We start from the raw sequence: 70,709 nt of genomic DNA, 5'->3' as shown, positions 1-70,709 counted from the left end.
TTTAGTTTTTTTTGACATTTAATGGAGCAAAACCACGCAGATGAGGGCTAGGAGATAGCCAAGATGGGATTGAGATTTTGTAGGAAGGTTTTCCACAACATTGAATGGCCTTCCTCGTGATCTTCACCCCCAACTCCAAGCTCCAACAGCCACCACCACCGAGCTAGAAGGCAGCCAAATGGATTTTGAGGAAGCAACAAATTACTCTTAGTTTGGTCAGCCAAACCCCACTAATTTAGGAGGCCAGCTTGGCCCTCATAATGTATAAATGATGAGGCTGTAGCCTTCGAGGGGGACTTTTGAAACCTTGTTGCATATTCTGAACTACGAGCTGATAGCTCTGTTTTGCTCTTTTGTAAGCCATTTATGGCATGTTATTTGACTTATGACTATTATCTTTTAATGAAAAGCAGGAAGATTTGAGTTCAGTTCTGAGTTCTTAAAGGAGCCATAGCTCTCGAGGTTGGGCCCAATCTGAGAGCCTAAGGCTTCCTTCCTTTGTATTGTTACCTTCCTTTCAGCATTGTATTTCTTTTCCTTTACATGCATTTGGAAACACAGTTTGCTGAGTTGAATTTCTTGGTGTGGTTAAGTAGGTTAGTTTTATGAACAGAGTTGCTTCAGTAGTTAGATTAGAGTAAGGAGATTGGATTTAATCAGAGTTCCAAAAAGGGTTGATTGCACACTCACTTTCACCTTTGTTTAGGGACTGGAATTGCAGACCGTGCCACCCACCAAAAACACAGTTTTACATGTTCATACAAGCTTTGATGCAATGTTCTCATTTGTAGCAGTGTCCATGCGTTCAAATCTTGTGGAATGATTCTTTGCTTCAGTACCATGCATGATTTTCCTTAAAAATCACGTTGTTGTTCTTTGGTTTTATAAACACAGTTAGAATAGGTTGATGAAATTTCGGTTATGTGTAGGACATGGATGATTTGTTTCATTTACACTGTGCAGTACTACTCCCTCACTCCCTTATCCTTCTCAGCCATGCCTAGGCCATCTACTCATCTCCCAGTTAGATCACTTGCCTCCTAACTCTTCTATCACCCACGTGATTCTACCTTTTCGGCCTTCCATTCCCTCTACCCTCCTCTAGACCAACCAGCTTTGCACACCCCCTCTTCATCTCATCTCTCTGACCATAGGCCATCACAAGCTCCCCTCCTACCTCCCTATCCATCAATACAGCCTCTTCCACTCATCCATCACCCAAAAATCCGATTGCAGAACATCCTGTAGGAATTACTAAACTTCCTGTAGGAATTACTGAACTTCCTGTAGAAATCCTGAACATCCTGTAGAACCCCTGCAGACTTCCTGTAGAAGCTCATAAACACGGTTGCTTGGCATCCAGACTTGGTGAAATTCTCTGAAAGGATGTTAGGGATTCCTTAGACCCTCTCTGAGCCTTCCTGACCTTTTCCAAGCATTTCCCTCCTTGATCTATCCCTGCACAGTCAAGACCCAGTTAGAAGCACACACATAATAATTCCAACAACTTGAACAAAAATACAAAAATATGTTTTCTTTAGATCAAAGTAGTCTAGACACATGCATCTCACCTTCCTAGAAGTAATGGCATCTCTTTCAGTAGTTTGCATTCCCACCTTTTGCATCAGTAGGACTAGCTGGTAGAATTAGGGTTTGCTAGGGTTTGTGATTCTTGTTGGCTTTCAGTTCCTTCCTACAGTAGGTTAATTTCCTTTGAGATAGCTTTCGTTCATCGGTTAAAAAGCTTCTTCTGAGAACTCATAGAAGTTGGCTTGAGCCCTAGCGGACTTGTGCCAGCTGACCAAGTGACAGCTGCGACAAGAGCTAGTACTTGTGCATACAGCACCGTCGCTTCCAAGTTTGTTACGAACTACCAGGTTGATAAAATTAGAGAAGGAAGCTCCAAGAGTTGTAGCATTATTGCTACAATACTGGAGCCCACCAGCGAGACTGGTCTACGACCAGTGAGAGTTGTACATACTATGACGCTAACTTCGGGTCGGTTGAGACTGGTCTAGGACCAGTAGTACACTCTCTGAGCCTGCGATACTGGTCTAGGACCAGTGGTAGGAGTTGTACATACTATGATGCTGACTTCAGGTCCACTGAGACTGGTCTGGGACCAGTGGTACATACTCTGAGACTGACTTTGTGTCAGTGCAGTACTGGTCTAGGACCAGTGAGAGTGGTACATTCTATGACGCTGACTTCAGGTCCACTGAGAGTGGTCTGGGACTAGTGGTACACTCTCTGAGACTATGATAGTGGTCTGGGACCAGTAGTAGGAGTGGTACCTACTATGACGCTGACTTTGGGTCGATTGAGACTGGTCTGGGACCAGTGGTACGCACTCTGAGGCTGACTTCGGGTCAGTGGAGAATGGTATGAGACATTCTCGATCAATTTTTCTTCTTCATAGTTCAGATAGTTCAGCAGAGCAGAGCCAGCAGAGCGAGCAGTGCTGAGCAGAGTAGAGCTAGCAGAGCCAGTAGACCAGAGATAGCAGAGCCAACAGCACTGAGCAGAGCTAAGCAGAGCAGAGCTAGTAGAGCTGAGTAGAGCCAACAGAGCCAGCAACGCTAAGCAGAGCAGAGCTAGGAGAGCCAGTAGATAAGAGCTAGCAGATCCAGCAGAGCTGAGTAGAGTAGAGCAGAGCCGAGCATAGCAGAGCAAAGCCAGCAGAGCTGAGCACAGTAGAGTAGAGCCAACAAAGCTGAGCAGATTTGGGCAGAACAGTGCAGGGCACTGATGGCAGAGATAGTACAGTCAGACTTATGGATCAATGGATGGAGTTCTCCCTAGTTGAGAGGGAGTGTTAAATTGGCAACTAGGGCCAAACTCCATGTGGGTCGGCTTATTTATGGCATCTGATATTTTTATTGGATCCATCTCATCGAGAGGTATAGGATTGATCCAAAGATCATCCGATTCTGATACCTATTTATGGAGATATGAATTTATTTTGTTTATGTAATTATTATCAAGCCAACCAGCTCTTATGTAGGCTCTAGAAGCCCAACCGACGTGTCTATTCATCATCCTCGTTGTGGTATAAATAGATGAGGATTTGATATCATTTACACACTCACTCTCTCGTGATCTCTCTTCATCCTGTTTTGGGTTTGATGGAGAAGAGATCTAAAAGGAGTGCCCTAATATCTATGCTGCTCTAATGAAGATGAAATGCTGGACATCTAGACGTAGGCCCTATAGATGCAGTCATAGAGGATCCTTATACGCTGAATAAAGATGATCGTAATAAGCTCTAACCGTAGTGATAAAAGGAGGCACAACCTCAGTTGAAATGGAGCCATCCTAACATAGTGCTATTCTCTGAACATGGATTACACGCATAACACGATGCCCTAACCTCAGCTGCAGTCAAAGGTGGAAGATGAGCCCCAGTAAGTTGCAACAATACGCAGTCATGGGAAAATGCTCTACACGCAGTTCAATGATGATACGCTGGTCATGGGAAAATACATTAGACGCTGTTCATAAAAGACTATATGTTGATACACTGGAAACCCTCTACACTTCATGCAGTTCATAAAAGATCCTACGCAGCTATCAAGAGCCAAAGTCATATATGGAACGCAGTCTATACACGCACAGCTGGAGCACTCAGCCGCTGTCCACATGGTAGCCGCATTGATATATTGACACGTTGTAACCGCAGTCATATATGGAACGCAATACACACACAACTGAATCAAGAGCCACAATCAAAAGCTATAGCCAGATATAAACACAGTTCATGTCATGTCTTGACACGCTGTTCAGAAGCTACAGTGAGATATGAGGGTATCCGGAATGAAGTATTAGGTGCAGTCACACTCGGATAACTGAAGTGTATAGGTAATCTCAGCATTCCAGTATTGGGTAAATCTCGCATGAATAAGAGCAGTCTTTCAGATGGAGATAGAACAGTGAGACAGTCATGCCACAAAATTGATCTCAGTATTACAACAAAGAATATTCGGACCTGTTGCTTAATAGTCTTGCGTCTCGATGCTATACACTCAATGGAAGAATAGATATGGTCCTAATCTCATGTTAGATAATCTCATCATAATAAGACTACATGCTAATAGATAAGACAGCATGAGGATGCATCAGAGCAGCATTATAGTCATTGAGGTGCAAATCCATGATGATTGATAATAGCTCAATAATTTCTGGAAGCAGCACTACATAATGAATAGGTAGCATGATAGAATCATGCAACAACACAACACATGGGCTGCATGATGTATGAGTTCATGGACAATATGATGTGTGGACAGCATAGTGATCATGAGCAGCATGATGGTGCTACATGGTCAAGTGCAACAAATGGACCAGATGCAGCACGATGATTGGTGAAGGACTCACCTTGGAGAATCAGTTGAAGCAAAATGTCTTCAACTGATCTCATTGTTATAGAAGATGATCTATGCTTAGATCTAGACAAGTCAAAGTGTTGACTTCTGTTGTAATTGTGCTCTCTCTCTCTCTCTCTCTCTCTCTCTTTCTCTGCTGAACTTTGAAGATAAAAGAAGATTTGATCAAAGGGTTTCCCCACACATTGTGGGGTTTTGCCCTGGCTCACGTCACATCTTGTGTCCTCTTGTCTTGGCTTGTATTCTGCGATTTATATTTATGTTCTATCTGAAGTTTAATTTTTGTTGATGTGGTTGCTAATATGGAAAAGAAATTAAATAAATTGCTCTAGCATAGAACATACTAATCTTAATAATTTCCCTTTTGAAGTTTTTTCCACATTGGATTTTGAGCCAAACAAGAGAATATTTCATGCAAAGTCTTATTCAACAAAACAAAAGGAATATACATGACAAAAAAACAAATAAAAACCAAAGAATAGAGAAAATGGAGGCAGGCATATGGTAACATGTAGAATATATAATAAGAAAACAAAAAAATGTAAAGACTCAATGGAGGGTAGAGTCGAGGGTGGATGTAATGCAAGGGAAACTAAATGTAACTAAGCCTACTCATAACCTAACAAGCTATATGGTCAGAGCTATGTGTAATTATTTTTCCAATGAAGCCACCACTATTGTTCCCGACCTACAAACATCGAGATAAGAGAAATTAAAACCAATATATAACAGTGTCCAATGAAAAAATGATAACTGTAATATCTTGCGTAAAAAATAGAGAGTCTTTCTCAAAGGAAGAAATATTTGTCATACCACCTGACTTTACCGAACCTACCACGTTACCCTTTTGATAAGAATAATTGTCGGCAGGAAAAGGTTCCCTAAGGTAAGGGTTGACAACCTCAACAGATTGAAGGCATACTATCAACAAGAAGCATACATTGAAGCAAGAAAACTATATAAACTACCAAAGTTGGGTTATCCTAGGGTCCAAACCCTCTGATTACTGCAAAGTGATCATACCTACAACATAGTTCAGAGAAGAATATATAAAGAAAGTAGTTCTAATTGCATGCATAATAAACATGTTAGATCAAGAAGCATAAACATATAAACCATGATATATTACACATGAATCATAAAAAAATGAGATCATAGCATATCAAGAACAAGACAAAGTTTCTTTGTTGATATCAACAAATATCAGTGGATAAATACAACCTGATCCAACCACATTACCAATGAAACCTCCTTTAGATCTGTACAGCCCAAGCCTGAAAGATCACCTCAAAAGCATGTGAAAAGGGATTCCATAATGTGAGCATCTCTACAAGGAAACAAGGGTTTCATATGATAGGGAGTGCAAGAGGCATAGGGAAAATCAAACTTGATCTAGGGACAAAAAGGACTATAATGTCGATATCCTATGTCCTTCTTTCCTTAGGCCTTCCCATGAGGTGTATAAATGCCACTAGAAATCAGTTGATTGAGTTAGTCCACGGGCTCTTTTGGTGAAACCCGCAAACCCCACCCAAAAAATAGGATATATATATATATAGATATAGATATATATATATATATATATATATATATAGATATATATAGATATATATATCATATTTTGAATCATGTACATGGGTTATGTATTATGGTACCCATATGTGTATGCGCTTTTTAAAGGGAAGAGTCGCATATGGAATTGAAAATATTGTTTTTTAATAAATGATAAAGTCTGAATGGGGAAAGGGCTTCCCAAGGCCACATCATATCATTAGAACTACAAAAGTGTTGAATTATTCTATAACGAATGCCCCCTAATATATGAGGTTAGAAGGGGTACATGATGGCAAAAAATTATTAATTACAAAGAGAGATCATTTTGGACCTGAGAGGAGATCACCAGATTCCAGCTCACTGAATACCTGTAGAAGGAATTAGAAAGAAGACTCATGTTTGACACAAGAATACCCATGCTTAGACATAGTAAAGCATCCCCATTGATCAATTATAAAGAATATCCACCATGTATACATAATTTTACAAAGAAGACTGAAGAATACATAGTGGATCATCTAATCATAGTCACAAAGAAAAACAATGGATGATCACTGATGCTCTATAACTGATCATCTTAATAGTACCATGTCATATAGGTGGAATAATGGTACTGCATAAAATTGGTTGTCAACATATAGGATGTTGTTGAGATGAACTACAACATATATGGGTGGTTGGTAACACTGGCAGAAAACTGAAAGATCTAAGAAGTGAACCAAGATGCTGACCAAACCCGAGGTCTTCACCGACCGTAGATGGTACATTTCTACACTATGGGAATAAATGAGCGGAAGTCGACCATGTGAGAAATCGTTTGACTATTGGTCATTCACGTATACCATTAACAAACATAAGACAAGTCACTGATAATGATGATGAGATTCAAGGTACCCCAGTAGAATCTAACAAGTGTTAATAAATGTGTTGAAGTTGAACACTTGAGAGAATCTATCAATAAGGAGAAATTTATGTATTTTCACTCTCAATAGTGAAGGAGTCTACCACTAATGAGTGCATACCCTAAGGTACTAAAAACAACACTATAGACCTTATTCCCAGAGAAATGAGTTGTATTTGATAGGAAAATATCTGCTAGAAGGAAGGCATTAAGGCATCCCACATTAACCAGCGTGAGTGTAACCCAAAGGCCAATAATTTGGAAGAACTCAAATGAAAAGAGATGAAGTAACCATTCTGAGGTAAATTTTTTATGTACACAATATGTGGCTAGCACATAGAAAAAACCCTTTGAACCAACCAATAATGAGAGCTGCATAGATGCGAGGAATCAACCAATAGGTTCAAATGGCAACTAAGGTACTGCACAAATCCCAATGTGTGATAATGTAAGCTGACGTCAAACAAAATGGAAACCACTGAGTCAAATACCCATGATACTGATTGATGTTGAGCACAAGGTCACCTACCAATGATGTAAATAGGGCTAGAGTGTGGCTCTGGGCCTACTCTCAGAGCAATTTGTCGGAGTTGATAAGAGTAGACCCACTAGCAAGAAGTCAGTGGATACCTTCTTAACTAGCAAGAGCGAAGGACCAAATAACTGATGTGATAGTGAAGATAATTTGAAAGATCAGGTATGGCTTACTGAAAAAATGAGTCAAGAGACATTGCAAAATGAGCAACCTAGGTTAAATTCCCTTTAAGAACATCACGACTCTAATGTGACTCTATTGGAGCATAAAATAACTTTGTATAAGTTTGCAATGTAGGAGGCATTACAAACTCTCCATATGATTGGAAGAGATAACTAATTGGAGGAGTACGAACTCAAGAACAAGGTTATGACTTACCTAAGGTTAAAATAAGTCCCATCCCAAAGGAGGAAAGACTTATTTTGAGTTCTTTGCTCAAGGGCGACACAACTAACTCTTTCTTCCATCAAATATGGAAGTAAATGTCTCATTCCCACTCTTTTTTGTAATTATTTTTGTCTTTTTCATATTTAAATCTGGAAAATAATAAATGAATGCCTATAGTACAATGGAAATAAAGAGTGTTGAAGGTAGATGCATTAGTTATTGGGATTGGAACATTCCTATGCTCAATGCAAGGTCGCAAAAACTAGTCGTCAACACTCAAAGGAATTTTCTTTCCATGGATAAAAAGTGTCAAGCCACAGAGGCTAATGAATGCATGGTTTGAACTTATAGGAAGGTTATGGTAAAAAAGTGGCTTATATATGAGTCCAAGTCAAGTCAACTGAAGGCCAAAAGGGTACAAGTAGTCAATATGCAATGCAATAGTACAACATAACATATGTCTACCTTTAGGGTATAAATCCACAATGATAGCAAATAAGAAGAGGAATGAGGCCTCATCGCAAAGCCATGGCGAGAATAAAAAGGACTCCTGAGCCTAAGAAATTAGTGCATCATGGGAAACATATGCTATCGAGGATCTAACTAGGAAGCCCATGTAAGGAATGGCTCTACCACTATGTCATGATTTTATAAGACGATGAGTGGAGGTGGTTTGAAAACCGCAACATAATGGGTTTGACCCTATGGTAAAATATCACAATATGAGGTTAAGATGCATAATGCGATAGAAAAAATTATATGTCCTAACCTATATGCAAGTGAATAAAATGATACCTACCATGATAGGTCTACGATCATGGAGTCGAAGTGTTGAAAAAATGTGACAAAGTCTTCATTTACCCTGGAAAAAAACCTCTGCCAAAACTTCAAGACAAAAGTTAAAAATTTCATGAATTAATAAGTTAAAAATTATGAACTTTATAAAAGTGGGTTTTAAATTTTTTATATAAAAAGACTACAAACTCACCAAAATTCATTTTAACTTGCAAGTGTTGAGAGCTTGAGAAATTGGGAGAAAACTCGGGCAACTCCATTTCACAATTTCCTCAACTAATTCGTCAACCAAAGGATTCCATGTAATTCTAAATCCATAATTTCTTCCATTTAGTTTTATTTTCAATGAATTAAATCAAGTTTTACCTTGGGGATGTTTTTTTGAAATTTTCCTATGCATGTACGTGGGGCGGCTCTTTGGAAACCACACATAGAAATCCCTACATGTGGGTTTCTAGAAGAAAATATGCATGTACATGTGACTCTCATTTAATAAAGTCGCGTACGCAAAGATAAGTTTGAAATTTTCTATTTCTAATGGATGAATTCTCTTTAATTTGAGGGATGTCAATTGTTTGGAAAGAGAGGAAGCATGGTGATGTTGACAATGAGATTCTAAGCAATCCAATGGCATTGGACCCACTCAAAGGATGCATATTTCTCAAGTTTTTGATGATGTCAAATATGAAAACGCAATCTTGATTGTTGGACTTGCTTGTTCATTACCAGGATCCAAAGCAAGAGGTTTTTATGATTGATTAAATTCCCTTATAAATTTATGTGGAAGATATTTACTTCATCAAAAGACTTTCCCAAAGAGGGGACATAGTCGATCTAAAAGAGAGGGCCCAAGGAGGAATAAAAATCTTAGATTACATAGATATCTACTGCAAAATAGGTTCAGACAAGGTCGGATCACATATTACAATAAAAAATGTGAGCCTGCCAATTAATATTATTCTCTTTACCATTTTCAAGGTATAAAGATTGACAACTCTACATTAGGCCTCTTGACCTGCCATGATTTTGGCAGTAGAGTGCCTTCATCTGAAAGTCTTTGATTGGTGCACATGGCTCTTGGCCTGCATTAAGAAGAAATTGTCTTTAGTGAGAAGAGGAAAAAAAATCATTTTGGCTATGTGAGCATACTTTGTTCCTTTTTCTTTTAGAGAGTACTGGCACTCTGCTCCGGAGTGCCTACAACCATTATTAGTACCAGAGATTCGAGGATGGCTAGATGGGAATACCTGATAAAGCAACTTGGCGAAGGCGAAGTCACTTGAGAAACTTTTGATGATGAGTTCTTCCCTTGGTGGGAGGAACAATTCATAGTTATAGATGACTACCACTATGCAGGCATAGATTATCGAGAGGACCCCAATCTGGCACTTCCCGAGGGCGTTGCATGGGGTGACATGGGTAAAAAGATTTAAATTTTTTTATGTTATTTTATCTTTTGGATTTTAAATTTGATCTTAAGAAGTTAAAATTTATTTTTTCCATGAAACAAAAATCTTAAAAGATTATTTGATCATGATGTAGATGTTGGACCAGTGAGACTTGAGGGTCTACTTAGGCATTGTTTTGCGGCAGAGAGGTGGAGCGAGTAGAAATGGAGACTGAGGGATTCCTTCATATATTTCAAAGGAACTTGGAGAGTTTGACTCACTAGATTCCCATGGTATCCATAGAGGATCTCGCTTAGGCCATTTGGAGATGAGTGGTAGGAGTACCATGAGAGTGGGTCCCACTTTTCTGACGAGTGGAAAATGCAAACATCTTCTTCCATGATGCTCATCCAGGGTAGGGCCCACAGACTTAGATTCGATGACTGATCTTTTTATGGACATGATCGGGCTTAAGTCCTAATTTTGTAGGACATTTGTCCACATTTTGTAATATTTTGGACATATTATTCCTATCTATATAGAAATATTTTTACGATGATTTGATGACATATACAGTTGGTTTTATGATATTTTTTATTTTAATGTGATGAATCATTAATGTATCAATCTATTGATTGATTAGCTATAGAATCAAAAATGAATTTTTTGATCGTGGAGTATCAATAAAAGTAATAAAATTAAACGATGTTTGTAATAATATCACTCTCATAAATTGGCGATGTAATAAAGGATCTCTCACATGATATATGTTATTTAATTGAGACACCATCATCAATGAATCCAACTAAACTACTAACGATTCAATACCAAAAGATATTGCTTCAAATAGTAAATTAATGACAACATTTTATTCACCCATATTACTAGATTCATGACCGATACATATCCCTTTTGAGACTAAAAACTGACCATATGGATAATATATCACCCAAGTGGCAAAAGCTAAGTTCTGAGTATGTCTACTACCACCATTGGTGAAACATAAATACACCAGATCACCCATCGAAACCCACCAAAGAAGATCAAAATTACCAACATCATCACGAGACCTATAGATAGAAACAAATAGCTATGTACAATATTTACAAAACAAAGCAAATTCTAGGCAACAACCTAGGCATACTACCTCTTCAGGTAGAGCCCATTTTTGGGCTCTGACAACACGTTTTTGTCAAAGTCAACCAATTCATATGCACCTTTCTTCAAGACCTTTTTGATGATGAAAGGATCATACCACATGGGTTTGAACTTGCTTGCCCCCAAGGTTTCCATATCTTGGTCATAGACTAGGACAAGGTCACCTTCAAAGAAAACCATAGGACACATAGTCTTGTCATATTGGGCCTTTATCCTCTCTTTATGAGATCTATTCATTATGGTTGCATCCTTACACTGCTCATTGATATGTTCCAAATGAATAAGGCGTTCTTCAAGACTAAATGTGTCTGGAAGAAGTTCAACTACTAATTTAAGAGATGGGATCTCATGTTCCACATGGAAGATTGATTCCAAACCATAAAATAGTTTAAAAGGAGTAAAACCCATGGTGTTCTTGACAGTCATCATGTATGCCCAAAGCACAAGATATAGCATGATGTGACAGTTATATTTATCTTTATTGGTTTTCTTTTGCAGGATAATTTTGAGGGATTTTTTATTTTTTCATGGCTTCAACCTGACCATTAGCTTGAGGATAGTATATGGATGAATGCTCCTGCTAAAATCCAAATTTTAAATCCAACTCAGACATCATCTTATTCTGGAAATAACTATCATGATCTATGACAATATCCCTTGTAATACTGAAACGTGAAATGATTTGGGTGAACAGGAAAATAGTTTTTTTCTCACCATCGCTATTGAAAGTAGGCATAGATTCGACCCACTTTGTAAAGTAGTGTACTGCTATGATAATGTTTCTTGTAACCCTTAGTTGAACCTTAGTTACAAGTCATAAAATCAATAGCCCACTTTGTCAAAGGATCAACACTGATGACGAGGAAAAGCGAAGTTGGTCGAGCATGCATTTTCCAAGTATATACCTAACAAGGATGGCACTTCTTTACCACTTCCATGCAATCTCTAAAAATCGAGGGCCAAAGATAGCTTGCACACAATATTTTTTGTGTTGTAGCAAGCCCTGATAGATGACCTCCAAAAGGTCCATTGTGGTAGTCATTGAGAATGGACTCATCTTCCTTTAAGGCTAAACAAGGCCTAACAATTGAGTCAATCCTGCCACGATGCAAAGTGTCACTAATAATAATACAATTTTTAGCTAAGTGACACAATTTTCTATGTTCACCCTTCGAAAAAGTCTGAGAGAACTTAGAAGCCTTGATATATACTATGATGTATCCAGACGAAGTATCCTGGGAAGATATTAGGAAGAGATGTTCGTCAAGAGATGACTCTTCATAAACAACATCCTCTTCACAAGGAAACTCTAAAATCAAGTGCATAAATAATGAATATTTTTAAGACTTGGCTGACATAAATTCGAGATCAAATTCCTATAAGATGAAAATCCATTTATTATACTTACCCTGAACCACTTGACTACTAAGGAAAAATTGGAATGGGTTGACATCAGCCAACTTTTTTTTTCTAAGCATAATATAATGACTGAGCTGCTAGAAAACGTGGATTTCTGCCAAAGACAATTGCCCTATATGAGAATACATAAGTTTAGGACCGAATAAGCCTCATATTAGATAATAAATCATAATCTCTCTAAGAGCATTGTCTTCCTGAACTAGGACCATACCAATGGTTTATTCTGTCACAATGAGATACAAGAGGAAATCCTTGCTATAATCTGGTGGAGTCAAAAGAGGATCAAAGGCCAACACATTTTTCAAAGCATCGAAGGAGCACTGAGTGCAATTGTCCCCAACAAATGGAACTCCGTTCTTCAATAATCACATAAATCCTTTCGTAATGTTCAACGTAATTTATGATAAATCTCCTTAAGAAATTGGCTTTTCCTTGGAGACTTTGAAGTTGATGTACCATCGATGGGGGAGGCAACAAAAGTATTAGCTCAGCCTTGAAGGGATCAACACAAATAACTTCATTCGACACAATGAATCCCAATAACTGACAATATGTGACAGTAAAAATGCATTTATTAGGGTTCAACCAGATCTTGTAGTGACGACATGTTTCAAAAACCAAATTAAGGTGTTTTGGATGATCAATTTTCTTTTGAGAATGAGCAACTAGGTCATCCAAATACACCTCTATTATGTGCTTGAAGTCATGGAAAACATAAGGCATGGCCCGCTGACAAGTAGCTCTAGAATTTTTTAGGCCAAAAGGCATATTTATGTACACAAACGTACCCTAGGTGAAAAGAAATGTTGTCTTGTGTTGATCTTCAGGACATATAGTTATTTGATTATATCCCAAAAAACCATCCATGAAAGAAAACACCTCAATTATAGTAGACTCATCAGTTATCTTATCAATAAATGGAGTGGGGAAATTATCTTTATGAAAAGGCTTATTCAAATCCCTAACTTCGATGCATACACATATCGTTCCTTTCTTTTTATCAACAAGGACTAGATTCGAGACCCATTCAATTAAAGGAGCAAGGTATATGAAACATGTCATAAGCATATTTTCAACCTTAGCTTTAATATTTTTTATTTCCTAGGATTTACCAGTCGAATCTTTTGTCGTACAGGCTTAGAATTTTCATGTCTTGTTCTCATGCTGAACTATTTATGGATCAACTCTAGGAATTTCTTCATAAGACCAAGAAAACACACCTAGAAATTCCTTAAAGAGGTTAGTGTAAATCTTGATTTCTTCAGGAGAACATGTAGCTTTGATGAAGATATTCTCGATGATATTGCGATTCCTGGAAATGCTCACTAGAATGGCTCCCAAAATATTACACATATTACCTTCAGCAAAAATTTGTGATGGGGCCAAAGGATTTAGAATTTTATGAACACTTCTAGTTGATGAAGGACCAGACATATTGGATTCAACTTCATGAAAATTAGGGAAAAAATATGACTGATGATGCAAATCATTCCATGGTCTTTTTGCACCAATAATTGCTTCCAAGATTGCCTTCTCATATGGTGAGACAATGTCTATGAAATCCATAGTCAAAGTAGAGTCAACAGTCAAGACCAAAGCCACATCACCATACAAATCCTCTGATGGGGTAGGAATGGGGTCCAAATCTATAGAATTCACAATAGATTGGTACCTGATTTCTAATGCGGATATAGGATATTCCATTCCACCTACTTGCCCCTCTTTTAGTGTGGCAGTAGAGGTGGGTAAGGTCCAAAGAACCCAAAATAATTATTTCTAAACGAACCTTTTCGGGGAGTGATCCAGGAGGATGTAATTGCCTTAATATTAGTCAAAGGAGAAGGAAGATCAAAATTACCCGTCAACGATGAAACAATAGCATCCATTGCATAAACCAATTTTTCACCCAATAAAATATTATAATCATGTTTGGCATCAAGTATATCTGCCTCAACATTGATGACCTTGCCCCAAACACAGATGGGAAACGTTGGAAGAATTCCATGAGGACTATGAGAATAACCATCTAATGTGGTAAGGATATTAGGGGAAGGAATGACTTCTGAAGACCCGATAGCTTCCCAACATGGCATCAACATGACGCACGTGGAAGCCCCTTCATCAACTACAGTTTGAAAGATATTCATTTTCTGATATGTAGATTTAATCTTGAAAGACATGTGATGAGGGAGTCTCTTCTTAACACTTGGAATATCAAATGTAATAACAATATAGTTCTTCGGATCTACTGGTCTGAACGCAGTGATAAATTCACTCCTTTATGCAGTACATGATTGGAGTACCTCTAATGTTGACATCGCACAGGGGCTCTGAGCCATATATTTGATAATAGAATAGTTCTGAGCACCCTTAGTGTTGGGAATGATAGTCAAAAATTTTGTAGAGTCTTCTGGGATCTGAGGTATAGGCTCAAATATGAGCCTCTCGATATGGAGCAGCTTTGGGATATTGGAAGCAACCTTAGCCTTAGAAGGTTTTGGCTCACCATAATCATGTGATATTGTAGCAACATCAACATGAGAGCTCACCATATATACATTTGATGTGGATTCCCCATCCTAGTTTCCCCCTGTGGTGATTCCAGTACCAACACTAGTGCCATCAAGCATTTGTTGTCCTTAGGGAAAAGGGTTAATCAACACAGCCTGGGATGTTGAAGAGCCCTGCTGAGCTAACAAGCACTGAGGATCCTTAATATTAGGACAAAGATGGGTAAGATGATCCCAATTGCATAATTTTCATGGGAGTTTTACTTTCCTTTTCGAATCCTTCTTTCCTTCTCCAATATCATTACTGGGCTTGTTCGCATTGTCTTCCTTGCCTTATATTTCTTCTTACCACATCACTTCTTTTTCCCATTGGATTATTTCTCTCCTTTGGGATTCCCATATTGGAAAAAATTAACTGCTAAAGGTTAGGAAGGCATAGAAACTGATGGCATAGCCTATGTCAGAGAAGTAGATTGTAAATACAACTGTTACAATTGATTCAATAGGTTAGTCGTACTACTATTGACTGAACCTACAATTTTGTCAGCATGGGGTCTCAGCTTAGGTTTGGATGGATTGATATTTGATCAAGGAGCATCGGGGAAAATCTTGTAAAGGACTCCAGACTAAGAATATATGATTTCTAACTACTGGGCCCTAAAGGTGGTCTGTTCTTTAGTGAACACTCTAGAGAGTGACACATCCTTAGAAATCTCTAGCTTCACTGCACATATTTCAAAAACCATTCAGGAAGGAACTCATTAGGAATATATTCCTTGATGAGCCTCTTCCTTCTGTCTCATTCTTGGATGTGGTGAGAAATATGAGTTTTTTTGTCTTGTTCAAAAATAGCAAGAAGATCAGTTCTAGCATCATATTAGACAGGAAACTAAAAATGATTTAGAAACACAGTAGCCACTTCGCCAAACGTAGTTATTGGGTGATTTAATCATGAGTTAAGTCCATGTCATTTAATTTGTCAACTCGAGGTCTCATAAACTAATGTGGTATACCTATACTATATGTACTAGGTGGTTATCTTTCAGATTAGATTAATCTAATGCAATTGAAACTAAAATAATAAATAAATCTAAACCCAAACCAATGAAATTGAAATCACATTTGCATAAGGGAAATCGCACCATTCTTTCATAATTGAAAATCACACTTGCATAAAGAAAATCACACCACACTTGTAGAATTGAAAATTACACCACACTCGCATAATTGAAATCACACTTGCAGAAAGGAAATCATACTCACACTTGCATAATTGAAAGCAAACTTGCTAAAAGGAAATCACACTCACACTTGTATAATTGAAAGCACAATTGCTGAAAGAAAATGAAACGACAAAACTATACTATGCTACCAATATATACAAATATATGCAAATTGTGGATGATGGGGGCCCCCCATGTCTTAGTATGTACACCGAACAACTATCACATCTTGGGGATTAAAACAACAACTTATATTTCATAAATATGGAGAAAAGATCTAGAAAGATTACAAGATGGATGAATACATAGATAGGATATATATTAGATACATGGGCTCCTTTGGAGGATGAACCCCTATTTATACAAATATTAGGAATAACTGATCACTAAATACATATCCCTCAAATCTCTCCTAAATCCACATTTGTCTCAACAAATCTCCTAAAAATACAAGATACAAATCCTCCCCAAATTCTGTCATAGTTTTGATAAGGACACATATCAAAACCTCAATGATTCTTCTCCTTTGAATGTGCCTAGCTTAATGATCCATATCTTCCTCAAATATTCTACAAATCCTCATGACTTGGTATTTGAAATGCGAATTTTTAGTTAGGAGGATAAGTAAGACCCTTCTAGAATCTTCAAGTAGGCTTACCATATCATAAAACTCATAGCACTTTACACACACACACACACACACATATGAAAATATGTTAATTTTCTAAATAATTAATCACAAATTCACTTAAAATACTTAAAATTAATGACTTTGTAAAATAATAATAATAAATCCATATGGTCATGAAAATGGTTACTAATGTAGGGTTTATAGAGTTACGGGGTTATGGAATGAGGGTAAAATAATGGAAAGAAAGGTGAAAGTAGATGACATTTTGGAGACCCAGAAGTAGCAATGGTGCCCCCTCTAAGCTTAATATATCATTTTGTAGTATTTCCAGTTAGGGAGCATAGGAATAATCTCAACCTGATCAAATCATCAATCAAGGAGTTAGATGAGCACCACAAATGGAACGTGGTTATATGATCAGTCAGATCCTCCCCAAACTTCCCTTCAAATATTGGAATATCAGATGGAATTTATTAGGGACTAGAGGCTGATCCAGATTATATTAGATCAGGTCATTTGTTAATTTTGAAATATCTGGCAAGTTTAATGTTTCTAGGAATGGTAAGCGTGGAGGAGAAGGAGAAATCCACCCACCAAGATCAGAATTTCCAACACTAGGAAAAGAATATCCTAGATTTGGAGAGGCACCATGTTTCCATGGGTTACTCGTAGAAGGAACCAAAACACAAGGAAATCTTTATGGCCCAGAAGTATTTAAACGGTATCCAACCCTTGTCGTAGGGTAACTATGCATAAGATAATTTCTTCCTAGTGAAACATTGAAAGAAGGGGAAATCCCCTTATGAGGATTCCATGCACTAGCTAGCAGAGGAAATACATGTGAGGTCCCAACATAATGGAAGGGAATACTCCCCTCTTGACAAAATAGATGGGACAAGTTCCCAACCCTTAAACCACTAATTGAAGGATTTCACATCCTTCACCTCCTTGGAAATGATTAACATTCTGAGCCTGTCCTCAGTTCAAAGATGGATTGGAAGGAGGAATATGACCACTTCCAAAAGGAAAACCCTAAAAAGATGTTGAACTGCTTGGCATAGAAGTCATAGATGTGGAAACAACACATGGGAAGGTTGAAGGAACAAAAGGAATCCCACTGGATGGAATCTCAAAAGGATAGGCACCAGTGAAAGGGGTGGAAGGTTGGTTTCCCCCACTCAGAATGGGAATAGAGGTAGAGCCAATAGCTACTGTACTAGTTGTAGCATTAGAGATAGCAATAGTACCCCCTATTGCAACTGAAGTAGGGGTCTGCACACTTGAATTATTAGTAGCCATACTTATGCCACTAACATTGGCCATCGAAAAATAAATAAGGAGAGTGAACAGGGCATCAGATTGTGAGTCGGGGTACCCACGTCTGATACAACATAAGGAATATGGGAAGTTAAAGATATTTAAGGATTCATGGGGGACTCATGGAAATCCTCAATATCAACCTCATCTTTTGATTGGTAGAGCACCCTAGCAAGGACCATAGTGTTTATGTCCAAATTATGAACTGAACTAAGTTCACCCTTTGAAATGAGAGCCCCTAAAGGAGGATTAATCTTCGATGCGTTAGCTACTACCGATTGAAAATCACTGGCATAACTACTCCTACGCCTTCTAGATGAAGGCTCAACACTCACAGGTGAAAGCCCAAAAGCCTCCTATTCTAATGAACTTGTTGATTAGCCACTTTTAAATATTAAGATAACTTTTAAAGACTCAAAATATAAAAGCTTATGCCAATATAGGAGAAAAGAAAACTCAATAAAAATTCCATAAAGATACAACCAAAAAAGTAGCTTCTATGGATTTCCACTCCGGGTGATTAGGACTGTCACCAAAAGACAAGAAAGTGAAGATAAGTACCTTATGAAGATAGTTTCGGATACTTATGTCCCAAGCCTACTAGTGAAGGTATCAGAAATAGTTATGCTGACCTCCAGATAATAGCCTTTGTCAGTGCAAGTATCAGAGCTTCTCAAGGGCACCCTCTAGAAGTACTATGAAACTAATACAATGTTTGTCTCAGGTACCACGAGCATTCCCCCTCGTAGTCACCTACGTGATCCCTATGATAGGAAACTAAGGCCACAAGTTCGTGATCAGAAGCCAGGAAGAACAGTCGCGAGAACAAGATATAACAACTAGGAGAGGGGGTGTCTCTCTTTATTTTTCTTCACTCATCCTCATGCTTAACTCATGTGTTAGAAGAGCTTTCCTGGACAACTTAATGAGACTAGATTTTCACTCTTTAATCAACTTCTATGTTTCAGTTTAGAGTGGCCTTGGAGAGTTTACTCTCCAAACTCCTATTCCAAGGCCCTAAATTCCCTATACTAATTGATGTATCTATGAAAAAAATAAATTCTAATTCCTTTTAGATCAAGTCCTCAATTTTATTGGTTTTTATTTAGATCACGAGTAGAAAAAGTGAAACTTATGATGTTTTGATGCAAAAATAAACCAATAGAAAACTAGGCTACATGCAAATGAAACTTCTTGTTCTTCAATGAAAAGTGATCTCTACAAGTTTCTGAGAGGAATCTATGAGAGAAAAACTATTTTCTTTTTCTTTTAAACACACACACACATTCAACATCTACCAAAAGAGACTACAATGCCTAGAATGCAAACTACCTTAATGCATACTAGAAATTCTTAAATGCAAGATTCTATGGAATTACCTAAAAAACAAATGTGTTATTTCAAAGACCTAAAGCCAAAATTTGACCAAATAAGGAGAAAAAAATATTTAAGAAAATATCTCCCAAGCGAAGAAAATTTCAACCTCAAACAAAGATTCGCACACTTGTTGGAAAGCTAAAAATATTAAAACCCAAAAACTAAAGAAAGCAAAGGCAATTTTTTTTTTTTTTTAAGGAATTAAAACAAAAGTTTGAAGAGGGCAAAGAAATCAATCACCTCAAGATGAAAATCAAGTGAAAAGACTCCAAACTTCACAATCCATAAAAAATCACATGATGATAAGAGTAAGGTTACTAAGAGACCAAAACACTTGAACATCTTGACTAGAAGGATATATAAAAGGTTCAAAAAAATGTAAAGATTTTAGAGAACCAAAATCCTTCATTGAACAAAAATTCCAAAGACTTTTCTCAAATAACCAAAAGAAACCAAATGAGCCAACTTCAAGAATATAAAGAGAAGTATTAAAACATTGTATTATAGGCAAGTTGAGAACCAAATCAATGTTCTGGAAGCATAGAATAGTTAGACACTTCACAAAGAAGGTCTGAAACCCAAACTTAAAATACAAAAACTTAAAAAATTGCAAACCCTAGGTCGACAAAATATTTTTGCAAAAAGAGACAAAATAATTGGCATTAGTAGGAAACAAGACTGTTCCTGACTACAAATGACCTTAAGGAAGCAGAGAAACCAAGCCACACCCCTGACCGAAGGAAAATTTTGAATTTTTTTTTCCAAATATAAGTGATTGTGTAATAACAGGTATGCGTGTACATGCAACTGTTTCCAAAGAAACTAGCGTATATGCAGGTTTCTTTAGAAGATACCGTGTGTATGCTTCTATATATAAGAAAAAATGCATATATGCAGAAAAATAGGGAAAAGTAAAAAATAGAAACATGATCCAGAATATCAGACTAATTGCCTAGATTGCAAACAAATCAACAATATTGGAAAAATAAAGAAATAAGAAAGAAAAACCTAGATCAAGGAAAAACAACCCTTCTAGGAAATGCATGACTATAGTCCCTAGAATGGTCACCAGTTCTGTTGGTGGTAAAAATTCCCTAAGGTAAGGGTATACAACCTCAACAAATCGAAGGAATGCTATCAACAAGAATCATACTTCCAAGCAATCAAACTATATGAACTACCAAAGTTGGATTTGAGAGGAGTACCTGTAGGTCCTATGTTTGATGTTGATCTTGTAGGGTCAAAACCCTATGCTTGCTCCAAAGTGATCATACATGTAACACAATTCAGAGAAGCATATATATAACAATTTATTCCATTTGCATGAATAATAAACATGTTAGGTCATCAAGCATAAATGTATAAACCATGGTATGTTACACATGAATCACAAAAAACAAGAAATCATAACATATTAGGAACAAGACAAAGCTTATTTATTGGTATCAGCAAACAGAAGTGGATAGATACAACCTAATCCAACCATGACACCAATGAAAGATTCCTCTAGATCTGTCCATCCCAAGCCTGAAAGATCACCTCTCAAGAATGTGTAAAAGGATGCCATATAATGGAATATGAGAATCTTTGTAAGGAAAAATGGGTTTCCTATGACTTGAAGTGCAGGAGGTACACGGAAGATCAGACTTACTCTTGGGACAAAAAGGACTGTAATGTCCTTCTATCCTTAAGCCTTCCCACGAGGTATGTAAATATGACTAGAAATTAGCTGATTCAATTAGGCCATAGGCTCCTATAGGTGGCCTTTTGGTGAAACCCGTAAACCCTACATGAAAAATAACATATATTTTATTTTTTTCATATTTAGAATCATGTACGTGGGTTATTTATTATGGTACCCGTGTGTGTACACACTTTTTAAAGTGTAGAGTCATGTATGGGATTGAAAATATTGTTTTTTAATAAATGATAAAGTCTGAATGGGGAAAGGGCTGCCCAAGGCCATGTCAGAGCATCAGAACTACAATAGTGATGAATGATGCTATAACAATAAAGATCATACAAACCTATACAACTCCTTGTGAAAGCACTTGCATCTATATTTCCTTTCTTAGCAAACATCAAGAAATATTGAAACTTGCTTTTAGAAAATGGGCTTGCTAAGTAAGATTCTTCTAACTGATGATAGATTGGATAATGAAATTCAAAATAATCCTCTTAGAAATCCTGAAATCCTTGGGAGAAGTAAATTTTCAATTAATAGTGTGGAATTAGGATGAGAATCTTACGACGGAAAATAAATCTGATCATATTTAGAAATATTGTTAAAATAATGAGAGCCTGACATAACCATCAACAAAGGCTCAAGTTCCTCAACTACGTGACAAGTATCTAAATATTGAGATGATAAAGATGAGTTGATGTAAGACAACCATCATTAGGTACACTGGTGGGAAAATGATCAATTAAATAACAGTTGTTAGAAAAAGGACCATGATCATATGGGTTGATTAAGGAATAAGATTCTTGATTAGGACACATCAAAAATAGATCAGTTTGAATACCTTTACAAACCCTTCAAAGAAAAGAACCATATTCCTCATATGTTGAATGTGACACACCATCTACTTATGATTGGCTACAACCCAGACTATTATCATAATCATTAAAAAGGAATGCCAATATGTCAAGCACATGAAACCAGTTGAGATGTAGTGGATGAAAAAGAGAAACCTGATTCATCAAATAAAACAATCATTCATTGAAAATGAAGAGAATATATCATGCTATGAAGAAAATAATCAGTATCAAAATAATCACAAGAAGGATTAGGAGCTGATTACTTTCAAAAGTATGTGATAGGTATGAATCTATCAGCCAAAGGTAATCTTTAGCATGATCAACTTCACAACTTCGCTCATTTATGAAAGGTATACATTCTAAACTTGATTTTGATATAAGATATTTGCATGAAGATGAACTTTATTGAAACAAAAACTTCAAACCAACTAGAAATGAGATGTTGAAAGTTGAAAGAGCCATATTCAAAATAACAAATATCTTTGAAGAAGGGATTTACATCCAGTGAAACCATGAAAAGAAAAGAATCGTGTCAGAAAATCCATATATGACTTATCTCAGGAATGTTACTAGAGTCGCAAGAACCTGACACAACCATCAACAGAATTGGAAGTGCCTCAACTTCCTGATAAGTCCTCTAACTTTAAAAAATCTTAGAATGAGATATCAAAGATTGGATCAAATCATGCATTGTGTATGGACAAATACCATCAGTAATTTCAATAATATCACTATTATCCAAACGGTATCCATCTACGTCACCAATTTTATCATAACTTACATTTTCGAAAAAAAATTACGCAAGCCAATTTTTTTTTCTAGTTGCCCATCTAAATATGGAAAAATTGGATAAATATCATGAGTAACCTGGAAAGAATATTTTTCTTCATGCAAAATTGGAAATGATAAGGAATGGAAAGGAAACTTGATAAGTTGCTTACCATCTTCTTCATCATGGATGACCTCACTTGCTTGTGTCAATTAAAAATCCAACTCATTAGATGATGACCATAAATAGCATGGCATATCTTCTTCACAAGTTAATGCATTAGAAATATTATAATGTAACGGATAGTGAGGTGAAGAGGAAGTTCCCATAAGAACATCTTCTTGAACTGAACTAGAATTGAGGTCTAAATATTCCAAAAGACAATATTCTTAAGAAACTAAAATATCAATAAGTGCACTTGAGAATTCGTAATCATATACATCAATAGGATCATCATCATCAAAATTATGGACTTTATATTGATTAGGAAAATCAATTTCATTTGATTCATCACTTAGATTGCTAGATTCAAAATAAACCAAGGAAAGAACATAATATTGACAAGGAGGATTTTGGAAAAGAGAAGAAAAATTGAAAGAATACTCACCTTCTTGCTCCTCTACCTGCAAAGAGTGACTTTCTTGCACCTAATCATTGTTTAGATTAGAAAAATTAAATTTCACAGCAGAAGACTCATCAAGCATATCAAGGGGAAAGGGATCATGCAAAAGAGCTGATGGAGGATAACATGAATTCAAATGATATTCAAGACTGGAGTTATCATTTCTAATATCTTCTTGAGGAATAGGATGATTAAACTTCACATGAGGCTCCATGAACCATTCAAATATTTCCTCCATTGGATCTGAATCATGAAAAGTGGAAGAAGGTTGAGGAGAAGATGGATTAAACATTTGATTTACTGATTTTCCAACTTTAAAATTATCAAAGGGGGGAACCCAAATATCTTAGGGTTTAGATTCATCATGTAAAGAGATTTGAACCAAACTTTCAAATTTCTTTTAAGAAAATTCCAATCCAATATTTTCCCAGGAAACTCACAACATAAGTGAAGGAATCTATTAGAAAAATCCTCAATTGATTCATTCGGATTCATTCTAAGTCGATTTATTATTTTAAAAAGATATTGGTAATTGTATCTATCAAAAGCTTGATGAATCTCCTTGAGGAATTGATCAAAATAATGGATGGAAGCAAATGGTAAGGTATGACACCATTGATTAACAGGATGTTCAAGGGTGAGGAAGAAAATAAGACAAGAAAAATGTTCATCATTAACTTCGTAATATTTAATAAAATAATGAGATGTCCTCGACTATGGATGTTCCAACCTCACCATATAACTTCAATTGAAACAAGTCCTAGAGAGGCTCATTGGTGATTAAAAGTTGACAAATGGAAAAATTAGAGAAACACTAGGGAGTATGATTTGAGAATGAGACATTAAAAATAAGAGATTCAAACATAATAAAAGGGTGAATCTTGCCATCTGGCCCTCCTTCTTGTTCCAGAATCTTGATGGTGCTAGATACCGCCAACATACACAGGGGCCTCTCTAATGTGGAGTCCCAATTAGACCTCACATCATTTGGGGTAGGAAAACCATCCAGAGTATTGGCCCATCCACCATAACCATATGGTTCATCCTTATTTCAATGGATAACATAAGAGATTAGATACATAAAACTTGAATAAACAAGTAAGTTAACATTGTGAAACACTCATTGAAATGTCTTAAAGGAGGCCTTCACAAGAGGGAGAGAAAAGGTGAGCCTCTAGAAGAAAGTAATAGTTCTAACCTAAGAGAGGCACATGAGAAAAGAAAGGTTTTTTATTTATCTAGAAAAATAGTTCACTTAGACAAAATGATCATTAAACCACATACAACAAACTTTCAACAAGATAAATATCAAGGCCACCAAAATAGTTCAATTTCCTTAGTACATGTGAATGAAAGATACATAGAAAACATCCAAAGAATAGTCCTAAAACATTCACAATACATGCATGAAAATTTGTTGGGTCATTGAGCTTCAATTATGATGTGAAAGATACAAGTACACAATTACAATGATGAGACACTAGTTCAAATAGTGGAATATTAAGTCACTTCTTGCTTCTCCAAACAATAGTTTCTCTACTAGGGGCTTTGATCAATATCGGAATCCTCATAGTCATCATGTAGTGTCTTCTTTATGTCTCTATCCATCATCTACTTCAGGGTCTTATGATATCTCTCTTAATGCTTCTTCTCTCCAAGTGCTTCTTCATGTATTCTCCTTGCCATATTATACTCTTGAGTATCACTTTGTCATGCTTGGAAGGTACTCCTTCTAATACAAATCATTCATGATGTGGAAAGATCAATTTTATGTTGGCTTTATGGCTAATATGTTGTTGTCCTTGATGGAAAATTGGATAATAAAGATGTCAACATTATGATAACATGATCTCATGCAGTTTGGTATAGATGCTACAAATTCTATAAATAGAGAAATGAAAGTTTAGAGACAAATGGATGATAAAGGTGAATTTTTAGAAATTATACGTAGATATTGTGAAGAAGGGTTGTGTATGTACCTAGGTCCTATAAGTTAAAGTCATGTACAAAATACAACAATGGTAATATTGATACCATGGGTAATTACAATGGTATTGACCCATAGTAATTGGAGCGAAAATAGTTATTTGATCTCGACAAAGAATACTAACAACATTACCAAGGGATTTACCTAAGGTATTGGCTAACGCTAAAACTATCTAAGGAGATGGACATCAAGGTATTATGTGTGCAAGTAATGGGTTATTCATGTGTGATCTGATCTAAAAATAGGCGTGCACTAGGGAGCAAGGAGAAGACTCAGATCTGAAAGATGTGAATACATTGTGTTTATAGTGAAAGTTTTCAGATTTGTACGCAGGTTTGCCTTTGGCTAGTCACATACATACGTAGATCTATTATTGGGTAATCACATATAAATTCTATGAATTTATTCAGTATGTTGAGATCTATACATGGGTGTTATGCATAGTTGTCGTTTACATATGCTGATATGTTTCATGGATATCCTGTATATGTTCTAGGGTTTTTGGAGTATGAATTTATGATGATATTTAACGAGTTCTGCTATGTTTGTTTCCATCTATTAATGATGTCTCTATCTTGATGATCTATGTTTGATAGTACTAATCGGGTTGAATGCGGAATGAGATATTGATTTGTAATGACACTAAAATATGGTGTTTGAGATTGATTCAATTATTTGTGATTTTCTAAATTATCGATGTATGGTTAAATGGTTGTTACAATGTTACATTGATTCATGATTTAGTGAAAAGTAATCTAGGATCTGTAGACAGGTCTTATATAGATGAAGCACGTATATACGAGGGTTTTATTTTGAATAATCGCGTACATATTTTGATGTTTATGTGTTTTGGTTGGGTTCTACATTTAATGATTTGATGCTTCAGTGATTCAGTTTCTTTATAGTGCTTCAGTGATTTTAGATTCAGTGTTTCAGTTTGACATGTTGGTTTATTATTCATATGGGTTGATGCAGGAGCATTCAGCCCAAGGAAAATAATTGTAAATAGTAAACATAGGGGGTCATGCATTTTAGGAAATAGTTTTCCTAAGTATCAAGTTAATGCAATATTTAGGCCTTTAAGTGTGATTTAATTAGATAATGGGAGAATATGTAAATGCTCTCAAACTAAATAAATGAAAACATGAGTGGTAGAAGTCAAATCCAAGTCTCTAGGAGCAAGAAAGAGTTTTTAGGAATTAATTAGAGTAGAAGTGGACCGTTGAGCTGATAAGGGGACTTGTCTATTTTAAAACAGAGAAGAAGATGGAATGGATAAAGTCTCGAGGAGACTTATTTATCTTCCACATATGTATGCATGTAGCGATCTTTAGGGCTTTTGTTAGAGGATTGATTAGGTCCTTCATAGTAATCCAATCCAAAGTTTCCATATAAATATATGTAAGCCTACGGGTAGATGGAAGAGACCACTAATGTGAGAATCAGGCCTGCAGGAGACCGAGGTGTCTCGAATGTAATCTATGCTTTTATATTAATATATGCAAGATTGGTTCTTGACTGTGTTAGTATGCTGAAGAAGTATTTCATGTATGAATTGTTTGTGAATTCGGAGGCTCTACAACAGGTGCAGGTAGAATTTTGTAGGATGTAGAGGAATGGGGTCGATTTAGAGGAATCAGAAAAGAATCCTTGAAACAATTGAAGGAGCAGAGTGAAACTCTGGAGAAAAAGAGAAGTTGAGAACTCGAAGAGTTGAGTTCAGAAGAACAATTGAGCAGTGGAAACAGAAGGCGGAACCTTTAAAGAACCCTTGGAGGAGAAGCTAAAACTAAGTAAACTGAAGAGCGAGGGATAAAAATACCAGTTCATAGGAACTGTTTGATTACATGGATCAACGGTCCAGATGATTTCTTTGAAGAAGGAGGTGAAACATCACATTGGCAGAATTATTTATGGAGAGTAAGTCTCGCAACCCAAATCCCTATTTACATTGAAAAATTAGTGCAAAACATAGTCAGAACTGAGTTCCAAATGTGAGATATTATAGGGGTCAGTTCATAGCCTTATTGGGTCCAGAGAACCTGTCAGATCGGTGGTTTGAAGAAGTCAAGGCCCAGTATAATGGAACGTCGATACGTCGATAGCGATTAAGTGCTAATCGGCAATCGAAAGTTTGAAAGATAGGGAATCCGTGTTGGAAAGAGGCTCGTGATAATACCAAGGGCTGAAGGATGAATGGATCCGACGTTGCCTAAACTACCGTATAAAATTTGAAGTGAGCTTATTATATGATTTGAACAGAAAATCAGTGAAATTCCTTTGTATTGTGTAAAGAGTTGAACAAGTGGTTTCAGACTTAAGTAGTGTTTAACGATCCCAATAGTCATATATTGGAGTCGGAGGGGTGATGAACCACATATTTGGTAAGGCTGGGAATAATTTTGATGGCGATTGTGATGGGGTTTTAACCTCGGGTTCTATGCAGAACATGTATAAGGAGGAAAAAGGAGTATTGCGTGGAATTACTTTGTGTAAGGATTACACCAGGAAATTAGTGTTGATGGTGTTTTGTGTTAATATATATGTAACCAAGGCATGTCAAAGGAGAATGGTTATATATATATGGATTGTGGTTTATATGAAGGTTCTGAAGGGTTTTTTATTCCTGACAGAAAGGTTCAGTGACGTGATTGAAGTTCCGTTACAAAGGAACTATATAAGAGGGCCACTTGACCATTTATGGTCTGAAGATTTGACTCCATTGTAGAGTTAAATACTTGGGGCAGTTGTGGAGGCATTGTGATATGCATACTGTGGGTATATGCTGGGTAACCTGGCATCAATTTGGCTAAGTATGGGTATATGCCGAGGACCCCTGCATCATTAGTGGTATCAGAGCAGAATTTTCTAATCATAGTAGATCTGTAATGAGAGAAGAATTAAAATCAGAGTGGGAAAAGATTTCAGTGGAAGGGAGTTTGCACATAGTAAAAGGTAATGTGCTGAATTATAAAGACTACAGTGGGAGATTGTAGCAGTTCCAGCAGAGGCTTGGATTAAATAGGAACAGATGATTCCTTGAAGGAAAGAGAAAGCAAGATTGCTTGATGCAAGTTCTAAAGGAAAGAGGACTTGGGGACAAAACAGAGGACAATCCATTCAAAAGTGCAGAAGAATGGGTGAAACAAGATCATACTGAGATCTTGAAGGCGAGGTAATGTGTTTTGTTTTAGTCTAAGAATGTGTGTTCTTATACTAATGCATAGGTGACAGCAAGAGAAGCTGGGGAAAGAGAAAAAATGTGTTCTTGAGGATAGAGTAAGTAAAACAGTCTGAAGGAGAAGTGGCAGTGAACCTGAAAAATCCAACAAGATATTGGACAGAGAGGATAGCTAAAATGTTCTCAAAAGAGAGTGGGAGATTACAAAATCCTAGAGAGAGCAAAGGTATTGCTAAAGAAGATGTTCTAGACAGAGGACCTATGCTTACTAAAAGACTGAGTGAGGAGAGCTTAGTGAGGTAAGATTGCAGCAAGGAGGACTAGTTGTTGTAGAGGCTTGTTGCAAAGGAGCTCATGAAGAAAGAAGAGAAGAAGATGACTACTGATAGTCATAGCAGAGGTTCAGAGAAGCCAAAACAAAGGATATAAGAAATGGATGCCAAAGCAAATGGCAAGAGACTAGGTTGGGTCTTGAGTAGGAAGCCAGTGAAGTGGCATGAGATGTAGAGAAGGCTACATCAAATGCAAGTGAAGTGGTTGATGGAAAAACTCGAGGAAGTTGAGTTAGAAATGGAAGAGTACATTTGTGAACCAGAACAAGGAGAAATTCTGGGGGAGACTAAATATGAAGACTTGAAGATTGAAACTTCAAGTGAGGTCAAGGGGTCACATGGTTTTAAAACTGACAATTTGTGCATGTATGTAGGTGAAACATGTAAAGAAGGACAATTGGATGATATTGTCATAAAGGAGGAAGAAGACCAGAATAATCTAAATTTTGTTCTGGAAAAATATGAGATAGATAGGTCTCATATGCAGTTGGAGAAAGATATAAAGTAACCAAGTGAAGGGCTTGAAGAGATTGAAGAAGAGAGTATCGAAGAATTTTTGAAGCATATGAAGGATTTATAACAGCAAGAGATATGATGGCTGAACCATCAAGTGAGACCATATGGTCTTATATTTTTAAAACTGATAGTTTGTATATGATGGCAGATATTGTAGGAGAAAAGCAGCCATTTGAAGATATCTTTAGAGGAGATGAAGATCTAGAAGCAAAAGGTGACTGAGAAAACTTTTCAGGAGAGGATGAATTTGACTTCATACATAAGAAAAGGTCTATGGATGAGTCTATAGTAGCTTTCATGAGGAATCAAGATCTTATGTTGATGAAGAATGAATAAATATTGTCTCAAAAAGGTAATCAAATAAGTTTGATTAATTTTATTGATGAAAAGCAAATGTAGGAGAATATTAATGTAGATGGTGAGACAAGGATAGCTCTTGGAGAGGATAAACAACAAGGGACTAAAGGAAAAGTTCAGGAAGAGACTATGTTAGATGAAAACATAGTAAAGGATAATTAATTCACTATGATGATAGGCACAGTGGAGATAGCCATGGAAACTGTTGAGACAGACAGTAGGGAAGAAGGACATCTACTGAAAGATGTTAATAAGGAGGAACCCTATGCAAGGGATTTAACCTTGGAAAAAGGAACACTAACAAAGGAGTGTTTGGAAGAGGATGGATAGTCTTTTGAAGATGTCGAAAGTCTGGAGGAGTACTCTAGGAGAATAGAGTATGATGGAGAAGACCTCTTGAATGAGGGAAGTAGTGATTTGCTACAGCAGAAATATCTTGAGATTACAAGGGTCAAAGAAAGACACAATTTTAATATTATAAAACAACATGTAAAGGATGAAGCTGGAAGAAGAGAGCATTGTGATGAAGTGCTTGCTAAGTGTGAAGAGGAGATTAAACTGTTGGAGAAATTGATAAGAGAACTTGACGATACAGCAGAAGCTACAGTTATAGTTTCTGAAGAAGAAGATGTGTCTCAGGTTGCCATGGAGACAAGAAGATGTAATAATTTGTTTTCAGGTTCATTAAAAACCATGAATGAGTATGAGCATGTGATCAAAGAGATTGAGCAGAGATTGTTTGAAGATGGTAAAGAGGCAGTAGGAATCAAACAATTTCAAAGTGAATATAACCAGCAGCAGGTTAGAAAAAGGAGAAGTTCACTACTGTGAACCCAAGAAGGAAGACATCATTAGAACAGATGGAGTGGAAGAGAAGTTAACTGATAGTCTCATGAATTCTACTAAGAATTCGAATCAGCATACTGATTTGCTGACAAAGGAGAAGGAGAAAATAGAGAAGCAAACTAAATTGTTGCCAAAGGAAAACAAGGCACAACAACCTTATGTTTTTAATTTTAACAAGTGTTTTATGAATGCAGGTTTTGTTGTAGTGCCGGAGGAGATTTGGCACAAACGAACAACAAAATAAAAGTGAAAGAAGAGAATTCTATGGAAGAACTCAATGCATGGGATAGAGAAATTAATTTGCTGGAAAGAATGCTGAACAGTCATGATTCAATCATGAAAGAGGGTAAGGATGATAGGCAGGCAGTCATCAAAGTGAGAAAAGCCAAAGTTGGAGCAAGAAAAGTAGAAATCAGCAAAGCAAGAGTTAGCATAGAAGACATCAACAACCTAAAACAAAGAGAAAGATACAAAAGTACAAAACAGAAAATGGACCAATTCAAAGATATGCTGGACATAGAAATTGAAGATATGTGGGAGTTGATGATGAAGCAGTCCAAATGGAGGAAAATGGTAACAGCAGCAAGCAAGATCAATCAGAAGTTGAACCTGATTGACAAGAAGAAGAAAATGGAGCAAAAGATAGCAGAATTGCAACAACAACAAGGGAACAAAGCATGTGGATAGTTACACAACAAAGTGTGGGATCCAGGAAGACCAAGACCAGAAGACACATGATCAGGAGATCATGAATATTTTCTACTTTGGGAGTCTGATGCAAGAGCATTCAGCCCAAGGAAAATCATTGTAAATAGTAAGCATAGGGGGTCATGAATTTTAGGAAATAGTTTTCCTAAGTATCAAGTTAATGCAATATTTAGGCCTTTAAGTGTGATTTAATTAGATAATGGGAGAATATGTAAATGCTCTCAAAATAAATAAATGAGAACATGAGTGGTAGATGTAAAATCCAACTCTCTAGGAGCAAGAGAGAGTTTTTAGGAATTAATTAGAGTAGAAGTGGACCATTGAGCTGATAAGGGGACTTTTCCGTTTTAAAATAGAGAAAAATATTGAATGGATAAAGTCTCGAGGAGATTTATTTATCTGCCACATATGTATGCATGTAGCGAGCGTTAGGCCTTTTGTTAGAGGATTGATCAGGCCCTTCAAAGTAATCCAATCCAAAGTTTCCATATAAATATATGTAAGCCTATGGGTAGAGGGAAGAGACCACTAATGTGAGAATCAGGCCTGCGTGAGACCGAGGTGTCTTGAATATAATCTATGCTTTTATATTAATATATGCAAGATTGGTTCCTGACTGTGTAAGTATGCTGAAGAAGTATTTCATGTATCAATTGTTTGTGAATTCGTATGCTCTGCAACAGGTGCAGGCAGAATTCTGTAGGACGCAAAGGAACGGGGTCCATTCAGAGGAATCAGAAAAGAATCCTTGAAACAATTGAAGGCGCAGAGTAAAACTCTGGAGAAAAAGAGAAGTTGAGAACTTGAAGAGTTGAGTTTAGAAGAATAGTTGAGCAGTGGAAACCGAAAGCGGAACCTTTGAAGAAACCTTGGAGGAGAAGCTAAAACTGAGTAAACTGAAGAGTGAGGAATCAAAATACTAGTGCACAGGAACTGTTTGATCACATGGATCAACGGTCCAAATGATTTCTTTGAAGAAGGAGGCAAAACATCGCATTGGTAGAATTATTTATGGAGAGTAAGTCTCGCAACCCAAAACCCTGTTTACACTGAAAAATTAGTGCAAACATAGTCGGAACTAAGTTCCAGACATGAGATATTATAGGGGTCAGTTTATAGCCTTATTGGGTCTAGAGAACCTGTCGGATCGACTATTTGAAGAAATCAAGGCCCAGTATAATGGAACGCCAATATGTCGATAACGATTAAGCGCTAATCGAAGATCGGAAGTTTGGGAGATTAGGAATCGATGTTGGAAAGAGGCTCGTGATAATACCAAGGGCCGACGGATGAATGGACCTGACGTCGCTTAAACTATGGTGTATAAACTTTGAAGTCTGCTTATTATATGATTTGAACATAAGGTTAGTGCAATTCCTTTGTATTATGTAAAGAGTTGCGAGGGTGGTTTCAGACTTATGCAGTGTTTAATGATCCCGATAGTCATATATCAGAGTCGAAGGGGTGATGAACCACATATGTGGTAAGGCCAAGAAGATAGCCAATAGAAATTGCGATGGGGTTTTAACCTAGGGTTCTGGGAAAAACTTGTATAGGGAGGAAAAAGGCATATTGTGTGGAATTCCTTTGTGTAAGGATTACACCAAGAAATTAGTGCCCATAATGTTTTTTTTTAATATATGTAACCAAGGCATATGAAAGGAGTATGGTTATATATATATGGATTGTGGTTTATATAAAGGTTTTGAAGGGTTTTTTATTCTCGACAGAAAGATTCAACGGGGTGATTGAAGTTTCGTTACAAAGGAACTGTATAAGAGGGCCACTTGACCATTTATGGTTTGAAGATTTGACTCCATTGTAGAGTTAAATACCTGGGGCAATTTTGGAGGCATTGTGATATGCATACTATGGGTATATGCTGGGTAACCTGGCATTAGTTTGGCTAAGTATGGGTATATGTCGGGGACCCCTGCATCATGAGTCAAGTTTGAAAATATGATGAAAGGTGGCCTACAGGTTGTTTGATTATTATTTGATAGGTGGATCCAGTTTTAAACATTCTGAAAAATGGTCGATAATGTGCTCAGGGTTGCAACCTTCAGTAAGGGGGTAGGATCTCACTTCTAGTAATAGACGGTAAATGAGATTAGGGGGGTTGTATCTCCCTTCTAATAGGAGTTGGAAAACAAGTGGAGGTTGTAGTCTCCTGCTGGTGGGTGCCTGTGTACTAATAAGAGTTTGCATCAGTACAAAAATGGAATGAATATTTTCTTTATATAATAAGAAAGAAGACAAAGACAACGACATTGATTGTTTTCTCCCATGTTTTGATTCAACCTAAAATCTCGGTGTTCTATGTGTGTTCATCATATGTTGTGATCTCTTTTTATTCTATATAGCATACTGGAAAGTTATTTATTTACTGATGCAATGATTAAATATAATCATTTGATGGAACACATAAAAATTAGTAAATTGGAAATACATTGTTTTCCTTCTCTAAAGTCATGTACGTATGAAACCTTATTTAAGAACATTAGCATACATAATTTAGTATACAAAATTTGAGAGTTAAAGTGAATTTAAAATACTGATTCACATCCCCCCTAGTATTTTCCCAACAATTGGTATCAGAGAAGGTCTTTTTGAAGAAGCTTGAACTTAAAGGGAGCTTCATGAATATGGGTAGTCAAGAAGGACCATTTTCTATTAAACTGCCATTGTTTAATGGAACTAACTTCGTATTTTGGAAATTCATAATCAAAGAATATTTTCAGGCACTTGGAGATGATATATAGGAAATTGTTGAGGGTGGATATTAATGCACAACTCCCATTCCCATAGATGATGTAGGGAAGAAATATTATGAGACTAATGCAAAGACAAGCAATGCTATCTTGGGAAGATTGGCTGAATCTGAATTTGTGAAGGTCGTGTAGTTGCATACCGCAAACTCAATATGGGACAATATTTTCCAAATCTATCAAGGTGACACTAAGGTTAAAAGTGCTAAAATTCAAACATTTAGAATTCAATATGAGACTCTTAGAATGCATGATGATGAAATTATTGCAATATTTTTCCTTAGGGTAGATGAGATCGTTAAGTCAATGAAAATTCTTGGTGATGAAATACAGGACTTTACTATTGTTGAGAAAATTTTAATATCTCTAACCTCAAATTTCGATTCCAAAGTCTCTGTCATTGAAGAAATGAAAGATTTGAAGAATCTCACTATTGAACAGCTCCATGTAATTCTAATGGCTTATGAGATGAGAAAATGGGGTCCATCAGATATTAGCGAAGAAACATTGAAAGCCACAAAAAAAGGAAAAAAAAAGGAGAGCCTAAGGAAACAAGTTATGTTTCTGACGAAGAAGAAGAGAATTTTGTGAAGAAACTCCAAGTATAAACTGGAATGTTCAAAGGTAAGCTTCCTTTTAAATGTTTTACCTATGGAAGAGTAGGTCGCTATGCCTCTAAATGTCCTTATAACAAAAATCACGAGAAAGGGAAGAATGTTCCAAAGAGGAATGTTAAAGAAATTTTGATAGCAAGAAATGTTTTTATACTCGTGAAGATAGCGAATATTCTTCCAATAATCGGGATGATGAATCTAGTCAAGATTATCCATTACTTATGGAATTTGAAGAAAAATATGTAGGTGAACCTGATGATGTCTTTATGGATGCTCTAGAATAAATTTGTAGCATCATTGTTATAAAAAAAAATCAAGAAAAAGAAATTTGCATGTAAAAGGAAAACATTCTTGTTGAAGAAATAACTAAGCTAAAAGTATGTCTAGGAGAAGCTAAATTAGTTTAATAATTTTTTAATAAACAAGTTCTAGAAAAGGAAATCCATTGTGAAAACTAATTAGAACTTTAAATCATGGGTATAAGAAAGGAACTTGAGAAAACAAAGGCTCTAAATCTTAGATTTTCTAAAGGATCCGAGACTTTAGAAGAAATCATTAAAGTACAACAATATGCTCTAATCAAGACAGGTCTTGGATACAATCCAAATGGTGAAATATAAAAAACTATGAGATCTTGTAAAAGAGGTACATGAAGCTACGTCAATGTGATAAAAGGAAGTGATCATCATAATTATTGACCTCGACAAAAGAATGAAGGATAAAATCTTTCCCATACAAAATAACCTTACCATGAACAAAATCCAAGCTAATCAAGAAGGTATTATACTCCCAAGTATTCTTACTTCAATGGTCAATGCTTCAGTTATCACAATTTTGGTCACAAAGTAGTTCATTATGTTTCTTATAAAACAATTATGACTAGAGAAGAAATAAAACAACAAAATGAGATTGGGAGAAAGAAATATTATTATAATGTTTTCTCACCCCTTCATAATTAAATTGAATGTTATATTTGCAATAAATTTTGTAATGAATAAACTAAACGAAGAAGTAGGATGAAGTCATCTTACCAGCATGAATAAAATACAAAACCACCCAAGGTATGGAAAAAGAAAATTATTACGTCTAGAATTTGTAGTCTAGCATTATATGCAAGAGACCAAGAGAATCTATGCTACATTGACAACTGATTTTCAAAGCATATGATAGATGAAAGGGACAAGTTTATTTATTTTATGAAATAAAGAAAGTAAAGAACATGACTTTTGGTAATAACTCACATGCTGCTATCAAAGGGAAAGAAACTGTGATTTTAAAGAAAAAGGTCAAGGATGGAAATGTATTATTTGTTTATGGGTTAATACATAGCTTGTTAAGTGTTAATCAAATGTGTGATCAAGGGCATGAATTTATTTTCAGATCAAAGAACTGTGTGGTGAGAAATGTAGATACAGGTAAGATCATGATAAAGGGAATAAGAACTCTTGGCAGTGTCTATGTCATAGAAGGTGGCCAAGAGAATTGTTAGTTAAGAAAATCTAAAGAAATTTAGCTTTGGCACAAAAGGTTGGGGAATCTTATCTTTTCTCAACTATACAAATAAAGCAGGGTGGGAGTATTTTGTGACTAACCCAACATCTCTCCACCTGAAAGCAGCATCTACAAATCATGTCAATTTGGTATGAAATCCAGAGTTCACTTTAAAGATAAAAAAGGTGCTTCAAGTAAACCTGTTAAACTTGTTCACACTGATTTATTTAGTCGTATGAGAAATAAGTCTCCTACTGGTGAGAAATACTTTATATTATTTATTGATGACTTTACAAGAATGTGTTGGATTGGTTTACTAAATTATAAAGATAAGGAATTTGATAAATTTAAAGTATTCAAGGCTTTGGTAGAAAATGAGTTAGATCTGAAAATCAAGTGTCTTAGATCTGAGAGAGGAGGAGAGTTCATATCAGATTGTTTTTCCACTTTTTGTTAACAACATGGTATGAAAAGAAAATTTTCCATAGCTAAAAATCCTCAACAAAATGGAGTGGAAGAAAGAATGAATAGGATAGTTCAAAAAATGGCACATTCCATGCTTGATGAGTTAGGAACACCTCACATCTTCTAGGAGAAGCAACACATACAACTGTGGATATACTTAACAAAGTTCATGTTTGAGTAAAAAATGATAAAATTCCATATGAACTCTTGTTTGGTAAGCCTGCAACTATCAAACAATTTAGAATTTTTAGAAGAAAATGTTTCATAAAATAAAATGATGATAAGCTTGGAAAGTTTGAATCTAGAGCTGATGAAGTAATCCTCCTTGGATACTCTTCTATAAGAAAAGGATATAAATGTTACAATTAAAGGCTTCAAAATATTTTTGAATGCATACATGTTGTCATCGATGAAGCATCTACAGGTACCAAATGGGAAGCACAAACATATGAAGAACCTCTCCCTACTACAAGCCAAAAATGAGTAGGAAAAGGAGATAGAGAAGCATCAGTAGAAGGAAATGAAAGTAGAGATATATCAAAAAAGACACCATCAAGGTACGTTTAGAGAAATCATATGAATCTCAAATTATATGTGAAATGGAAGTAGGAATACAAACTAGAAGAGCTATTGTTGGAACTTCTAGTCACTTATCTTTACTATCCACAATTGAACCTCACAATGTGAATCAAGCAAGCAAAGATGAATGTTGGGTCAATGCAATGCATGAATAGCTTCATCAAATAGAAAAGAAACATACATGGAAACTAGTACCAAGGCCTCATGATAAAAATGTAATTGGAACAATGTGGGTGTTCAAGAAAAAACTAAATGAAAATGGAGAAGCAATTCGAAACAAAGAAAGACTTGTATGCAAAGGATATGGTCAATGGGAAGGGATAGACTTTGAAGAGACATTTTCACCTATAGCTAGACTTGAAGCCATAAGAATGTATCTTGGATTTTCCATCTTTCATAACTATAAGGTATATCAAACAGACATTAAATATTCACTTTAAATGCGGATATAGAAGAAGAAGTTTATATTAAACAACCTCAAGGATTTATTCTTGGCAATGATAAAACTCCTGTGTTCAAATTTAAGAAAGGAGTTGTACGGGTTAAAACAAGCTCCCCGTGCATGGTACTATCGCCTTTACAGGTATCTTTAACAACAAGGATTTAAAAATGGGTCTGTAGATAGTAATTTATATATTAAATTGGATAAAGACAAACTTTTGATAGTATTAGGTTACTTAGATGACATCATATTTGGAAGCAATGCCAAAGTCTATGACTCAAGGATTTGCTTCAATTATGCAGAAAAAATTTGAAAAGTATCTACTTGGTGAACTAACATACTTTCTTGGCCTTTAAGTTCAACAAACTAACGATGTTATTTTTCTTTCTCAAACCGAGTATCTCAAACAAATTTTGAAGAAATATGGAATGGAAGACTGCAAGCCTATATGCACACTAATGGTAACATGATGCAAACTTAGCCCAAATGATGATTCCCCTTTAGTTAACCAACCAGAATATAGATCTATGATAGGAAACTTTCTCTATATTACAGGTACAAGCCCAGGCATTATTCATGTGGTTGGCATAACCGGACGATTTCAGGCAAATCCTAAGGAAACTCATCGCCAAGAAGTTAATATAATATTCAAGTATCTACAAGGAAACCAATATTTTGGTCTATGGTATCCCAAAAATACAGAATTTTTGCTTCATGCTTACATAGATGCAGATTGGACAGGCAATGTTGATGACCAAAAAAGTACTAGTGGAGGAGTATTCTATCCAAGACCTCACTTAGTTTCTTGGTTCAGTAAGAAACAAAGTTCTATCACTTTATCTACTATTGAGGTAGAATATGTTGTTGTTGCATATTTTTGTACTCAAATTATATGGATGATCCAAACATTGCAATATATTCAAGTCACTTGTCCTCAACCTATTCCTATTCTCTGTGATAATACTAGTGCCATAAGTATCTCTAAAATTCCTGTTATGCACTCAAAAACCAAGAACATTCCAATCAAATATCGTTTTCTGAGAGAATAGGTGCTTGAACAAAATGTCAAACTGGAATATGTTCCTTCAAAGGAACAATTTGTAGACATATTTACAAATCCAATTCTACATGATTCCTTTGTTGAAAATAGCAACAATGAATGATAAAAATAGAATCCAGAAATTCTAGTTTAATTTGTTCTTGAATTAAACTAAGAATTAAAATCAAATTTTATTCTCATAGAAAGTTATAAATAGTTAACTAAGCTTAATTAACTTAATTAGCTTAGAAATTTCGAGTTGGAAGTCTTTCTAAAGTCATGTATATGTTATCCCTATATTATAGGTGTCCAAGATGAGTTAAGTATGAGTAGTAATTAGTTAACTCAGTTTATTGAGTTAAGTCTAGTTAAATTAGTTTCAAATTGTTTGAGGAACTATTAGTGAGTTAACAATCAGTTGATGCATTAGTGCACTCAACTAGTGGTACTCCAGCTAACTAAATATTCCCTCATCAAAATCCCATGCATGTCGATTCTGAGAAAGACCCAGTTGAGACTAAGTGTAGGGACAATGTACTATTTGTTTTAGATTTTTCTGAGTTTCACTGATAGTGCATGCATTTAGGAACTGAGGAACTTCCCTTTAAATACTAGCTAGTTCTCTTAGGAATTGTGAAAAGAATTATTAACTTAGAGGCTTGGAAATTTGGCTAAGTTTTGGCCAAAGGAAGTCATCAGGCGGAGGATAGGAAACACTTGTGCATGTTAACCTCAAGGTTGAGAAGATAATAATGTATTCATCCAAATTATTTGACCAAGGGTGCACGGAAATAGGGGCTTGGAGAGCAATAGAAGAGGCTAAGGTTTGGCGTGAGCTTGCTTGCGAGCTGCGAGATTGATCTTACAGAGTGTTGTGATTATTCTTATGAGAACAAGCATTGTATTATCATCTTGGATTTCTGATTAATGCAATAAAGATATTGGGTTTTTGAGCTATGGATTTCCCCAGATGCTTATTGTGTTATGTGCCATTGATTTTTCTTCCTCTTGCTATTATTATTTTCATCAATATATTAACTTATGTTGGTTGAAAGTAGAAGTAGATTCTTTTCCTGTGCTTTAGTAAATTGCATGAGTTTGTGAATCTACAAGATTTTCTACATGGTAATGGAGCTGAAGACAATATACTAGAGGAGATTTCGAACTTTTGAGTTTTGGGCCACGAGTTTGCAGAGAATATCTAAAAATACTTGTGCAAAATATTCAGAAACAAATAGAAGCTTTGGATTCTTTGCAAAAAAAATACCCAAATTAAAAAAACATCAACCGAATTGGTGTTCAGATGAGGGAGATGTCACTGATTTAAAATCATCTCTTTTTCTAGAAAATTTCATGATGGTAGGACAAATGAAATAAATTGGTGTGGTGGCCAAGAACCTATATGCTCTTGAAGTTCAAGATGCATGAAAAGCATTGAGGAGCAATGAAAAGGTTAGAGACTTGGTGGTTGAGAGGGAGAGTAAATTATCTCTCAACATGTAGCCCCAAAAGAAGCCTCAGAAGTAGCTTCGAGAAGTTGTGGAGCAGCCATAACTAGAGAAGTTGAGAGGAGATTGAGTGGAGAGATCCACTCAAGCAGAGTAGAAGTAGTCTCAAAACATTTATGAGTAGCCACAATTGAAGAAGCCGATAAGAGACCGAGTGGAGGAATCCAGTCATGAAGAGACCTCTAGTAGGGGGACATTTTGAGCCCAGTGGGCAGAGGGATCACATGTAGCCATACCTCCATGTGAGAGGTGGGGCAATTTGAAGTGATAGTCTGAAGAGGGATGAAATTGAGTAGGGTCCATTGAGTGGTTTTATCTCATGGACCGTACCTTGCTACAGGAGCCCAAAGTACATAGTAGCAGGAGGAATCAGTGGGATTGATGTATTCATAGATCAAAGTGAGAGAGGCTAGAGCAGTTAAATACTGAAGAAGCATAGAAAGGGTTGACAATAGTGAAAAAAGGAAGACTCAATAGAAGCATAGATTTTTCATTCGATAGAGGCAATAGTAGTAAGAGACTTTGATGACAGAGGCATAATTCTGATTCAGGTTGGATTTTTTTTTGTTTTTGGATTTACTGGAGTAACAAAACTAGAGAGAAGTGTTGTATGTAGAACATTCTAAAGGTTCAGGATCAGGATTGAGTTGAATACCTTTCTTGTTGAGAGGGAGTGTTGAAAATAACAACAATAAATGATAAAAATAGAAGCTAAAAATTCGAGTTTAATTCATCCTTGAATTAAACTGAGAATTAAAATCAAATTTTATTCTCATAGCAACTTGTAAATAGTTAATTAAGTTTAATTAACTTAATGAGCTTATGAGTTTCAAGTTGGAAATATTTCTGAAGTCATGTATACGTTCTCCCTATATTATAGGGGTCCAGGATGAGTTAAGTATGAGTGGTAATTAGTTAACTCACTTTATTGAGTTAAGTCCAGTTAAATTATTTGTAAATTGTTTTAGGAACTAATACTGAGTTAAGACTTAGTGGATGCATTAGTGCACTCAACTAATGCTACTCCAGTGAACTAAATATTCCCTCATTAGAAACTCATGCCTATCGATTATGAGAAAGACCCAGTTGAGACTAGAGTGTAGGGATAGTGTACTATTTGTTTTAGATTTTTCTGAGTTTCACTGATAGTGCATGCATTCAGGAACTAAGGAATTTCCCTTTAAATACAAGATAATTCTCTCATGAATTGTGCAAAGAATTAGAAGGTTAGAGGCTTGGAAATTTGGTTAAGTATTGGCCAAAGGAAGTCATCAGGTGGAGGATAGGAAATACTTGTGCAGGTTAATCTCAAGGATGAGTAGAGAATATTATATTCATCCAAATTCTTTGACCAAGGGTGTAAGGAAATAATGGCTTTGCGAGTAGTATAAGAGGCTAAGGTTTGGCTTGATCCTTCTTGTGAGCTGGGAGATTGATCATACTAAGTGCTGGGATTTTTCTTGTGAGTACAAGCATTCTATTATCATCTTGGATTTCTAATTAAAGCAATACAGATAGTGGAGTTTTGAATCGTGGCTTTCCCTAGATACTTATTTTGATATGTGCCATTTATTTGTCTTCCTCTTGCTATTATTTTTTCATCGATCTATTGACTTCCCTTGGTTGAAAGTATAAGTAGATTCTTGTCATGTGCTTCAGTAAATTTCATGAGCTTGTGAATCTACAAGATTTTCTACATCCTTTGAATATCTCAGGCAGAAATTAGGAATGATTTCTACCTCTTCACACTGATAATTGTTCTAATAGGCATGTCATGTTCAAGCAGAGTTGCAGCTATAAATGCATAGATTTTACTTTCTATACGCAGATGGTATGAAAGAGGTTTCTAAGTTAGACAGTCGTGTATACTCCTCAGTAATAGAAAAGGAGTGGCACATATTTAGGGGGGGCTTCCAATATACTTTAATCATTTTATTATTAGTAGTATGGATCTGACATTGGTTTGATGTAGTATGTTGGTGATGCCATTATGATTTTTAAAATGATGATTGATTCATATAATATGATGTTATCTTGTTGTTTTTGAGATGGTTCTTGTTGTATTTATTGGTTGATGAGATGGATATGATCAGAGTTGATGGTTGCTAGAGGTTCAGGGGGAGTAGATTATATGATTCTAATAGTGCATTATTGGAATCATGATTGCTTGAGTACTTCTAATTGTGTGAGGGGTTTATGATGAGTTCATATCATTACTACTTTATGCTTCTTAATGATGAGTATGTTTGTGATATTGTCTATGTTGCTACTATCATATGCTTATGTTGCTATATGGTGAATAATGGTTGTTGATGACTATTATGCTCTTGCTACCTCATGGTGGAGGTTCTTGTTTTTGGTTATAAGTGTCCTATATGTATATTGATGTAAATGTCATGAAAAGGCACATGTTGTAATCATTGTAAAATCCATTCATGTATGGGAAATTGGGATCAAGTCATGTTATGTATGTAATCAAATTATTTTGGGAAATTGATGTAATGTTGGGTCAAATATGTAAGCACAATGTGTTGGGTGATTGATGTAATCATGAGTCATTAGTGATAGGAAAATTCATATTTGGTTGAGACATAAATCCTTGCAATTTTATTGTATATATTTAGAGGGTCCAACATAGGGTCGGGGGGAGCATGGTCAATATGTAGATTTTTTGTTTTATATTCAATAGATCAACCCTACAACAATAAACATTACAAAGGAAGCACTTCATTCATCCTAGTTCAACCCTTTTCCCTTGATGTCAAAGGGGGAGAGAAGCTTGGTGTTTGGAGAAGAATGATTGGAGAGAAGCTTGGTGTGTTTTAGAGAACACTTGGTATTTTCAGGTGGTGTCCAAACACCAAAATAATTACCATCAAGTCCAAAGGGCGAGATTATTGGCATTATGCTTAATATGTTGTTGTCCTTAGTGGAAACTTGATTGATAAATATGTTAACATTGTGATAACATGATATCATGAAATTTTATACATATTTTACACTCTATAAATAGAGAAATGATAGTTCAAAGATAGATGGATGATAAAGGTGAAGTTTGAGAAAGTATAGGCAGATCCTATGAAGAAGGGTCACATACATATGCAGGTCTTGTAACTAAAAGTCATGTACTTAATATGACCATGATAATTTGGATACCAGGGTCATTACCATGGTATTGGCCCATATTAATTGGAGTGGAAATGGTTATTTAATTGCGTCAAAAATTACTAATGACATTACCAAGGGAACTACGTAAGGTACTGGTTAAAGCTAAAACTATATAAGGAGATGGAGATCAAGGTATTATGTGTGCATGTAATGGATTATTCATATGTGATCTGATCTAAAAACAAGTGTGCACCAGGGAGCAAGGAGAAGACTGAGATCTGAAATATCTGAATAAAGGTTGCAAAGAGTAAAGTTGTGTTTGCAGCGAAAGTTCTCAGATATGTGCAGAGGTTTTTATTTGGCCAGTCACGTTCATACATAGATCTATTTTTTGGTAATATCATAAAAATTATGTGAATTTATTCAGTATGTTGGGATCTATACGTGCGTTTTATGCATGTTAGTTGTGTACATACATTGATTTATTTCATAGATGTCAGGTATATGTTCTAGGGTTTTTGCAACATGGATTGATGATGACATTTGATGAGTTTTTCTTTGTTTGTTGTCATCTGTCAATGATGTATCTGTCTTGATGATATGTGTCAGACAATATTCATTGGGTTGAATGTGGAATGAAATATTGATTGGTAAGGACTCTATAGTATGGTGATTTGATATTGATTTAGTGATCCGTTATTGGTTCAATGATTTATGTATGGTTGAGTGATTGATTCACTGTTATAGTAATTCATGATTCAATGATCAGTAATATGAGATCTGTAGGTAGGACTTAGACATAGGAAGCATGCATATACGTGGGTTTTATTTTGAACATTCACATAAATATTTTCATGTTTATGTGTTTTGGTTTGGTTCTAAATTCAATGGTTGGATTCTTTAGAGATTTAGTGGCTTTACAGTGCTTCAGTGATTTCAGATTCAATGTTTTAGTTTGACATGTTGGTTTATTGTTGATATGGGCCTAGTTTACAAATATGACACAAGGTGGCCTACAAGTTGTTTGATGATTATTTGACAGGTGGATCCAGTTTGAAACATTCTGAAAAATGGTCCTCAAGGAGCTGATGGTTGCATCCATCAGTAAGGGGGTAGGAGCTCCCTTTCGGTATTAGCTAGTAAATGAGATTAGGTGTTTTAAGCTCCCTTCTAGTAGGTGTTGGAGAATAACTAGAGGTTGTAGCCTCCTGCAAGTGGGTGCCTACATGCTTATAAGATTCTGCATCAATACAAAAATGTAATGAATATTTTGTTTATAAAATAAGAAATATGATAGAGACAATGACAACGGTAGTTTTCTCCGATAGTGAGTTTCCACCTAAAATCCTGGTGTTCTATGTGTGTTTCTCATATGTTGTGATATATTTTTATTTTTTACTACATACTAGAAAGTTATTTATTTAATGTGTAATGATCAAAGATAACCATCCAATGGAACACATGAAAAATTAGTAAAATGGAAATACATTGTTTTCCTTCTCTAAAGTCACGTACATACATAGGTTTCTTTAAGAACACTAGCATACAGAATTTAGCATATGAAATTTGACTGTTAGAGTTAATTGAAAATAATGATTCACACCCCACCATCCCCACCCCCCCTCCCCCTCTCAGTATTTTCTCCAACATTTTAAAACATATATCCTACCACTACCTAGCTGTTAGGAAACCAACTCACCAAAAGATAGAAAATATATATCAATGCCTTAGAATTCAGCCTCTTCGAGGGGGAAACCTCCTTTACATTACACAAATGAACAATTTATAGATGATAAAAATGACTAAACCTCCCTTCTATATATAGGAGTCTAAGGGGTCATAATATAATCAAGCCGACATAACAGTAATAACATAAGGGCACAAAAATAACAATAGTGGGTTTCTATGGGGCATATTAATAACAATATGGGGACAATAGGGGCACAATAATAACAATAAGGGATACAATGACAATAGTAATGGGGGAATCACTAGTATTATAGGGGCCTAACATGCCCCTCTCCTTTCAAAAATCGTTGTCATCAATGCTTGAGTAGTTCTAGATGCTTTTGTATAAAATTCTCATCCTCCCATGTGGAATCTTCGATAGATAAGTTCTTCCACTTGATGAGATACTCCGAAATTGATCAATTTCGTAGCTGTCGAGTTTTTATTTCTGTGACTGCTTCCGGTTCCAATATGATTTTTCCTTCCTCGCTAGGTTATGGAAATATGGTTTGAACTAGAAGCTTTTCACCTATAACCTTCTTTAAACATGAAACATGGAAAATTGGATGCACTCGGGAAGCTGTGATGGAGAGTGTGCAGGCGTTAGAGACAATCTCCCTAATCTACCTGCAAGTTCTTCAATGTCTTGATCAATTTCCCTCTCTTCTGCTTCTTCAGGCGCATCAGTCATTAACTGATAGAGGCATTTCTCCTATCGGGCAACAATTCTAAAAGAATTGCTTTATAATACTATCGGCTTTACACTATCGCACGGTAATTCTAAAAGAATTACCTTATAACACTATTGCGGCCTTATATTGTCCCTTTTCCTTTGCCCCGATGCGATATCGGCGATCGCTATCGGCGGATCTCCAAAGTGCCACTGTCTCCAATATACTCCGCGGACCCGACGCACTATAGGCTCCCTTTTATATGGATTTCGGGTCCAGCCTATCGGTGGTCCCTTATCGGCGGTTTATAATGAAATGGGTCTGCGGACCCGACGCCTCCTTCAAACTGCTCTCTAAAATATTTCGGATCCGTTTATGGAGCGTACAGTCCTGAGCCCTTGCGGACCCGATACCCATTAAGCTCCACTCTATAGTATTTCGGCTCCGGGATATCGAAGCTCTCCCACTTAGCCGTACCAAAGGCTCCTTTCGGACCCGAAATCTTTATACGCTGCACTTTATAATACTTCGGCTCCAGAATATCGGAGCTCACACAGTTAAGAGTTTAAAGGCCCCTCCCGATGCGATGCGCTATTGATTCGGACCCGATAAGGGTAAGAACCAATATTAATAATATTTGACGTCCGCTATAGCACCCGCTTAATGGAAAATTGCATGAATCCTTAATGTAAACTGAAATATACGCGGAATTTATAAAATGTAATTAAAGGGCCTGCGGCGCAGCAATGAAAGGGAAACTCTTCAACATCGTCGCACTATCCAATAATCTGTGTATGCATACTACAGAGTCATTAATAAGAGACGCTAAGAGAACAAATTTTTCAAAATAATAATATGGCACTCGCCCCTCTCCTCTGTCTCTGGAGAGCTTTGCTGCCTCTTTATTTATAACTAAGGATAGGCCCTCTCGGTCCTTATCCGATACAAAGAAAAGCATGCTTTACAGGATGATTTAAAGCTTGAAAAGCTCTATTACAAATAGCATGATTTATTGCTAGAATTTATTCTATTTTTTAACTAAGAAAGCATAGAAATTGCAGGCTAAAGGACCCCACTCCCTTGCCTGTAGATTGTTTTTTGATTTTTGAAATAATTTGGAAGAATTTTCCTCTCTAAGTTACATGCTCCCACATCAGACTCCTGAGGACAAAATTCTTCATGGGCTCCTATCCATGAGCTCATCTGCAGATTTGCCTAATTTCTGTAGAATGTCTTCTGTAGTCCAAGTAGCTTCAGCAATCGGCTGTCCCTTCCATTTCACCAGATACTGGAAATATTCTCGTCCCCTTGTCTTTTTATACACTTTCTTATCCAGAATTCTTTCTGGCTGTAAATCCTTGGTTGTGGGTAACTGTTTTACCCAGTCAATCTCTAGAGTCTCTTGATCCTGTCCTGTATCATCTGCAGCTTCATTCTCATACTTGTACAAGTCTGCAACATTAAAAATCGGTGATATTTCCACACCAGGTGGTAATTCAATCTCATAAGCATTTGTAGAGAATTTCCTTAACACCCTGCATGGTCCAATTTTCTTGGATTTTAACTTATTATACTTTCCCTTTGGAAATCTCTCCTTTCTGAGGTGCGCTAAAACCAGGTCTCCAACTTCAAAGTTTATTTCTCTTCTCCTCATGTCTGCTCTAGTTTTATATTGAATGTTGTTGTCCTGTAGCTGTTGTTTCACCTGTTCATGTATAGCCTGCATTCTTGAAGCAAAGTCTTCACCTTCTGCACTTCTCATTTCTTCTTTTCCCAAATTCCTTAATTCAGATATTCCCCTTGGGTGCATTCCATAAACAATATGGAATGGGCTCTGTCCTGTGCTTCTGTTTGGTGAGTCATTATATGCATATTCAACTTGTGGTAACACTTGATCCCATTGTTTTGGATGTTCTACAGTAAAGCTCCTCAAAAGATTGCCTAAACATCTGTTCACAACTTCAGTCTATCCATCAGTTTGTGGATGATAGGCAGAACTGAAACTTAATTTAGTTCCCAGCTTCTTCCATAGCGTTCTCCAGAAATGTCCAACGAATTTTGAATCCCTGTCTGAAACAATTCTTTTGGGCAATCCTGTAATCTTACAATTTCTTTAAAAAACAAGTTAGCAATATGAGAAACATCACTAGTTTTATAACATGGAATAAAGTGCGCCATTTTTGAAAATCTGTCCACTACAACAAAAGTTGAATCATAGCCCTTTTGAGTCTTCGGCCATCCGAGCACAAAATCCATACTTACCATATCCCAAAGCCTATCTGGAATTGGCAATGGAATATACAACCCTGTGTTCTGGCTCCTTCTTTTTGCATACTGGCAGACTTTACAATTTCTTACATACTTCTCTACTTCAGATTTCATTTTCGGCCAGAAGTAAAATCTGTTTAGCTATTCAAAGGTCTTCTCTCTACCAAAATGTCCTGCAAGTCCTCCACTATGCTTCTCTTTGATTAAATTCTCTCTCATTGAACAGTTGGGTATGCACAACTGATTTTTCTTAAATAACAGTCCATCTTGTATAAAATAATCCAGCCACTTGCTCCTGTCCATCAAAACAGGATTTTTACAAGCCTCAAATGCCTCCTTAAAATCTGAATCGGTCTCATATAATTCCTTAAGAAAATCAAAACCCAACACTTGGATTTGACTTTCTTGCAGCAATACACTTCTCCTACTTAAGGCATCTGCGACTTTGTTTGATTGTCCAGTTATATGCTTCAACACAAAATGAAAGCCTTGAAGATACTCTACCCATTTAGCATGTCTCTGGCTGAGTTTTGGCTGCTGCATTATAAACTGCAATGCATGGTTATCTGAATAAAGAATAAATTCTTTCGACATTAAATAATGCCTCCACTTCTTTAGTGCTTGCACAATTGTGTAAAACTCCTTACCATAAGAAGAATAATTCCTTTTTGCATCATTTAGCTTTTCACTGAAATAAGCTATTGGTCTATCTTCTTGGCTTAAAACTCCTCCAATTGCTTCTACGCAGGCATCACACTTAACTTGAAAAGTTTTGTTAAAATTGGGAAGAACCAAAACAGGCTTTTCAGTTATTTTCTTCTTTAATAGCTGAAAATTTCTTTCTGCTTCAGCAGTCCACTTAAATGGCTACTTATCTTTCTTTATGGTCTTGATAATAGGTGCATTAATCTTACTAAAAATTTTAATGAATTTTCTGTAAAAACTAGCAAGACCATGAAAACGCCTTACCTCAAAAATACTTTTGGGTGAAGGCCACTCCACAATTTCTTTGATCTTGTCTGGATCCATCTTCAATCCTTCAGCTGAGATAACAAATCCCAAGTACACCAGCTCCTCTTTCATAAATAAACACTTCTTCAGATTCAACAATAATTTCTCTTGCTACAACTTCTGTAAAACATAATTTAAATGCCTCAAGTGTTCCTCCTTGGATCTGCTATAGACTAATATGTCGTCCAGGTATACTATTACAAATTTACCAATGAATTCTTTAAGAACTTCATTCATAAGCCTCATGAATGTACTTGGTGCATTGGACAACCCAAAAGGCATCACTCTCCACTCATATAATCCTTCATTGGTCTTAAAAGCGGTTTTCCATTCATCCCCTTCTCTTATCCTTATCTGATGATAACCACTTTTAAGATCTAACTTTGAAAAATATTTTGCGCCAGACAAGCAATCCATTAAATCTTCAATTCTGGGTAATGGAAATCTGTACCTGATTGTAATCTTATTGATGGCTCTTGAATCTGTACACATTCTCCAGCCTCCATCTTTCTTCGGGCTCAGCACTGTTGGCACCGCACAAGGACTCAGGCTTTCCTTAATCAACCCCTTGTCAAGCAATTCTTGCACCTGTTTCTTAACTTCTTCATTTTTTGCAGGAGTCATTCTATATGCTGCTTTGTTAGGTAGACTTGCTCCAGGAATCAAGTCTATATGATGACTGATTTTCCGAATTGGCGGTAATTCATTAGGCAAATCATCAACAATAATATCATAATAATTCTCCAGCATTTCTTGAATTTCAATGGGTAATTCAGAAATTTTAGTAGAAGTCAATATTACCTTGGGCTTACAAATCACAGCAAAATTTACCTCATTTTCTTCAATCTGCTTCAAGTATTCCTTCCCTCCAAGTAACAGAGTTTTTGGACCAGTCTTCTGTCCCGATACATCTTCTTCTTGCAGAGGCAACAATGTATGATTAACACCATCTTTTCCAAATTTATAGGTGTTTCTCTTCCCGTCATGTATGGCTCCTCTATCATATTGCCAAGGCCTTCCAAGCAATATGTGACACACATCCATAGGCATCACATCACAAATAATTTTATCTTTGTACTTGCCCACTTGAGATTCCACTTCACACTGTTCACTTACCAACAGTTGATGTCCCTTTCGTAACCATGACACCTTATAAGGTGTTGGGTGCTTCATTGTCTTCAAATCCAATTTCTCCACTACTTCTGTAGAGACCAAATTATCAGTGCCGCCACTATCAATGACCATCTGACAACATTTCCCTTGGACTTTGCACACTGTCCTGAATAAAGTTTTCCTTTGTGGCGGTTCAGCAGCCACCTCTTTCACTGGCTTAAGTAAGACTTTATTAACCACCAGAGATTCACCTCTTTCTGGTGTATTTTCTTCTTCTGCTACCGTTGCCGCTGGTGCTTCTTCTTTAGCTGGAGCAACAATTGCATTCCTCTGCTTTATGTCTGCATTCTCTGGGCACTCAAAAGCTCTGTGTCCCAGCTTGTTACATCTGTAACATCTTATTTCTCTGCCTCTTCCTCTGCCTCCTCTTCCTCTGGAAAAACTCCCTCTGCCTCTTGCATCACCTTCTCTGGTTGCATGCTGGGTTGAGCTACTGCTAGCTCCATCTCTAGGTGCTGTAGATCTTCCTCTACCACCTTGACTTCCTTTTCCTCTGAAAGTCCCTCTCCCTTTGGCAGACTGCTTCCTTATGAGTTTTTCCTCAGCTTTCAGCGCTATCTGATAAGCTTCCTCTACTGTTTTAGGAGACAGTAGACTTATCTCATCCTGAATGTCCATCCTGAGGCCATTCATGTATCTAGCCACCTTCTCATCTGTGTCTTGGGCTTCTCCAGCTCTTATGCTTACTTTATAAAACTCTTCTGTATATTCTTTTACTGTTAAACCTCTCTGTCTAAGATTTTGCATTTGTCTAAACAACATTTGCTGCTCATTACTTGGCAAGAACTTACCTCTTAACTTTGCTACCATTCGGCTCCAGTTCTTGATTGGCTGCTTACCAAGTCTCTTCCTTTCCACCTGCACACCATCCCACCAGAGTGCTGCGTGGCCTTATAACTTGGTGACAGAAAACTTTATTTTCTTCTCATCCTATGTTTCCTCGTAATCGAAGAATTTCTCCATGCTGTTAATCCAGTCGATCAATTCTTCTGGATTCAGTCCTCCTTCATATACCGGTACTAATTGGTTCCATGGCCTGGCTGTGGATTTTAACATTGACTGAAAGAACCTCATCTCAGGATTAACCTGTACAACTTCCTCCTCTTCAACAGCTTCAATTTCGGGCTCACTGACATCTCCATCATCTATATTTCTATCTAAAGTTAATGCATCCACTCTAGCTCGCAGCTCTTCTACTGTTTCCATTAGTTCAGCATTTGCAGCAGGTCGTCCTCTTCCACCACGTCCTCGTCCTCTTCCAACTCTGAAATCCATCCTTCTTCTGCTCCTGAGATTCAATTCAATGTCAGTTGATGGCTCTGATACCACTAATGATGGCGAGTGTGCAGGCGTTAGAGACAATCTCCCTAATCTACCTGCAAGTTCTTCAATGTCTTGATCAATTTCCCTTTCTTCTGCTTCTTCAGGCGTATCAGTCATTAACTGATAGAGGCTTTTCTCCTATCGGGCAGCAATTCTAAAAGAATTGCTTTATAATACTATCGGCTTTACACTATCGCACGGTAATTCTAAAAGAATTACCTTATAACACTATCGCGGCCTTATATTGTCCCTTTTCCTTTCCCCCGATGCGATATCGTCGATCGCTATCGGCGGATCTCCAAAGTGCCACTGTCTCCAATATACTCCGCGGACCCGACGCACTATAGGCTCCCTTTTATATGGATTTTGGGTCCGGCCTATCGGCAGTTTATAATGAAATGGGTCTGCGGACCCGACGCCTCCTTCAAACTACTCTCTAAAATATTTCGGATCCGTTTATGGAGCGTACAGTCCTGAGCCCTTGCGGACCCGATACCCATAAAGCTCCACTCTATAGTATTTTGGCTCCGGGATATCGGAGCTCTCCCACTTAGCCGTACCAAAGGCTCCTTTCGGACCCGAAATCTTTATACGCTGCACTTTATAATACTTCGGCTGCGAAATATCGGAGCTCACACAGTTAAGAGTTTAAAGGCCCCTCCCGATGCGATGCGCTATTGATTCGGACCCGATAAGGGTAAGAACCAATATTAATAATATTTGACGTCCGCTACAGTGCCCGCTTAATGGAAAATTGCATGAATCCTTAATGTAAACTGAAATATACGCGGAACTTATAAAATGTAATTAAAGGGCCTGCGGCGCAGCAATGAAAGGGAAACTCTTCAACACCGTCGCACTATCCAATAATCTGTGTATGCATACTACAGAGTCATTAATAAGAGACGCTGAGAGAACAAATTTTTCAAAATAATAATATGGCACTCGCCCCTCTCCTCTGTCTCTGGAGAGCTTTGCTGCCTCTTTATTTATAACTAAGGATAGGCCCTCTCGTTCCTTATCCGATACAAAGAAAAGCATGCTTTACAGGATGATTTAAAGCTTGAAAAGCTCTGTTACAAATAGCATGATTTATTGCTAGAATTTATTCTATTTTTTAACTAAGAAAGCATAGAAATTGCAGGCTAAAGGACCCCACTCCCTTGCCTGTAGATTTTTTTTTTTATTTTTGAAATAATTTGGAAGATTTTTCCCCTCTGAGTTACATGCTCCCGCATCAAGCTGCAAGAAGCTCCAATTTGTATGCCATAGTACCAATATTTTGTAACACCTTGTACGGACCATAATACTTTGGTGATAATTTATTATCCTTCTTAGCTTTCTTGAGGGACATTTCTTTATATGGTTGTAGCCATACGAATACCCAGTCACCTACATGAAATCTTCTTTTACTGCCATGTTGGTCTGCCTGTTGTTTCATTCTATTCTATGCCAATGTGAGGTTATCCTTTAAGAGTTGGAGAACTTGTTGTTGATGCTCAATATGATCTTCCATTCCTTGAACCTTAGAATTTTCTCTTAAATATGATGTGATGGATGGTGGATGATATCCATAAAGTGGCATAAATGGGGTCATTTTTGTTGCAGTATGGAAGGAAGTGTTATACCACTATTCAGCCAAAGGAAACCATTTGACCCATTGTGTATGTTTATCAGATACAAAGCAACAAAGATATCATTCCAAATATTTCTTTACTATCTCAGTTTGCCCATTAGATTGAACATGATAAGATGAACTATGAGCTAACTAATTACTGAGACAAGAAAGTAATTATGTCCAAAAATTTCCAGTAAAAATGGGATCTCTATCGCTTACAATAATCTTTGGGTTTCCATGTAGCTTTTGAATTGTTTCCATATATGCAGTAGAAATTGTACTAGCTTTAAATGGATGTGATAATGCATAAAAGTGTGCATACTTGGCAAATCTATCAACTACCACCATGATGACACTCTTTCCCTCAGACTTGGGTAAACTTGTGATAAAATCCATTGAAACCTCCTCCCAACGTTCGCTTGGAATGGATAAAGGTTGTAATAAACATGGGGTCTTAATTGTTTCAACTTTATTTTGTTGGCAAACCAAACATTCCGCCACAAAATTTTAAATATCCGATTTAAGGCCATCCTAAAAAAATTCCTTCTTAACCCTATGGCAAGTTTTTAAAAATCTTGAGTGCCCTCCTAAGGGAGAAGTGTGAAATTCCATAAGAACATTTTGTTTGAGTTGGGAATTCTTACATAGGTATAACTGATCTTTGTACCATAATGAATCATTTTTCCAGCTAAATGTATCAGATGTACTGGGATCTTCTTGTAACTTTCAAATGAGTTCCCACACTTCTTTGTCATTCTTCTATTCCTCCCTTGCTTGGTTTATCCAATCTGGTTGGATAATAGAAATGGTGCACAACAATGCTTCCACATCCTCATCCTTTCTTGAGAGTGCATCAACCACAACATTTTTCTTCCCTTTTTTGTAGATGATTTCAAAGTCATAACCCAACATCTTTGTGACCCATTTTTGTTGCTCTTTAGAGGATAATATTTGTTCTAAAAAATATTTAAGACTATCATGATCTGTTTTTACCATGAAGTGTCTTCCCATTAGGTAGGGTAGACATCTCTTAAGTGCATGTAGTATTGCCAACATTTACTTCTCATAAATATCTTTGTTTAAATACCTTCCCTTGATTGGACGACTTTTGAAAGCAATGGGTCTTTCATCTTGCATTAAAACAACACCAATTCCATTTCCTGAAGCATCACATTCCACAATAAACGTTTTTGTGAAGTCTGGCGTAGCTAAGACCGATTCTTGGCACGTTGCCTCTTTAACTTGTTTAAAGGCCTTTGTTGCTTCTGGAGTCCATGAAAATGCATCTTTCTTCAATAAGGTTGTTAGAGGTGCTGCTTTTCTCCCATAATTCTTAACAAACTTGTGATAATACCCTGTCAACCCAAGAAATCGTCACAGATGCTTTATGGATGTGGGGACTTTCCATTCCTTAATGGCTTTAATTTTACTAGGGTCTACCTTAACACCTACATGAGATACAATATGACCCAGATATTCCACCTCTTGTACTCCAAAGAAACATTTGGAGCCTTTTGCATATAATTGTTTCTCCTCCAATAGTTTGAGCACCCTATCAACATGTTCAACATGATCCTTCCAAGACTTGCTATATATTAGTATATCATCAAAAAATACTAAAACGAATTTTCTAAGGAAGGGTTTGAAAATGGAATTCATCAAACCTTGAAATGTAGAAGGTGCATTGGTAAGGCCAAAAGGCATGACCAAAAATTCATAATGGTCCTCATGAGTTCTAAATGCTATTTTCGAAATGTATTCAGTCTTCATTCTGATTTCATGATATCCTAAACAAAGATCCAACTTGGTGAAGTAAATTTATCCATGCAATTCATCCAATAATTCATCAATGACAGGAATGGGAAATTTATCTTTAATAGTGAGCTTGTTCAGCTCCCTATAATCTGGACACATGAGCCATGATCCATCCTTCTTGTGCACCAATACTACTAGAGTAGAGAAAGAACTTTAACTAGGTTGAATTATACCAACCTCTATAATTTCTGGAACCATACGTTCAATTTCACACTTTTGGGCATAGGGATATCTATACGGCCTAATGTTTGGAGGAACAATTCTTGGAATCAAATGAATAGCATGGTCATGATCACGAATAGGTGGGAGAGCTTTGGGAGTCTCAAATACCTTGGAATGATTGTCTAAGACTTTTTGGAGATCTGTAGAAATAGATGATTTTGATGTGGGAACCTCTAGTGAACATAACTATGCAATTACACCTCGTTGTTCCTTTTTTAGAAGCTTTGTCATACCATTAGATTTGATTATCTTTCCCAGTTTCCCTGTAATACCCCTTAATTCAACTTTCTTTCCTTCTGCAAAAAAAAATCATGAAAGGTTCTTGAAAATTAAAAGTTATTATACACAAGGATTGTAACCATTGGACTCCTAGTACAACATCAGCACCACCCATGGGAATGGAAAGCATTGGGCTATTCAATAAATATTCGCCCATGGATAGCTTGATATTATGTCACTTTCCAAAGCAATTTATGGTTCCTCCACTTGCAACCATCACTTGACACTCTAGCACTAGATATAGGAAGTAATTCAATTCCTTTGCTATCTTACAATGAATAGATTTATGGGTACTTCCCGAATCAATCAACACTATTACCTTTTTCTTCTGAATATGTCCTTCTATCTTGATAGTTTGAGGAGTGGTAATTCCATCCAATGCATTACAAGATATCGTTGGATTCATTTCTTCATTATCTAGTGTTTGTTCCTGTAGTATATCCTATTCTTTTGACATTTCTTGTTCCTTTTCTTCCACCTCTTCACAATATATGTAGAATAATTTCTTCTCAGCACACTTATGACCTTTAGTGTATTTTCTATCACAACTATAAGAAAGCCCTTTTGTTCTTTTTTCTTCCAATTTTTGTGGTGTTAGCCTTGTAGGTTGTCGAAGGCTAGGGGCAATAACACTTCCATATTTATAGTTGTGAGTGGTAGGCTTCCTGGTTGCTGTAATTTTGCTTCCATTTTTCTTGCTAACTTGAATGCCTTCTCCAATGAATCAGGTTCCCAAAGGCAAGCCTCATCTTGGATATTATCCTTTAATGTCCCTATGAACACATCAATCCTATGCTCCTCTGGAATATCTTTTACCCTTATGTTCAATTTTTGGAATTCCTCAATGTGTTCCATCATTGAACCCTTTTGTTTGAGATTTATCAATTGGCTAAAAAAGGTGTTGCTTTTTGTATCCTCATAATGTGCTATCGTTTCTTCCATAAAAATTGCCCAAGTGATAACTTTTTTTATGAGAGAAAGGCCATCGATACCATACAAACTAATTTGGTTCCAAATATAAAGTTCCAAAGCTTACCTTTTTGTGTGTTTTGCACATTATGGAGATCAAAAAATTGCTCCATCTGTAGTATCCATGTTCCGGGATCCTTGCCATCAAACTTCCTCATATCAATTTTTGGAACATGGTGGATCTTCAATCTAACATTAGAGTCTATGTGTTATGAAACCAGCTCACAAAAAGATAGAAAAGAGAGATCCACGCCTTAGAATTCAGCCTCTTTGAGGAGGAAACGTCCTTTACATTACATAAATGAGCAATTCTTGGATGATTCAAATGACAAAACCTCCTTTCTATATATAGGAGTCTAAGGAGTCACAATATAACCTAGCCGACCTAAAAATAATAATATAAAGCCACAAAAATAACAATAGAGGGATTCTATGGGGCACAGTAATAACAATATGGGGACAATAGGGGCACAACAATATTAATAAGGGATACAACTACAATAGTAATGGGGTAATCACTAGTATTATAGGGACCCAACATGCCCCTCTCCTTCAAAAAAGTGTTGTCCTCAACGCTTGAGTAGTTATGGATGCTTCTGTATAAAATTCTCATCCTCCCATGTGGAATCTTCAGCGGATAAGTTCTTCCACTTGATAAGATACTCTGAAATTGATCGATTTCGTAGCTGTCGAGTTCTTGTTTCTGTGACTGCTTCTAGTTCCAATATAATTTTTCCTTCCTCATCAAGTTCTGGCAATATTGTTTGAACTGGGAGCTTGTCGCCTATAACCTTCTTTAAACATGAAACATGGAAAACTGGGTGCAATCGAGAAGCTGCAGGAAGCTCCAATTTGTATGCCATAGTACCAATCTTTTGCAACACCTTGTACGGACCATAATACTTTGGTGATAATTTATTATCCTTCTTAGCTTGCTTGAGGGACATTTTCTTATATGGTTGTAGCCGTAGGAATACCCAATCACCTACATCAAAACTTCTTTCACTGCGATGTTGATCTGCCTGTTGTTTCATTCTATTTTGTGCCAACACGAGGTTATCCTTTAAGAGTTGGAGGACTTGTTGTTGATGTTCGATGTGATGTTCCACTGCTTGAACCTTAGAATTTTCTCTTAAATATGATGTGATGGATGGTGGCTGATATCCATAAAGTGCCATAAATGGGGTCATTTTTGTTGTTGTATGGAAGGAAGTGTTATACCACCATTCAGCCAGAGGCAACCATTTGACCCATTGTGTCTGTTTATCAGATACAAAGCAACGAAGATATCCTTCCAAACATTTGTTTACTATCTCAGTTTGCCCATCAGATTGAGGATGATAAGATGAGCTATGAGCTAACTGAGTACCAAGACAAGAAAATAATTCTGTCCAAAAATTTCCAGTGAAAATGGGATCTCTGTCACTTACAATAATCTTTGGGTTTCCATGTAGCTTTTGAATTGTTTCCATAAATGCAGTAGAAACTGTACTGGCTTTAAATGGATGTGATAATGCACAAAAGTGTGCATACTTGGTAAGTCTGTCAACTACCACCATGATGACACTCTTTCCCTCAGACTTGGGTAAACCTGTGATAAAATCCATTGAAACCTCCTCCCAACGTTGGCTTGGAATGGATAAAGGTTGTAATAGACCCGGTGTCTTAATTGTTTCAACTTTATTTTGTTGGCAAACCAAACATTCCGCCACAAACTTTTGAATATCTGATTTAAGGCCATCCCAAAAAAATTCCTTCTTAACCCTGTGGTAAGTTTTTAAAAATCCTGAGTGCCCTCCTAAGGGAGAAGTGTGCAATTCCATAAGAATCTTTTGTTTTAGCTGGGAATTCTTACAGAGGTATAAGCGATCTTTGTACCATAACGAATCATTTTGCCAGCTAAATGTATCAGATGTACTGGAATCTTGTTGTAACTTTCGAATAAGTGCCCACACTTCTTCGTCATTCTTCCATTCCTCCCTTGCTTCGTTTATCCAATCTAGTTGGATAATAGAAATGGCGCACTCCACAACCTCATCCTTTCTTGAGAGTGCATCTGCCACCACATTTTGCTTCCCTTTTTTGTAGATGATTTCAAAGTCATAACCCAACATCTTTGTGACCCACTTTTGTTGCTCTTCAGAGGATAATCTTTGTTCTAAAAAGTATTTAAGGCTATCATGATCCGTTTTTACCTTGAAGTGTCTTCCCATTAGGTAGGGTCGCCATTTCTTAAGTGCATGGAGTATTGCCAACATTTCCTTCTCATAAATAGCTTTTTGTAAAAACTTTCCCTTGATTGGACGACTTTCAAAAGCAATGGGTCTTTCATCTTGCATTAAAACAACACCAATTCCATTTCCTGAAGCATCACATTCCACAATAAAGGTTTTTGTGAAGTCTGGTGTAGCTAAGACCGGTGCTTGGCACATTGCCTCTTTAAGATGTTCGAAAGCCTTTGTTGCTTCTAGAGTCCATGAAAATGCATCTTTCTTCAATAATGTTGTTAGAGGTGCTGCTATTCTCCCATAATTCTTAACAAACTTGCGATAATACCCTGTCAACCCAAGAAATCCTCGCAGATGCTTTATGGATGTGGGGATTTTCCATTCCTTAATGGCTTTAATTTTGCTAGGGTCTACCTTAACTCCTTCATGAGATACAATATGACCCAGATATTCCACCCCTTCTACTCCAAAGAAACATTTGGATCTTTTTGCATATAATTGTTTCTCCTCCAATAGTTGTAGCACCCTGTCAACATGTTCAACATGATCCTTCCAAGACTTGTTGTAGATTAGTATATCATCAAAAAATACTAACACAAATTTTCTAAGGAATGGTTTGAAAATGGAATTCATCAAACCTTGAAATGTTGAAGGTGCATTGGTAAGGCCAAAAGGCATGACCAAAAATTCATAATGACCCTCATGAGTTCTAAATGTTGTTTTCAGAATGTCTTCAGTCTTCATTCTGATTTGATGATATCCTGAACGAAGATCCAACTTGGTGAAGTAAATTGATCCATGCAATTCATCCAGTAATTCATCAATGACAGGAATGGGAAACTTATCTTTAATAGTGAGCTTGTTGAGCTCCCTATAATCTGGACACATGCGCCATGATCCATCCTTCTTGTGCACCAATACTACTGGAGCAGAGAAAGAACTTTGACTCGGTTGAATTATACCAGCCTCTAGCATTTCTGCAACCATACGTTCAATTTCACTCTTTTGGGCATAGGGATATCTGTACGGCCTGATGTTTGGAGGAACACTTCCTGGAATCAGATGAATAGCATGATCATGATCACGAATAGGTGGGAGACCTTTGGGAGTCTCAAATACCTTGGAATGATTGTCCAAGACTTTTTGGAGATTTGGAGAAATAGATGATTCCAATGTGGAAACATCTAGCGAACATAATTGTGCAATTACACCTCTTTGTTCCTTTTTTAGAAGCTTTGTCATACCGTTAGAGCTGATTATCTTTCCTGGTTTCCCTGCAATACCCCTTAATTCAACTTCCTTTCCTTCCACAGAAAATTTCATGAAAAGTTCTTGAAAATTAAAAGCTATTGTACCCAAGGATTGTAGCCATTGGACTCCTAGTACAACATCAACACCTCCCATTGGAATGGAAAGCATTGGGCTAGTCAATACATATTCTCCCATGGATAGCTTGATATTATGGCACTTTCCAGAGCAATTTATTGTTCCTCCATTTGCAACCATCACTTGACACTCTGGTGCTGGATATAAGAAGCAATTCAATTCTTTTGCTACCTTACAATGAATAAAATTGTGGGTACTTCCTGAATCAATCAACACTATTACCTTTTTCTTCTTGATTTTTCCTTCTATCTTGATGGTTTGAGGAGTGGTAATTCCAGCCAATGCATTACAAGATATGGTCGGATTCATTTCTTCTTTATCTAGGCTTTGTTCCTGGAGTATATCCTCTTCTTTTGACCTTTCTTGCTCCTTTTCTTCTTCCTCTTCACAATCTATGTAGAATAATTTCTTCTCAGCACACTTATGACCTTTAGTGTATTTGCTATCACAACTGTAACAAAGCCCTTTTGCTCTTTTTTCTTCCAATTGTTGTGGTGTCAACCTTATAGGTTGTGGAAGACAAGGGCAACAACACTTCCATCTTTATAGTTGTGAGTGGTATGCTTCCTGGTTGCCATAATTTTGCTTTCCATTTTTCTTGCTAACCTGAATGCCTTCTCTAATGAATCAGGTTCCCAAAGGCGAACATCATGTTGGATATTATCCTTTAAAGTCCCTATGAACACATCAATCCTATGCTCCTCTGGAATATTTTTTACCCTTATGTTCAATTTTTGGAACTCCTCAATGTGCTCCATTATTGAACCCTTTTGTTTGAGACTTATCAATTGGCTAAAAAAAGTGTTGCTTTTTGTATCCTCATAATGTGCTGTCAATTCTTCCGTAAAAATTGCCCAAGTGATAACTTTTTTACGAGAGAAAAGCCATTGATACCATACAAACTGATTTGGTTCCAAATATAAAGTTGCAATACGTACCTTTTGTGTGTTTTGCACATTATTGAGATCGAAAAATTGCTCCATCTGTAATATCCATGTTGCAGGATCCTTGCCATCAAACTTCCTCATATCGATTTTTGGAATATGGTGGGTCTTCGATCCAACATTAGAGTCTATGGAATCATGATTAACATTTCTTTTGTTCTCATCATGATTTTCCTTTACTACCCTTTCACCATTAGTGACCATTTCTTGTAGCAACTTATTCATATTTTTCTTCAACTCTTCCATCTTATCATCCATGCCATCAATTTTGGCATCCATGCCATTCATCTTAGCTTCCATGCCATCCATCTTAGCTTCTACGCCTTTCTTTAAACAATCCATATTAGCTTCTACACCTTTCTTTATACCATCCATCTTAGCTTCTACATCTTTCCTTAAACCATCCATCTTAGATTCTGTTGCTTTTTGTGCAAGAGACACTTGTTGCACTTGGTCTCGTAATTTTGATATATCATGTTCCATTTTTTCCTCTTCTTCATAAGCTATAATAGAGCTTTTAGGTTTCTTACTAGGTGTTTGCATTTTCTTTCCTCGGGGCATCAATTACCGATTCAAAATAATTTTTCAAACCAAGCTTCTGCAAAAATTTAAAAAAAACTACACACCTTTTTTCACTTTGTAGAAGCTTGATATTGAATCTGATGTATCTCTGCAATTTCAGATAATCCAGTTCTAAAATTGTGACCTATAGTAGCCCTCTGTGTCCTCTTTCCAATGCCACCAGTTTGATCCAAGGTGGATTCTCCAAGGAAGAGTGATGCACAATCTCCCAAGATGACCTGATTATAGACTAGGTCAGTAGAGTGAAATTGTATGACATGCCACGAGTCACTGTTTTGACCTTTGGATCTGAAAAAGATATACAAGAAACTGTAGTCTGTCCTCTTTCTTTACCTTCTTACGAAATTTCAATCTGATGCTTAGAGAGAACGTTATGATGATTTTCCCCAGGTCACCTGTTTGGAATTTAATTCAGAAGTCTGCAAAAAGAGCAACTTCCTCAGAACATATCTCCGCAAATATAGTGTAAAAAGCTCTGAAATGTGGACCCGCGATTCAATGTGACTTCTTCTCAAATGGGTTTTTTTTTTTAGCTTCTGAAACATCGCAGAAAAATAGTTATAGCAAAAATGCCACGATGCCCTGTTTGGAGCAGCGAAACCTTAGAATCCAAAGCTCTGATACCAAATGTTATGAAACTAGCTCACAAAAAGATAGAAAAGAGAGATCCACACCTTAGAATTCAACCTCTTGGAGGGGGAAACCTCCTTTACATTACATAAATGTGAAATTCTTGGATGATTCAAATTACAAAACCTCCTTTCTATATATAGGAGTCTAAGGAGTCACAATATAACCCAGCCAACCTAACAATAATAATATAAAGCCAGAAAAATAACAATAGAGGGATTCTATGGGGCACAGTAATAACAATATGGGGACAATAGGGGCAAAACAATATTAATAAGGGATACAACTACAATAGTAATGGGGTAATCACTAGTATTATAGGGACCCAACACTATGAAATCATGATTAACATTTCTTTTGTTCTCATCATGAGTTTCCTTTACTACCCTTTCACCATTAGTAACCATTTCTTGTAGCAACTTATTCAAATTTATCTTCAATTCTTCCATCTTATCATGCATGCCATTCATCTTAGCTTCCATGACATCCATCTTAGCTTCCATATTCACTTGCATGCCATTCATGTTAGCTTCCATGCCATTCATCTTCGCTTCATTTACCTTTAGTGAGAATGAAATGTGTTGTACTTGGTCTTGTAATTTTGATGTTGCATTTCTTCCTTTCTTCACGAGTCATGCTAGAGATTTGAGGTTGCTTACTAGGTGTTTCCATTTTCTTTCTTTAAGGCATTAATTAACGCTAATAATTCTTCACTATTCCCTTTGAATTCCTTCAAACTAATTTTTGAAACCAATCTTATGCAAAATTTAAAAAAACTACACACCTTTTTTTTCACTTCGTAAGAGATCGATATTGAATATGTTGTATCTCTGTAACTGCAGATCTTGAATATCTAAAATCACGTCCTATGGTAGCCCTCTGAGTCCTCTTTCTAACCTCACAAGTTTGATCAAGATTGGATTCTCCAAGGAAGTGTTATGCCAAATCTCCCACAATGACCTCATTATAATCTAGTCCAATAGAGCAAACTTGAACAATGTGCCACATGTCAATGTTTCAACGTTCGTATCTGAAACTGATACATAGACAACTACAGGTCGTCCTCTTTCTAAAGCTTCTTACTAAATTTCAATCTGATGCTCAAAACAAAAGTTATGATGATTTTCCCTAGGTCACCTGTTTGGAATGTAATTCGAGAGTCTACAAAAACCCTAACTTCTGTAGATCGTATCTTCACAAATGTAGTGAGACAAGCTCTGAAATTTGGACCCAAAATTAAGAATGATTTCGGCTCAAATGGGTTTTTTTTGTAGCTTCTGAAACATTACATAAAAAAAGTTATCATGAAAATTCCATGATGACCTATTTAGAGCAGCAAAACCCTAGAATCCAAAGCTCTAATAAGAAATGTTAGGAAACCAACTCACCAAAAGATAGAAAAGATAGATCAACGCCTTAGAATTCAGCCTCTTCAAGGGGGCAACCTCCTTTACATTACACAAATGAAAAATTCTTAGATGATACAAATGACTAAACCTCCCTTCTATATATAGGAGTCTAAGGGGTCATAATATAATCAAGCCGACATAACAATAATAACATAAGGGCACAAAAATAACAATAGTGGGTTTCTATGGGGCATTCTAATAACAATATGGGGAATATAGGGTTACAATAATAACAATAAGGGATACAATGACAATAGTAATGGGGGAATCACTAGTATAATAGGGGCCTAACACTAGCCCATGGAATGATCTGCTTTTGATAGTCCTATGAGAGGGTTAAAAGAGGAAAGCTTGATTAAGAAGGTGCATTGAAACTCATCAGTGGCTTAAGAGGGTTCCAATGTTCAATTTTACTATTCCATGCACTATGAGGAAGAGCTCTCCTTGGTCCAATAGAGTGAGGCAAGCCGAAGGGACAAGGTGGAAAGCTTCATGCTTCAAGGTTGTGTCATGAGCTCCAAAGAAAATAGAGGGAAGCTTAAAATTGAAATTTGACTAGTCAAGGGTGAGGGGAGGCCTGCTTCATCCTTACCTACTATGCCACATTCTCAAAGGAAGAGATAAAGGAGGGATTAGCGTGCATCAATGCGTTGGGAAGATGAGAAGGTGAAAGGTTCAACCTTCAAGACTGTGCTATGCGTTTAAAGGGAAACAAGACACCAAGGAGGGTGCAGTTTGACTAGTTAAAGATAGGAGGAGGATTCCTTAAGCCTTCCTTACTACACCGTGTTATCTATAGGAATAATTAGGCCAATCTTAGCCTCATATCACATTGGGTAATGGGAAAGGGTGAAGCTTCAGGCTTCGGGAGTGTGCCATGCACTAAAAGGAAGAGGAGGTTTCAGAGAGAGAACACTTTTGTTCAAAAGTGGGTCATTGTTTCTTTGTATTGTGGTTTTAACCCTAGGCTAGGACATTTTTACCCAAAAGTGGGTTCTTGACCACTTGTAGCACACTTTTCATTGATGGAGTCCATAGGTATGGAAGCACTTTTCTTAGGAGGGTTTTGACTACACTAGGATGCTAGGAGGATCTTTTCATTACATCTTTTTCCTTGGAAAAATGTTTATATAGGTCCATACTACTAGCTAGGATTACCCTATGTGTCATACAGGGAAAAAGTGACAAAAATTCAGTGTAGTGAGTCAATACAAGCAATAATGTTCAAGTGAATTCCCTTGGGAGGATCATAATGTGCAACTAATTTGTGGTAATCTTGAGAGGGGTTTATTGCACCAATATTTGGGAGTAAGATTTCATCATTGAGGCCTATGGATAGGTTAATATCTGCACTCAATGAGACGCCTAAAGGCTTCACAACTTGCATTATGCTAACATACCAAGGAGGGCTCTAAAATGGCTAAGTGTGGGATCCAGATACTAAAAGAGGGAAACACAGTTAGACTTGGCTCAAACTTGGCCACACAAATAAAACCATCAATACAAGCTAGTATAATACACAAGTATTTTGAATTACAATCACACCTTGAGATGAGAAAAAAGTGACACTTATGACTAAGTGTGACATTTGAAACAAGACATTATGACACTTAGAACACAAGTTACGACAATTGTGATGAATGTGATAAAAAGGAGTGCTTAGCTATAGGAATGTGTCTAGCACATGTTCTAATGATATGAAAGACCATATAATTTGAAAGAGTGTGCCACAACTAACTTTGATGATGTGAAATGGTATGATACATGCAAGAGTGAAAATCACAAAAGAGACACCTACGACATGAGGAAAACATAATACGACACTTGCAAAATGAGAACAACCTTGAAAGTCACACATGCTAGAGTAAAGATAACATGAAAAAGCCACTTATCAAAGTGAAAACAATAAATATATACAACCATGAATGTGAAAGTGACACTTGTGAAGGCAAAAATGTACAAACGACGATAATTGAGGAAACTTAGCAAAATAGAAGTATAAATGCAACGAAGTGAGGGGAACTGTCAATAAAAGCATGCATTGACTATCGACATGAGTTGAAAATTATATAGGAACTATCTTGATGGATGGTTTTATTCTCTTTCAATCTAGCATAAAGCAAGTGCTCTCATAAACCCATCAAAGACTAGGCATGTGTGTGAAAATGACTCGACGGTTTGAAACTAGGAAAAGCACTTCAATTCTTTGCAAAAAATCGAACGATCATGGAGTATCCATAGAGAAAAAAAGTCAAAAAATCCTCACTAGGCTCCAAAATTGAAGTGTGAGTAAAAGTTTGGATGGTGTTGATAGCAGCAACAAGAGACTCATAGTGACTAATGACATGGACTTTCTTTGATGGGTGGCATCGATGACACCTGTGTCTTTGTTTTGAATGCATCTTTCGGTCATTGATGTCTTCACCCTCCAAAGGGTCTTTCATCTTATGTATTCTTCAAGGTGCTTCAATCATCAATAATTCAATGTATTCTTTGTTCTTTGATGCTTCCTTTGCCTGCCTTCTTTGCCCAATCTTCTTCATGACTGCTTCCCATGCTATTCCTAAAATACATGTAGCTACAATCATTCATGACAAGCAACCATCATCCTAAAAATATCTTATTCTAACATGTTCATGTATATTTTTTGTCCATGCCTTAATAGTCCATGTGGAAGAAGAAAATATAGCTTCAGGCACAAGGGAAAACTTTGAAAGCCTTAAGGGATGAAGAGAAGGAGCTTCAGGGCCTTGGGATGCGCTCATGCGCTCAAGAGAGAGAGAGACTTAAGGGAGGGCATAGGGTGCATACCCAAAGGATTAAGGTTGAGGCTTTGGGATTCAAAATTGTGTTGTGGTTGCCACATTTCTCTTCATTCCACTACAAATTCCTTTAGAGGCATGCACTTTTCACACAAGGTCTTATTTATGTACAATGACTAACACAAAAAAAAAAGATAGGACATGACTAACATGACACACATATGACTAACATTGATGAAAACAAAATAAAAGTAAAAAATGTATAAGAAGCACAACTTAGAGCTGCTATTCGAAATAATGCTTTGAATGTAGACCATTTATGGGAAGGGGGTGAATCCTCTCGTCTAAGGGTTTCAGCTTGAAGGTATAATGATCGAGCTTCTCTTGAATGGTAAAAGAGTGAATCACAGATGTTGGAACTTTGTGTGTTTTCCTTTCTCTTCATGCACTTTGTCCCACTTTAATACTAAGTCACCCACATCGAAACTGTTAGCACATGCAAAATTCCTTTTGAACCAATGCTTAACATGGTTTTGATGGATGAGAAATATCTCTTTGGCTTTAATCCTTTCTTCCTCAAGTTTGAGTAAAGTATCTATCATGCTCTGAACCAGAGGAAAAGGTCTACCTTGGGACTCTTGGGAGAGTTGCAAGGTTGTGAGATATAGGTTTGAGGGAAAGATAGTTTCTTTACCCTAAACCAGAAAGTGCGATGAGGTTTTAAGGGAAGGATTAGGAGTTACACAATCAATCCATAACATGTTTGTCAAAGTGTTGTGCCAGTTTTGTTGCTCAGAGAAAATGGTTTTCTTGATTATGTAGATAAGATTTGTTTTTTTTATTCAACCAAACCATTTCCCTCTAAGAAATAATTAGATGCATGCTTTAATAAATCCCAATTTCTAATGTGAATTTATAAAGTTTCAATAATGAAAAATAAGTCGCATTATCAAAGACAAGAGATGTCAAAACACCAAACTTGGTTATAATATTTTTCTTCAAGAGTTGATGACATCCTAGTCATTAACTTTCCTTGAGGGAATTGCTTCTGTCCACTAAGTAAAATAATCTGTCGATATTAAAATATATCATTGTTCCTTTGATGAATGTGGAAATATCTATTTGATAACATCTACACCTGATTGTTTCAATGGTTCCTCTGCTGCTACTACTAGTAGTGGGGTAGATGAATTATGATCTAAACCAACACATATTTGACAAGTTGGGAACTTGTGGACATAAGCCATGAGAATTTATAAATAAAGTTTACCAAGAATAACCAGCCCTCATTACTTTATGTGGAATTGTATCGATTGTGTAGTCACCACCTTCGAGTCCATCGTGTAAGGCTTTTAGAACCTTCTTTTTATCTCAAGGCTCGAGGTATTTTAGCAAGACACCATTGTGGTGCTTTCTAAAAACCACTCCATGAACAAGCTAGTAGGATAGAGCTTTCATGCGAATTTCCATTTTTTGTTTATTTGATAAATGTGTGGGCAAGGTGTCGTGCTCTAGAAATTTCTGTATATTGGAATACCATGGCACTATAGATGTGGACTAGGGAACATGTTCAAGATTATACATCTCTATTTCCTTCTCCCAACCTGAAGGATATTTCCCAAGAGAATCTCTTGCTTTGTATGCAAGTTGATAGAGGCCATGAACCTTAATGGTATGAACTGGTTTAAACACGAGATCATATTCTTATAAGCAGTCATCCAATTTTCCCTCTTCTCACCCAGATCTTGCTGCATAAACACCGTGGGGAATTAAGAAGTATGTGGAATTAACAGACTCGCTTATAATGAAATACCATCTCAATGAGAAACCTCGGGGATTTGATTTTGTAACATTTTCTAACCCCTCTATTGTGGATAAGTTTATAGAGGATGAGCACATCCACGATCGAAAAATAGTGGAAATTAAAATAATCATTACAAGGGGTATACGTCGAAGGGCCCAAAGACGAAAATGATATTTGTGGGTGGTATACCCAAATATATTACTAATGATGAGTTCAAGAACTACTTTGCAAAGTTTGGAAAAAATTGCAGAACATAAGGTTGTGCAGGATCGAATCATTGGGAACTCTACGGGTATTGGTTTTATCACTTTTGACAGTGACAAGGTTGTTTAACAAATTATATCCCAAGGGAAAATGATTGAGCTAGGTGGAAATCAGATGGAGATCAAGAATGCTAAACCCAAGAAACCCTTGTCTAGCGCTGCTCCGATTTATGGGTTTGGTAATAGGCATCCCTATGTTCCTAGTGGAGTTGGGGGCTGCAAGGATAGTTATAGTTGGTTTGGAGGAGTGGATAATGGCAGTAACTTGTATAACACAAGAGGAGGATACAATGGTATTCCTAGAGGGTATGACAAGTATGCAGGTTCTGAATATGGTAACGTTTATGGAGGTTATGGGGTTGGAAGCTAAGGAGACTATGAAGAAGATCCTTCATGTGGTTATGGAATTCATCTTGTGACTTATGGCGAAGGGTTTGGTGGGTATGAAAATCGGATGATTGGTGGCTATGGAGGTACAGGCAATGGTTTTGTTTAATGGTGGTTATAAGTCATCACGTGTTGGTGTCCCTTATGGAAGGGGTCATGCTTAAGGGACTGGGAGGGGAGGATAGGGAGGTAGAAAAAATAGTCAATATCACCCATATTCTTGGGAGAACAATAGACATTGACATCTATCGAATTTTTGTTTCCTTGTACGTTCTAACAATTTCTCTATTTTTATTGTGGAATGTTGGATTATCTCTCGACATAAGTCATTTATTTAATCAAATCTAACTAATCATAATTAAATTTATTTGTTAAGTATTATTTAAAAAAGTTTGAAAGTCTTATTTTATTGAGTGATAAAGATCTTTCTTGCCCATGTTTTTATTGAAAGGGTTATACTAGTGACCACCATTTCCTCAAATGAAAGTAACTCATAATCTAATAGGGGTATAATATTTTAGTTATTATTTTCTATTTTTTACTTATGTATCAATAAATAAATTAATGAATTGTATTTATATATATTTGATTTTGTTCCCGAGGAAACTTAGATTCTTTTTATCTTAGGACAAATTCTCTTTAAAATTATATAAATATATTTCTTTATCTATGCCAAAATCGTTACACCCTTTCTTCATATACAATATAATGTCTTTAAAAACCATGAACGGCTTGGAAAAAAATAAATTTGTTATTTCTAAATTAAACAATGAAAGCAAAGGGTTAAATAAAGCACATGATCATGCCTTTCACTTTCACCCACATTTATAAGAATCAATAGAAGTTGGATGTATGTTTCTAGACCTAAATCTCACAAAAAAATTATCAATATTTTTTTTTTTTTTTTTTGCGTTTGTGGTCTCAGCCACGTGATTTTTTAGCACGAATTATTTTGTGAATGGAATGATCAATTTGGAAATTCCATGAGAAAAAATATAACAAAATTTGAACATTTATAAATTATGACTTTTTTTTCAAATAATTACACGTTGCTTTATGAAAGCTATAGATTCATCGAATAAAAGGATAATACCCACTACAACCATTTTTTTAACAAAAATATGAATTCAAATTCCCAGTAATTACAATGAACTATTTTAAGCTATGAATTGAAAACTTAGGTTGAATCAAATTTGCATTTGACTGTCTCTTAAGCTCATTAACTAAAATCTTGGTTGATGTCTACACACGCAATAATTTACTCAAACCTTCAACCATGATCAAGGAGAATTGAATTAATTATTTTATTTCATTTTATTCCATTCTAATGGAAATTACATAAATGTAAAGTTACTAGATTATATTCTCATTATAATGTATCACATAATTATACAAAGGGTTCAGTTTTGCTGTGGTTATTTGCGATTTTATCAAATTAAATATTCATATTACTTTTGTATTCATTAACTGACACAAGTACAATTTGATGCATGGACATAATAACATGGGAACATGATGTTGTAATTTTATGTAAATATTCCTTTAGTTCTCTTCACTTGTGTAGAAAACATGAAATATAATTTGGTCCGTTCATAATAACATGGGTGCACAATATTAAAATTTTAAGTTATTAAATGAGTAAAAAACATGGAATAAGTTTAGTCCTTCCATAATAACATGGGAATATCATGTTTCAATTTTAAAGTAATTATTGGGGATGTTTGTTGTATATTACAAAGGATATTATAAGAAATTCTAATAGTAATTATTGGGCTGTTTGTTGTATA

The 70,709-nt window shown here is 36.4% G+C and overlaps 1 pseudogene; it reads left to right on the top strand.

Moving 5' to 3' along the window:
• The first annotated feature begins 26,913 nt into the window (after window positions 1–26,913).
• Window positions 26,914–69,164, top strand: LOC149161832 (heterogeneous nuclear ribonucleoprotein 1-like; annotated as a pseudogene).
• The last annotated feature ends 1,545 nt before the right edge of the window (window positions 69,165–70,709 follow it).

Source organism: Pinus tabuliformis, chromosome 5_2 (genome assembly GCF_031772625.1).
Source record: "Pinus tabuliformis cultivar Carrire ecotype Pingquan chromosome 5_2, CPIR1, whole genome shotgun sequence".
In the NCBI taxonomy this organism is placed as follows: Eukaryota; Viridiplantae; Streptophyta; class Pinopsida; order Pinales; family Pinaceae; genus Pinus; species Pinus tabuliformis.
The sequence above is the reverse complement of the archived record's forward strand: the minus strand, read 5'-3'. Positions and strand labels throughout refer to the sequence as shown.